Source organism: Cajanus cajan, chromosome 8 (assembly GCF_000230855.2).
Source record: "Cajanus cajan strain Asha chromosome 8, NIPB_CcT2T_4, whole genome shotgun sequence".
NCBI lineage: Eukaryota > Viridiplantae > Streptophyta > Magnoliopsida > Fabales > Fabaceae > Cajanus > Cajanus cajan.
The window spans coordinates 17,342,548-17,414,636 of NC_138524.1; the positions used below are offsets into that span (position 1 = coordinate 17,342,548).

At 29.9% G+C, this 72,089-nt stretch overlaps 6 protein-coding genes and 1 non-coding gene across 7 annotated transcripts; 2 read left to right on the forward strand and 5 right to left on the reverse strand.

The window, feature by feature from the left end:
* The first annotated feature begins 1,198 nt into the window (after window positions 1–1,198).
* On the forward strand, window positions 1,199–7,669 carry LOC109792191 (putative terpene synthase 2). The gene is made up of 7 exons (XM_020351576.3): window positions 1,199–1,415; window positions 5,050–5,329; window positions 5,634–6,006; window positions 6,111–6,329; window positions 6,425–6,563; window positions 6,873–7,121; window positions 7,218–7,669. Exons 1-7 carry the CDS (start codon window positions 1,284–1,286, stop codon window positions 7,509–7,511), a joined length of 1,686 nt encoding a protein of 561 aa, XP_020207165.1. The 5' UTR covers window positions 1,199–1,283; the 3' UTR covers window positions 7,512–7,669.
* Window positions 7,670–17,699: 10,030 nt separating this feature from the next.
* Window positions 17,700–18,086, reverse strand: LOC109792189 (protein TIC 20-II, chloroplastic). Its single transcript, XM_020351574.1, has one exon. The coding sequence runs from the start codon at window positions 18,084–18,086 to the stop codon at window positions 17,700–17,702; it is 387 nt and encodes a 128-aa protein (XP_020207163.1).
* A 3,935-nt stretch (window positions 18,087–22,021) lies between these two features.
* Window positions 22,022–23,570, reverse strand: LOC145950277 (uncharacterized). Its single transcript, XM_083061360.1, has 2 exons — window positions 22,072–23,570; window positions 22,022–22,025 (listed from the first exon to the last, which is right to left on the reverse strand). Exons 1-2 carry the CDS (start codon window positions 23,568–23,570, stop codon window positions 22,022–22,024), a joined length of 1,503 nt encoding a protein of 500 aa, XP_082917486.1.
* Window positions 23,571–23,783: 213 nt separating this feature from the next.
* Window positions 23,784–28,532, forward strand: LOC109792190 (organic cation/carnitine transporter 4). The gene is made up of 2 exons (XM_029270088.2): window positions 23,784–24,329; window positions 27,003–28,532. Exons 1-2 carry the CDS (start codon window positions 23,915–23,917, stop codon window positions 28,361–28,363), a joined length of 1,776 nt encoding a protein of 591 aa, XP_029125921.2. The 5' UTR covers window positions 23,784–23,914; the 3' UTR covers window positions 28,364–28,532.
* An 8,425-nt stretch (window positions 28,533–36,957) lies between these two features.
* LOC109792192 (uncharacterized) lies at window positions 36,958–43,169 on the reverse strand. Its single transcript, XR_014428522.1, has 2 exons — window positions 39,425–43,169; window positions 36,958–37,192 (listed from the first exon to the last, which is right to left on the reverse strand). It is a non-coding gene; the product is annotated as an uncharacterized LOC109792192 (transcript).
* Window positions 43,170–52,884: 9,715 nt separating this feature from the next.
* Window positions 52,885–56,035, reverse strand: LOC109789173 (RNA-binding (RRM/RBD/RNP motifs) family protein). Its single transcript, XM_020348069.3, has 4 exons — window positions 55,784–56,035; window positions 54,218–54,286; window positions 53,982–54,088; window positions 52,885–53,382 (listed from the first exon to the last, which is right to left on the reverse strand). Exons 1-4 carry the CDS (start codon window positions 55,953–55,955, stop codon window positions 53,290–53,292), a joined length of 441 nt encoding a protein of 146 aa, XP_020203658.1. The 5' UTR covers window positions 55,956–56,035; the 3' UTR covers window positions 52,885–53,289.
* Window positions 56,036–63,466: 7,431 nt separating this feature from the next.
* On the reverse strand, window positions 63,467–65,153 carry LOC145950860 (uncharacterized). The gene is made up of 2 exons (XM_083062693.1): window positions 63,953–65,153; window positions 63,467–63,659 (listed from the first exon to the last, which is right to left on the reverse strand). Exons 1-2 carry the CDS (start codon window positions 64,497–64,499, stop codon window positions 63,625–63,627), a joined length of 582 nt encoding a protein of 193 aa, XP_082918819.1. The 5' UTR covers window positions 64,500–65,153; the 3' UTR covers window positions 63,467–63,624.
* Between the last annotated feature and the right edge of the window lie 6,936 nt (window positions 65,154–72,089).

Below are 72,089 nucleotides of genomic sequence, written 5' to 3' on the forward strand. Positions count from 1 at the left end.
ATTATTAAAACTGTTAATATAATTTATATTTATATATGTTAATTTTAATTTTAATTATAATCATAATATTAGATAAATTCTTATGAAATGTTTTCAATATAATTCTATAATTGACCACGTAATAATATAATTTTTTTATCAAAACGTAAATGAATAACTTATTTATTTTTATTGGATGCATTATTTTTATTTATCAACTAATTTACATTATCAAATTTAATATAATATTATATATATATATATATATATATGAATATATTACATATCACAAACGTATATCTATTTTTAAAAATTTATCACTTTTAAAACTAATTGTTATAGAATTTCTTTTGATTTTATCTTATTTCATTCTTTTTTACGTATATGTCCATATATCTATCTATTATTTATTTAAGTGTTATCGATATTCAATATGCATTTAAGTCTTTTTTAATTATTGTTTAAAAAATAGTTTACTTTTCTCATTATTTGGATTGATAATATTTGTGCGTTAATTTATTTAACGTTAAATTTGTTTACTTTTAAAATATATTTCTAAAAATAAAATTTTAAAATAAAATTAAATCATAATAAATTGTAAAATAATATTTAAAAATAAAAATTTGGACAAAATTATTTTTATAAATTTTCTCAATTTATGTATATTTTAATAATTAATAGCATTCATTGTTGCGTTGATATGTTTTTAATCAATTTGCAAATACAGTCCACACACACGCACACACGCATGCGTGCACACATACACACAGACACACACATACAGAGACACACGCACGCACATACACACACATATATATATATATATATATATATATATATATATATATATATATATATATATATATATATAATTCTTTGTTATAACTCGTTAATGTACATGAACTAAAAATCAAGGGATATGCATTATCCATTAAAAATAAATATTAAACAATATTAATTAAAGTTTTTTACACCAATAATATTAATTATAATTATTTAATAAAAAATAATTGAAATTTTCCCCAAGATAAATTTAAAAAAAAAATCATAATATAATTACAAAACAAAGTCTTATCTTAGTAGTAGGTGAAGTTGGCTACATCATTCCTGTGGTGTCATTTGACAATTGACACTAGCTATAAACCAATACAATAAATGTGCTCTAGCTTATTAAGTGACTTATAAATTAACGAAGTTTTGTTCATGAACATTTCAAACCTAAGCTACACTACTATATATATAATCTTACCTTCATCCCAAACAAACCACGTACAATCTTATTCTACAAAGCAAATTAATTAACCATGTCTAAGGTAGGCTCTTCACTACCGGTTTTTGCCCTAGATGAAAAACCACCCTCAAATTTTCGGCCTATTGCAGAATTTCCCCCTTCAGTTTGGGGGGATTATTTCCTTTCTTATGCTTCTAGTTCTGAGGTACGTGCATCTTCTACTAAGTTTAATATAATAATTTAGGTTTGTATTTGTTTACTTCAGATGCTTCATTTACATATATTTTGAAATAAAATTCAATGGTGTACTAATTTTATTAAGGGTTGAACATATTTTTTTATCCTAATTGTTGTTACACCTCTCTCCATTACCATGTGTAACCTTTATAGGGTTTTGTAAAACTAGCAAATTTTCTTATTCCTTAAACATTATAAAACAATATTAATACATATAATATAAGTATACATTATGGATCGTTTAAATGAAATCAGTTCACTTAAATATTCAATCACATAAAAATGATAAAATTATAATTTCTTGTAATTGATTAATTTCCTTTGGGTCAAACAACCTTACTCTAAGAAACTGTTTTTATTCCGATTTTATTTAAACAATTATAATAAATAAATTTCTTAAAAAGATAGGAAAAGATGGGAAGCAAAGGTATATTCTTGTAACACCAAGCCCCTACTTTAAATTATTTTTATTTTTATTTTCTTGAAAATCATTCATTAGCAGCAATGTAACACCCCGTTACATTGGACTTAATCCAATGCTAACTGGTTTTATTTAATGAAATCAATGATTTTTTCTTTTTTCGGAAATAACATGCCACAAAACAACATAAAGATATAAATATAACTTGCTCATAATAGACATAGCCTTACCATTAATTAAAGAGAAATTAATTCATTATTGGATTATGAAACAAAAAAAAAATACAGGGAAATAAACTAGTACATCATACATACGATTCCTATTAAAACAAAAGGACCACTGTTAACCTAAGGAGAAATTTCTTAAACATTTAACTTCCCTTCATTGTTGCCTAGGCAGCTCTTAACGTCACCAGCCAAGTCAGCAAACCAACACGAATTCTTTTCACGTAATCAACAACATACAAAAATAAGAGACTTATGGTATCTTTATAAATCATAATGTTTTTGATATAGTCAATTTTTTTTAAATCAATAAAAATGACTTAAAGTGTGGATTTTTTTCTTTTTATTTTTATTTCTTTCCTTTTTCATTAAATAATAAATTATTTATAGATAAGTAATTTAAATAATTAACTTACTTTTCCTTTTTATCAAATATTAGTCCAAATATCTTAAATCATTTTGTAAAAATTAAAGTAATTTTGAAAATAATAATAAAATTGAATATGCTGAAATAGAGAAAGATTTTGTGAATATTTTATTCAACTTGGTCTTCAAAATTTACACACAAATATGAAGAATCTCAGTCATGACTCATAACATATAAAAAAAAAAATATATTCTTAATAAATCAACACTACAAGAAATGTTACATACTGACATACAAAAAAGTGTCACTATAAATATCATATATGTAAGTACATATATTTATTTGACAAATAATTACACACAATTTTAATGTTGATTTTGAATGAAATTTAACAACATATTTTTTGTGTCACTATAACTTATACTCGCACTTTTAATAATACACCAACATATATTGTATTTATTGTATAGGTAAAAATAATTTTTAGTGACATATATTGTGTCACTATAGGATTTATATAGAACAATTTTCTTATAATACAAAAATGTTTTCTATAAATATATATAATTTAAAAAAAAATATGATTAAAGGAAAAATATAAATCTTAAATCAAATTATTTATAACACCAAATGTTTACATGTTTAAAAAAAATTTTAAAAAAAATTAAAAACCTTTAAATATGTAAGGATACAGTAGAATTTCTCAAAAAAAAATAAAACAGGGAAAATGTATAGAGTGAGGTGTTTTGTATCTATGGAATGAGTTAGGAGCTTTTTCTACCCCAACACACATAAAATATATAAGAAAAAAAACTTAATTGTTCAACTATGTTATTAAGACTTCATCGTCATCTTCATTGAGATTCTCGAAAATAACCTTAACTGAGTTTTTAAGGCTTTTCCTCACTCAGCCTTCACACATATCAAAATCCTATTTGGGTTCACAAGCATTTTTCCCTACAACTTTAATTTCTTCATTTGGATTTATACTCATTTTTATATATACAACTTGATGGATCTAGTAACTTTAGATAATATGGACAATAACTTTTCATATATTTGTAATATTAAAAATTTTACATATAGTTTTTAAAAGTATAAAAAAATATATATTATAATGATTTTCTACACGTTTTTATATCTACAATTATGATTAAGGATAAAAATAAATTAAATTAGATTAGGTTATACTATAATTTTATATGTCTGAATCTAATTTTTGTTAGAAATACATGTGTTAAGTATGACTTATTTATCTATCACAAATATTTTTTAAATGTTTGGTTAGAACTACAACCCTAAAGACCCGTTTTATAATAATTTAACATCAATAAAAATATAAAAATAAATATTTTAAATTTTATAAAAAGCAAGTTTAATTTATTTATGATATAAACATGTTTTTAATATCTAATATAAACTTTTAGATGATAATTTATTTTAAAATATATTTTATAATAAAAATTGTAAATAGAACATAAATCTTATAATCTTTACTATTTTGATTTTTTTTAATTAACATATATAATTAATAGAAAGCACAAAAGATTAACATGTATATTGCAAATTATATTTTATCAAAGAGTATTTTTCATCACATATGAGAACTAATTTCCTTCAAAAATTTGATAGATATCAAATAAATGAATATCTTCTTCAAACTTAAATTTTATACATATGATAATTTAAACATATATATTTATTTTATTGAAATATAACTTTTATTTTTAAAATATACTACTTTTTTAATATATAAAAAGTATATATACAGAAAATGGTAGTGGGATAAATGGTAGTGAGGGCAAGTATTCCCACTCTAAAAAATAATGGAGAGCAAGTGTATCTCTAATAAAAACATGGTAGCCTGACACCAAATTGACTGCCAGACAACATATTGATGTTCATATAATTAAATTTATAATTTAGTAAATAAGAACCTAACATGTTGCTATAGTAACTTTTCCTTTTACCAAATATGTGTTTATCATATTTTATGAATTAAAATACATTCCGTTAAATTTCAGTAAAAACATAAATACCTATTATAAGTTATAAAAATCCTTCATAATGTTTAGTGTCATGGTTGTCACCGATTGTTTGCGGCTTTTATTTTGTTTAATTTTTCTAGATTATTTCTTTTGATATGTTTCATAATATCTAGAACGTATGTACAACCTTAATGGTTTTTTTATCCTCTTGCACTTGAATTACAACATATAACATAATATTTGTGACCCATTCTTGAACCTAATTAGTTAATTCGGCTGTTTAACTTTATGATTGACCAAAATAAGGTATTTTTACCAAGTATATGATTGCATAAACTTATAAAATGGTATGTATATGAGAGGAAAATATGAAATTAATTGAAATGAATCAAATTCTTTATATTATTTAAAATTAATTTATGTATTTTAACTTTTTATAGAGTGAAAAAGAAAACTTCTAAAATTTAAACCGAGTACATTCGTTTTAAGAGAAGTTTATTCAAATTTGCTCAAATTATTGTTGACAACTTATCTGTTTTAATGAGACTAGTTTGAGTACATATTTAAATTAAGTACGTTGTTTTTTTCCTTAACACATGTAGGAACTTGATCAGGACATTGAGACACAAATTAAAATGCTAAAAGAGGAAGTGAGTAAGATACTTGTCTCCAAGACCGAGGAGCCCTTAGCAAAAATTGACTTAATTGATTCAATTTGTCGTTTGGGTGTGAATTATCACTTTGGAAATGAGATTGATGAAGTTTTACAACAAATTCACAAGAATTATGTTGTTAATGGAGAAATTATCGTCCAATCCAACCTTTGTTCTCTTGCATTGCTATTTAGAATATTGAGGCAACACGGATTTTATGTTTCACCTCGTATGTCTCTAAACTTAATTATCTATGTCAATTGATTTTCTTCAATTCTACTTTGAAATCACCTTATATAGTTAGTGCATAAAATACACCCTAATGAAGAAAAAAAATGATAATAACAATCCATAAACATATATATACACTTTCACAAATAAAGTATCTAGATTGTATATCATTTGAATTTTCATGGAAGCACCTTAAGCATTATCTCACAACTAGTTTTATGAACTTCTAGTTCACATTATAGTTTTCATAAATGTTGTCTCTAACTAACTTTCAATGATATGATTGTTGAACAAAACACAAGTTGTGTTTGAAAATTTCAAGGATGAGCAAGGAAACTTTGGTGAAAAACTTGTCACTGATGTTGAGGGAATGTTATGCTTATATGAAGCCTCACATATGATGGTTCACGGGGAAGACATTTTAGAAGAAGCATTGGCATTCACTTCCACTCACCTTGACTCCATTGTCACCCAACTGACCCCTTCTCTTGCAGCTCAAGTCAAGCATAGCTTAAGGCAACCTCTTTACAAGAACTTGCCTAGGCTAGAGGCACGACATTACATTTCTATCTATGAGCAAGATCCTTCTCATAATGAACTTCTACTCACTTTAGCAAAATTAGATTTCAACAAATTGCAAAATCTACATAAAAAAGAATTTGGAAACATTTACAAGTAAGTTCTTTCTCCATACAACCTTCCTAGCTAAACAAAAATAAATGTTAAGTTGGTTCAAGAAAACTTTATTTAACAATGTTATTGTTTTTTGGTCTCTATAGGTGGTGGAAAGAGCTAGATCTCCCTAGTAAATTACCTTATGCACGAGATAGAATTATAGAATGTTGTTTTTGGGCTTTGGCGGTATATTTTGAGCCCCACTATTCTCAAGCAAGAAAAATAGTGGCGAAAGTACTCGCCATAGCAGCGGCTATTGATGATACATATGACGCATATGGAACCATTGAAGAATTAGAACTTTTCACAGAGGCAATTGAAAGGTTGATTAGAAAAATTATGAAACGCAAATTTTCTTCGCTTATTTTTTTTAAGGAAAAAAAATTATATACATTATTTTAATTAAAGTGATTTTCAGGTGGGATATTAGCTGCTTGGATGATCTCCCAGAATACATGAAATTTATTTATAAGTCAACCATAAGACTTCATGAAGAAATAGAGCAAGAAATGAAGAAGGAAGGAAGAGCATATTGTGTTAAATACGCCATAAAAGAAGTACACATTTTTTCCTAATTATTGTCAAAACTTGAATTGCAAGGCTTTCAAACTAAATTAGTTTGTCGTTTTTATTAGTAGACTTAAAAATTTGCTATAATATTAATTCATATATTAATTTGAGAGTTTGTGAACTTTGACCAATGTATCATTTAAGTGTACATATGTTTAACACATAATATAAAGAAAGTACTCCTTAAAATTAAAAGCTATTATAATTCTACTCAAAGAACAAAGACAAAAATTTTATATGGTATATTCTTAGATTTAGTCTTTCAATATATGTTATAATTCATGTTTGTTTGGCAGTTTAAAATGTTAGTTCAAGCCTACATGAGTGAGGCCAGATGGCTCAAGAACAACTATAAACCAACAACAGAGGAATACTTGCACGCATCATTAGAAACATCTGGTTACTCATTCATGACAACATTAAGTTACATTGGCATGGGAGACACAGCCACAGAAAATATCTTTAAATGGGTAAGAAATGAGCCAAAAATTGTTAAGGGTTCTTGTATTATTGCTAGGCTAATGGATGACATCGTCTCCAATGAGGTATTGTCTTTGGTTTTAAAAATCCTTTGCTTCAATATTTATGTTACACTACATGTTATGAATATTAATTTGAACAAATTATTTTTTGTTCCATAGTTTGAACAGAAAAGAGGGCATGTTTCTTCATTCTTGGAATGCTATATGAGTGAATATGGTGTGTCTAGGGAAGTTGCCATTCAAAAATGTCAAAAGGCAATAACAAATGCTTGGAAGGATATAAACGAGGAGTGTCTCAAGCCTACCAGTGTTCCGATGCCTTTTCTAACACGCATTCTCAATCTCTCACGTTTTATGAATGTGTTCTATAAAGATAAAGATAACTTCACGCACTCCGGAGGACTAATGAAGAAATGTATTAAAGCATTGCTAATAGATCCGGTGCCAATTTGATTGATTCAAGTCCTTTATGATTCCTGTATTTCTACTTTAAATAAAGAAAACATGTCTACATATGGGGTTTGATTTGTCGTACGTGAATTTATGTTGAAATTATGTGTTTGTTAAGATGCATCTACGATGAATATATTGTGAAAATTTCTTAGACATTACTCTAGTATTATAATTTATACTCTTCTCTTATGCAAACTAATACACATATATGCATGCATACGATGGATAGAAATGATATCTTCATGCACAAAACACTACAACACAAAGCATTTCATTATTAGAGTTTACCAAAAGTTGGCTTTGAGACACCAAAATCAATGTTTAGTCTTGATTAAGCATCAACTTTGAAAAACTTTAATGGTATGTTTGGATGAGGAATTTATATAGGGTAATTCATTTATTTGAAGAATTTCAAATTTTTTGAGGTAAAATATTTTATTTGGATGAGAAATTTACAAAGAATTTGAAATCTAAGCATTTATGAAATTTCTTAAAATAATAGAATTTTAAATTTTCCCAAAAATGGCAGAATTTGAAATTTCTCATATTTATTTTTCTTATTTCACCTATATATTTTATCTTATCTCTTCATTATTTTAATTATTGGATATTCAAAAATATTTTTAAAATTATTAAATATTATCTTATATTAATTTTTAAAATTATTAAATATTATCTAATATTAATTTTTAAAATTACTAAATATTTAAAAATGGATTAATATTTATTTTAATAAAATTTAATTTAAAAATATCAACATATAAATATATTTTTAAAATCAATTTTACTATGATGGAATCAAATTATGATATTCAACCTAACAATTTAAAATTTAAAAAATTTGAATTGACTCATCCAAACAAAATATTTTAAAAATGATAGAAATCGAAATCAAAATAATTCAAATACCAAGAATTTAAAATTCCTTGAATTTATAAAATTTTTCATCCAAACACACTATAACAGTAATTTTTTTGTGTTAATTTCTCCTAGCTGACACTCTCTAGCGTTAGCTAAATTGACATTGAAGCTGTCAATAATTATTTTAATACATTATTTTTCAATTTAGGATTGGCCTAAGTAACTTATAATTTTTATTTTATTTTATTTTATTTAGTTTGTTTTAGTGCTGACTAAATTTATGTCATTTAATTATTTTTTATCAGCCGAACTTATTCTACATTATATTATTTTGTAATATATAATTGTAGTGTTGATCAGGCTAACTTTGTTTTATTTCTATTTAAAGTTGGCTTAGTCGAAGCTAGCAACATTATTTTTTGTTCTGATTTTGTTTGTAAATTCAAAAACATGATACTTGTAAATTAACAAATTTAAATTTTTAATGATTAATTAATTCAAGATAATGTTAAGTGAGAAATATACTAAAATTAAATATAGAAATTGTTATATGCACATGTGTGTGTTTCAATTAAGAAACTTCTAAATATAAAAAAAATAGAACTATTAATAATAATATCATTTGATCAAAAAGTTACAAACAAATTTATCAAATATTGTCTCCACCATAATTGTCCCTATCATAATCGATGATAATAGAGGTGGTGGTAACGGTGATGAAACCAATAATGATGGTGGTGACAATAATGGAAGCAACAATTACAGGCAACAGCAGTTGTGACTTGTGATTATGATCAAGAACAATTTAGCTGGTCTAGAGAATTGTTTTATATCAAACTAGTAAAAAATACTAGTACAAAAGAGGTATTTTACGTCGGCTATTTTAAGGTTTTTACGTGGGAAAAGGGTCCAACGTTAATCTGGGAGACGTAAATTTACGTCGTTTATCACAGCTGATGTAAACATAAATTTATGCATTTTTTTTAAATTTTTATTATTTTTTGATATACGCAAAACCTGCATACAGTCCAAAATACAAAACCTAACCCAGGCAGTCCAGAATACAAATTCAAATATAATTTATATTTCAAAATTGAATGACAAAAAGAAAATAATATATAAAACTTAAAAAGCATAAATTAAGACAATGTAAATCCTATTATCCTAAAAAAGCTATAAAACATATGTTTGTCAATGCTATCAAACTAGAAACATAATATCCAACTAACTAAACTTAGAAATCTAACTATTATATACTTTGAAGAAAAACAGTTGCCCATTATTTTCTTATCTTGATGATTTCATCTTCGGGCAATGGAGATTGATCTTGAAAGATCTGAAATATTAATTTAAGTGTCATTAATATGCAATGTTAATTATGATAAAGGTAAATATACTTAAATAAATTTTTATATGAATTACCTGCCCCCAAGAATCAGTAATACCCGCAGAAACTATGGCTCTCATCCAATACATGATGTAATAGTCACATTCAAACGAGTCTTGTTGCTTATTACACTAAAATGAGAAACAAATAACTATTATTTCCAAAGTCGATAAATTCAAATATTATTGCCTCTATTAATTAATTTGCTAACCTTAGGGTATATGAATTGCAATGTTTTTGATTTGGCTCTTCCACTTAAAATATTAGCTCCAGACACGATTCTAATTAATTGAAATAAAAATAGATGTTAGCCAATATATATAGTTACAGTTTTAAAACATAATGAAAAATTTTAGTTATCCTTGTAATTGGTATTTAATTTCGTGGCTTGGTTTTCGATGTAGTGAACAAAACCACACCACGATGTATTCCTTAGGAATGATTATCATTAACTACCAATGGGACCTACATTGTATGACAAACAAATTAGTTATAAAATTACCATGATTAAAAAACCAATTAAAAAACTAACCCATCAATGTATGGAGCCATGTATATATCTCTTCCTGATTCACTCATCCATTGCATATATTGCTAGATCTGGACCATTGTTTCCTGATTTTTTGATGGATTGAGGCTCAATAAATCAATATACTTGTGTTTGCTCCACATTCAATTTGTCCATGTACCTAACACAATTAATTATTATAAGTTAAATATAGTTATTGTAATTTTAGACTCATAAAAGAAAATATCACTTACATGGCCCACAACTGTATGATAGATATATTTAACATGGAGTTTCCCCCAACAATCTCTAATGCTTCGGGCAGGGATATGTATAGTGGAACATTAGAGCTATCAACTCCAAAAACTCTAATATCCCACTGCAACTGAATTGGTTTCTATTTCAATCGTGGTAATATGGTTAGAAGCCTAGATATGGGATCATCCTCAGCTTCTGCGATATCAGCATCATCAACAACAGGTTCTCTCATGACCTCTTTACCATGATTGATAAAATCCTAAAGAAAGAATCAAAATTAGTTTAACAATAATAGAATTATAAGAATATGAAAGAACAATAATAGAATTACCTTTGCTTGTGCTGAAAGCGACATCACCAAACATTTTGGCCAAGCTAAGAATGTGCCGGTTGCCTGCCCCACTAGTTGAACCTCTGTATTGGACAAAGGCACTGGAGCAGCAGCATCTTGAACTTGGTCAACCACAACCCGTGTCCAGTCTGGCTCTAGAGGGACACCATGGATGGTTGAGCCACCCTCAAATACTCGACGAATAGCCACTAAACGTGGGGGGTCATCCTCAACATATAACTCACACTGGTTTGGTACATTAGTGTGAGTCTGTTCCCCTGAAGGATCTAGAGCAGCACAACTCCCTTTAGTGTTGACTCGAACACCATCATGAACAACTACAGTTTGTTGTTGAGAACGAGCCAAAAGCTCAAACTTCTGTTCAAACTCTTCTCGCATGTTCTTCAATTTTTCTTCAAACTGCATCTCCATTCTCTGCATAGCCTCCTGACTGCAAGAGTCAACAGTACTTCTCCTCGATGGTGGTGCACCAAAGTAATCTCGGTGACTCCAAGAACCACCAATACCACGCACACGCCCTGCGTGCTCTGGCCTTCCTATGGCTGTTGTGAGTATATCATCCCGACCATGGGGAACAAATGAGCCCTGGGTGGTCTGCTCAACTAAACCCTCCTGCAACATATTAACAATAAGTATACCCTAAACTACACTTATGAATTGAATGATTTGAAATGAAGAGTCTTAGTTTGTATATTTTTACTTACTATTTTATCAGCAAAGACCTTTGCAGACTCAGAAGTCATTTGCCATCTGATTTTGTTCGAGCTGCTATCCACATCTAATAGCAGGGAGGTGAGTCCACACGGTTAGCAGACTCAACCCTTGATGCCTCTTCCCTTGCCTTCATCAATTTCTTTTTTTTTTAATTCATATCCCTTTCTTGACAATAGATGAGGTGCATCATTCTTGCTCTGTCGTTCTTGGGCAACTACTCTTTTGTAAGAATTATCGATAACTAACCTGCCAAGAAGGGTCCAATCGAGTGGCACGAAATTGCATCCACTCCTCATCAGTAATTTGGTACTTTAGACAAGGAGTCTCATTTTTTCGCTCTCCAAATACATACTCCCATGTCAAGAAACTCTTGAAGTCTCTCCACCTGGTGACAAGGGCAGATAACATCTTCCTCCTCATGACCTCAATGTTGGGAATGTCAAAATTTTTCTATTAAAATAACAACAAATAATAAATAACGTATTTAAGTTATATAATATTGAAGGGATGTGAAAGTATATACCTGAATATCCTGCCACATGAAGTTCTTGCCAGCCTCCTCAACGTCATCCCATGATGGAATGATAATAGAAACATGACGTCGAGCAAGGACTCCAGCTAAAAGCGGAATAACAGCCCGTTCCAGTTGCATCAATTTTGTATTAATTGTTAATCTAGAACGGCCTGTTCAGGTTTCGGAACGGGCCGTTCTAGATGAACAATTAACAAACAATAAATTCAAGTAGAACGGCCCGCTCTGGTTGCAGAACGGGCCGTTCCAGAAGAACTAAGTTAAAACTAACCTCAAACGTGTAGGCCCAATGCAAAACAACTTACAAAGAGAACGTGTGCAGAGACTGAGATATCTAAGTTTCTTTCTCTAAACTTAGACAAAATTGTGAGCGCACGGGAGGAGAACGAAATGGTCAGCATATAAATAATATTTTACGTCGGACTAGGTGTGGTCCGACGTAAATTATACTATCTACGTCGGACATGTATTGTGACTGACGTAGATAGTATAATTTATGTCGAACCACGCCTAGTCCGACGTAAAATAGTCCACTTTTAATTACAAAAATGTCACCGCTTATTTTTTACGTCGTATTTTCGTATGTCTGACGTAAAAGAAGTGTCATAGTAACCTTATTTTGCACTAGTGAAAAATAGAACTGATCAAAACTAGTAAAACCAATAAAAAAAACTAGTCAAATTCTTTAAATAGGTCTAATGGAAAAGAAAATATTTTTAAAATTTTTTAATTTTAAGTTAAAATATTTTTATTAAAAATAATTTTTAATAAAAAATATAAATTAGAATAAATTATTTTTAAAACTTATTATAAATATAATTTAATTTCATAAACATAATTGATTCATTTATGTTAATTTTTAATTTATAATATTTTTATTTTTTATAGTTTATATTATGTTAATTTGATACTATTTATTCTAGATGTAAAGTTTTTATTATTAATAGACATTGTTATATATTTTTTATTAAAATTAAAATTTAAATACTATATTATATATAGTTTAGAATTTTTCTATACACGTTAAAATGTTAAGAATCTATAAATAATATTTTTTATTATTATTTTTAGTGTTATAAATTATAATAATATATTTATTTAGTATTATTTTGTATTAATTATTATATTAGTATTATTTACTTTAACAATTAAATTTAGTTTTTAAATTGAAGAATCTTGATTAATAAAATTGAGTATAATATTTGAATAATTTAAGTTTTAACTTCTAAACTATTATTTTTAAATAAAATAAATAGATAATATTATTAAAATTTTTTTTGAAAATTATTATTTTTTAATTAAATATCCACAAATATCCGCAAAAAAACTATGAATATTGAAAAATACACGAATACCCTCTTAATGCATATCCTCAAGGATATAGGAACAAATATGGGGTGGATATTTATCCAGCGACATGGGTAATAGGGGCTACTACCCATACCTGCCCCACCTCGTTAACATACTTAACGATAACCTTACTTGACATAGAATGCGCACTTTATATGTTAGATGTTACACACAAATTTAAATATTTCGTGAACTTTGGTAACTTTTGACATCAGTAATTAAAACATATTCCTTCTAATTTTAAAAAGCACAATTTTTTTAACTTTACATACCTTCTACATTTTGGGGTGCATTGTCATATCTTTGTTGGATACAATCAAAGTTGCACATCATTATAACAAGAGAAAAGACATGAGTTTATAAATATACAAATGTCTTCATTGGCATGAGACCTTTTGGGAGATAACCAAAAATAAAACTATAAGAACTTAAATTTAAAGTTGACAATATCATACTAATATAAAGACTTGTGTGTGTTGGTGTGAGTCTCAAATGCACAACAATCTTATATGTGCACTTATAGCAATTATATAATTCAAAAGACGGGCATTAATAGAATTTCTCTTATTACATGCGACTTTTCCTGCGGATTTTTATGAAAAATTTGCAGGAAGTGTTGTTCCTACAAATTTTTCTGCGAAATTTTATCTGCATGTAATACTTTCGTGGATAATATATTTTTGCGAATTTTAAAATTCGGAGGAAATTTTCTTGTGAAATTTCTTGCGAAAAAACTCGCAGGAAAGATTCTGGCAAAAAAAATTCGCTGGAAATTTTCCTACGAATTTTTTTGCAAGAAATTCTGTAGAAATATTTTTTACGAAAAAATTAAAGAAATTACTATAAATTCTATCAATAATTCGTCAACTTTCAAATGCTCACAATGAATTCATCTGAAACATTTGTTTCCATGGCTCCAACATGTGATACATAATCTTTTAAATTCTAATATTGTAGATTATAAGTCAAACACTCAACCATACAAATCAACTTGTAAGGTAAGTATTGCCCCAACTTATATACACTTTAATTATTTTATTTTCAATCGATGCGGGACTTGAAAATTTTTAAAAATATTAAACTTATAAATTTAAATATTTTTTATTTTTCCTACGGATTAAAATTTGCAAGAAAAACTGCAGGAAAAGTTACCTGCAAAATTTTTCTACCATTTAATAAACATTACTTGTAAATTTATTTTTGCAAGAAAATCTGCAAGAAACAAAATAAAATTCTTACAATATTTTCTGCAAATTTTTACCATGGAATTTTTTTTCTATGATCATTAAAATTGTAACAAAATTTGTAAGAAATATCTATAAATTATTTTTTGCAAATAAATTCGTAAAAAAAATTTGCAAGTAAAAAATGAATATTGTAAATAGGTACCTATAAGTATTTTCTATAATCATATTGTTAACAAAGTGGGTATGGGTATCATATATATTAGTAATTGTAGGTATTCTCTAATATTCAATTACATCATTACATATTAAATTTGTTTAAAGTTATAGGAATGAAGTACTTTAACAATTAAATTTAGGTTTTAAATTGAAGAATCTTCATTAATAAAATTGAGTATAATATTTGAATAATTTAAGTTTTAACTTCTAAACTATTATTTTTAAATAAAATAAATAGAAAATATTATTAAAATATTTTTTGAAAATTATTATTTTTTAATTAAATATCCACAAATATCCGCAAAAAAAACTATGAATATTGAAAAATACACGAATATCCTCTTAATGCATATCCTCAAGGATATAGGAACAAATATGGGGCGGATATTTATCCAGCGAGATGGGTAATAGGGGCTACTACCCATACCTGCCCCACCTCGTTAACATACTTAACGATAACCTTACTTGACATATAATGTGCACTTTATATGTTAGTTGTTACACACAAATTTAAATATTTCGTGAACTTTGGTAACTTTTGACATCGGTAATTAAAACATATATACCTTCTACTTTTAAAAAGCACATTTTTTTAACTTTACATACCTTCTACATTTTGGGGTGCATTGTCATATCTTTGTTGGATACAATCAAAGTCGCACATCATTATAACAAGAGAAAAGAGATGAGCTTATAAATATACAAATGTCTTCATTGGCATGAGACCTATTGGGAGATAACCAAAAATAAAACTATAAAAACTTAAATTTAAAGTTGACAATATCATACTAATATAAAGACTTGTGTGTGTTGGTGTGAATCTCAAATGCATAACAATCTTATATGTGCACTTATAGCAATAATTCAAAAGACGGACACTAATAGAATTTCTCTTATTACATGCGACTTTTCCTGCGAAGTTTTATGAAAAATTCGCAGGAAGCATTGTTCCCAAAAAAATTTCTGCGAAAATTTTATCTGCAAGTAATACCTCCGTGGATAATATATTTTTGCGAATTTTAAAATTTGGAGGAAATTTTCCTGTGAAATTTCTTGTGAAAAAAATTCGTAGGAAAGTTTCCTACGAATTTTTCGCAAGAAATTCTGCAGGAATATTTTTTATGAAAAAATTAAAGAAATTACTGTAAATTCTATCAATAATTCTTCAACTTTCAAATGCTCACAATGAATTCATCTGAAGTATTTGTTTCCATGGCTCCAACATGTGATACATAATCTTTTAAATTCTAAGATTGTAGATTATAAGTCAAACACTCAACCATACAAATCAACTTGTAAGGTAAGTGTTGCCCCAACTTATATACTCTTTAATTGTTTTATTTTCAATCAATGTGGGACTTGAAGTTTTTTTTTAAATATTAAACTTATAAATTTAAATATTTTTTAATTTTTCCTGCATATTAAAATTTGCAAGAAAAATCACAGGAAAAGTTACCTATAAAATTCTTCTACCATTTAGTAAACATTACTTGCAAATTTATTTTTGCAAGAAAATCTGCAAGAAACAAAATAAAATTCTTACAATATTTTCTGCAAATTTTTACCATGAAATTTTTTTTCTATGATCATTAAAATTGTAACAAAGTTTGTAAGAAATATCTATAAATTATTTTTTGCAAATAAATTCGTAAAAAAATTTTGCTAATATTTTTTTGCAGGAAAATTTGCAAAAAAATTCTGCAAATATTTTTTTACAGGAAAATGACACTTTTCTAGTAGTGGGAGAAGCCAACATCTATATTATGTTGGATTCATATGAAGAAAAACACTAATCTTTATGATTTATCTAAATCATCTAATAGTTCAAAATATACCATAGATGATGAGAAAATGTCTTAGTACACTTGGATACAAAAAAATTTAGAGAAAATTACAAAATTCTTTTTTTTTTTTCTAAAAATTAAAAATTAAAATTTAGTCTGCTTGAGTATGAAAAGAAAAAGATCTATTTGAAATTGGTTCTCTAAAAGACGAAAACTTGCAACTTAAGAAACATCTAACCCAATTTATTGATAAATCTACAAAAATGAATTTGATTTTAAAACACAAAAAATTATCATTAGACAAAAGTGGTCAAAGTTTTAAGGATCGTAAGACTAAAACCTTTATCCATAAGTCTAAGCCACTGCATTTTACTAAACTAAGGACACTAACATAAAAGGACTCAAACAAATTTGGTTATCAAAGCCTCAAACTGTGCCTATTACATATATCTTAATGGGAAGAAGGTTTTTACACTAGTAATTGGACTATGGCTATACGTCACATGACAAGAGAAAGACAAATGTTCTTAAACTTACAACCACATGAAAGATTTGTTTCTTTTGAGGCATACTAAAAGCGTAACATTAGAGGATTAAGTTGGTAAGAACTATACCTATTATTAATAATATTTATATGTTGAAGAACTTGAATATAATTTATTAGCATAAGTCATTTTTTTTTATAATGAGTATATTGCCTTTTAAAAAAGATAATGTATAGTTAAATGAAATGAGATCAATCTGTGCTACAGTCATTGCTTCAAAAGAATAATATTTATGAAGTTAGTCCAAAGGGTCTTAGCATACAAAATGTGGCATTACTAGTGTAAAATATAGAATTTACGTCAGGATTTTCTCATCGAACATTAAAATATCTAACGTAAAAAAGGCGCGGTGGCAATTTTGAAAATAAGTCCAAATTTTTTATGTCGGACCTCTATGTAGTCCAACATATATTTAAAATTTTACGTCGGACCCTGTGTAGTCTAACGTAAAAAAGTTTTTTATATTCCCGTGGGTGCCTTCATTTTCTTCGCGTTTAGGGTTTTGCGCCATCAAGTGCCTTCGACGAAATGGCGTTGCTGAAGAAGACCATGATTGGCCCAGTATCGATGGAGAAGATGCACTGGAAGAGAAGCGGAATGACGAGGAAAATGTTGCATGGCGTTGAACCTGATGTAGCGGCGGGGAAGCTAGGGTTTCTTACGACGCCCAAATAGAGGATGAAGAAGGCGACGAAGGAGGAGTAGGGGATGGATCTATAGAAGGCGAGGAAGGGGAGGATGGGCTCGAAGAGGAGGGCTAGCTTCGGGAACTGCGCCATCAAGTACTGCCCATGCTGAACGGAGTTTAGGAAGGCCAGCCCGTACGCCGCCACCAAGATTAGCTGTTCTGTCAGCGGTGAAGAGCTGGAGGAGTTCGACATGCGAGCCCCGACGGCGTCGTTTTGGCGTTTGAGGGATAAAAGGGGATTTTTGTGGTTGGGAGTTTTAGGGTGAAGGTGGGGGTGCAGAGGAAGGAGTATGGGCGGAGGAGAGGGAGGGTCGCCATCTGTCTAACACCACCTTCTTTACTTTTTGCACGTTCTTCATTAATTTTACACCGGTCCTTGATATCTAACATAAATTTACGTGGGTCAACTCAATCGAGGTAAATTTATGTCTCCCACATTAATGACAGACTATTTTATGACGTAAAAAACCTGAAATAACAAACATAAATTATATATTTTGCACCAGTGCATGTTTAGTTTAAAAAAAATGAGAAATGTGAATTTAACATAAAATAAAAGCTTGACTGTGCCAATTTAAAACATTTCAAAATTACACTAAAAAAATCTAATAAAAGACTATCTGATATATTTTAGAAACTTATCTTTTCTATTAAACATGTAAAAAAAATTAAAGTCTTTTAAATCTAAGAAAATTATTTTCACTTTCATATAAAATTGTTACACCTAAATAAAAAAAAAGGCGATAGTATTATTTTTCATCCTTATTATAAATTAATTTTAAAAATATTAATAATAAAAAACAATCCAATATCAACAATAAAAATATTTATTTATTATAAATTTTAATTATATAAATATAAATTATAATTAATTTTAAAATTTTAATATATCTTTAATTTCATTACAACACTTTATATATATATATAGTTAATCACCTATAATCTGCCAGTATAAAGTTTTTTTACACCGGTAACTAATCAAATCTATTGACAAGAAATGAAATAAGATTGGCAACAGAAAATACGTTGTGCATGATGCGTATATTGTTATTACAAAAAGTGACAAAAGCAGTGCATATATATTACAAGGAGAGAGAAAGAAAGCTAATAACAGAAAGCGTAAAATACGTAACAGCATAACAAACTATTATTCGTGAGACCCCCCCTCAAGCTGGGAATAGAGATTCAACATTCCCAGCTTGGAATATAAAGCTGTGAACATTGAAGGTGAGAGAGACTTGGTGAAGATGTCGGCAAGCTGGTGTGGAGAAGCAACAGGAAGTAATTTAAGCAGACCAGATTGAAGTTTCTCGCGAACTAGATGACAGTCAATATCAATGTGTTTAGTACGCTCATGGAATACTTGATTTGCTGCGATATGCAAAGCGGACTGATTATCGCAGTAAAGAAGAGCTGGTTGGTGAACAGGAACATGCAGATCATGGAGGAGATAAGTGAGCCATTGAAGCTCAGAAGTTGTGGTGGCGAGAGCACGATATTCAGCTTCAGAAGAACTACGAGAAACAGTGGGTTGTTTCTTGGAACGCCATGAGATGAGAGAATCACCAAGATAAACAGAAAATCCGGTGATAGAGCGGCGAGTATCAAGACATCCTGCCCAATCGGAGTCACTAAAAGCTTTGAGATGGAGAGAACTGTTGGTTGGAAAGAATAAACCTGATCCAGGTGCTTGCTTCAAGTAACGTAAAATGCGAAAAATGGCTTGTGAGTGAGCAGTGGATGGAGCAGACATGAATTGACTTAGATGATGGACAACATATGAAATATCGGGACGAGTTGTGGTAAGGTAAATGAGGCGTCCAAGTAATCTACGATATGACGAAGGATCTGCAAGGGGAGTGCCAGAGGATGCAGATAGGCGTGAAGTGTAATCCATAGGCGTGGAAACAGGACGAGAGGCCATCATTCCACAATCAGACAAAATATCCAGAACATATTTGCGTTGAGAGAGGTGAATGCCAGACTTGTTGCGAGCAACTTCAAGCCCCAAAAAATATTTAAGATTGCCCAGATCCTTAATCTTGAAGGCAACATCAAGAAGACCAGTAATAAGTTGAATTTCAGAAAGATTGTTGCCTGCTAAAACAATATCATCCACGTAAATGAGGAGAGCTGTAGTGGATGAACTAGAAAATTTCATAAATAAGGAATGATCCGATGCAGATTGATGATAGCCATGATGAATAAGAAAAGAAGATAATTTTGCAAACCACTGTCGACTAGCTTGTTTCAGGCCATATAGTGATTTTTGCAATTTGCACACTTGGTTGGAATATTCTGGACGCATGCCGGGAGGAAGAGTCATGTAAACTTCTTCATTTAAGTCTCCATGAAGAAATGCGTTATTCACATCTAATTGCTTGAGATGCCAATCAAAAACAGCTGCAAGGGCAAGAAGGAGTCGGACTGTGGTAAGCTTGGCAACTGGGGAAAAAGTAGCAAGGTAATCCAATCCTTCCACTTGTGTGTAACCTTTCGCAACAAGTCTCGCTTTGTACCGCTCAATACTACCATCTGCATTATACTTGATCTTGTATATCCAACGACAGCCAACAGCTTGCTTGTGAGGGGGTAGTGGAGTTAAAGTCCAAGTCTGATTCATTTTCAATGCCTCTAATTCAGCGTGCATTGCCTTAAGCCAGCAGTCATGCTTGGCAGCTTCAGCGTACGAGTGAGGTTCAGAAACAGCAGAAATGGAAGACACAAAAGCTTGAAAATCATTAGAAAGACGGGAATAAGAAATGTATTTCTCAATGGGATAGAGCATACCTGGATGAAGATTGGTAGAAGTGGATGTGAGAGAGTGGTGATAATCTTGCAAGTAAGAGGGCGGGTTGCGGAGTCTGGTTGAACGACGCAATGGAGAAGAATTTGGTGGAAGAGAGTCTGCAGTAGTAGAGTATGGAGCTAAAGAAATGGAATCATGTGATGTTGTGGCAGGATTTGGAGAAGTGACATTGTGTTGGTGAGGATCAGGTAAAATAGAAATCAAGTCATGAGAAGGAGAATGAATACCAAAAGAAATGGGTGAAACGACGGGAATATTGGATGTAGAGGAGGTGGATTGCAACAATGGAAAATGATTTTCATAAAAGGACACATTACGTGAAATTGTAATGGCTCTAGTATGAAGGTCATAGGTGATGTAGCCCTTGGTAGTAGGTGAAAATCCTAGGAAGACACAAGGGTGAGCTCTGGGGTCTAGTTTCTTTCGATTGGCAGTGGAAGTAGACACGTAGCATAAGCATCCAAATACTCTCAATTCAGTGATATCACAAGTTTGACCATAAAGTTTTTGAAAAGGAGTTTTATTATCAAGTAAAGGTGTAGTGATGCGGTTAATTAAGTAAGTGGCATGTAATAATGCATAACTCCAAAAACAAGAGGGTAATTTGGAATGAAAAAGAAGAGCACGAGTAACATTCAACAAATGTTGATGTTTGCGCTCAACGACTCCATTTTGCTGCGGGGTTTCAATGCAAGTGGTTTGATGAACAATCCCTTTAGAATTAAAAAAATTCTGCATTAAAAACTCAGCACCATTGTCTGTGCGAATTGTTTGAACTCGAGTATTAAATTGATTTTCAATTAGATTAATGAAGTTAGAGATGTGCATACGGGTTTCAGATTTATTAATCATTAAGAAAATCCATGTGAAACGAGTGTTGTCATCTACAATGGTGAGAAAGAATTTATGACCATGTATGGAAGGTATGGAGTAGGGTCCCCATATATCCATATGTAAAAGAGAAAAAGGACGTGATGCAGTAGAATGACTGGATGAAAATGAAAGTTTACGCTGTTTGGCATAATGACAAGTGTTGCAAGTAAAATCTTTATTTATGGTCAAACATGGATATAACTGTTGCATATTATGAAGACGAGTATTAGACAGATGTCCAAGACGAAAATGCCACAAATCGATCGGGATTACATCACATTTTGGGTGAATTATGGTAGAATGTATAAAAGGAGGTTTGAAATGATGAGGTATGAGCTGATAGAGACCACCCCGCACATCAACTGAACCAATCTTCATCTTGGTTCTGATATCCTGTATGAAGCAAACATTATTAGTGAAGGTAATTTGATAGGAAGTAGTGGAAACTAGCTTAGAAACAGAGATTAGATTGAAGGCAAATGAAGATATATATAACACATCAGTGAGCTGAAAATTGGAAGAAAAATAAACTGTGCCAGAGTGTGTTGCTGTAACTTTATGGCCAGTGGGAAGATTGACAATAACAGGCTCAATAAGTTTGTAAGAGGTGAAAAATTGAAGTGAGCAAGTAACGTGATCAGTGGCTCCCGAATCAATTATCCAAGGAGTAGTATCAAAGGAGTGTGTGGTGCAAATATGGGGCTGAACACTACCTGATGGTTGAGATGTGTGTGTAGAAGAAGTAGTAATCGAACCAATTTGATTTATACAAGCTGAGTGTGAAGCTGAAGAAGCCTGGGATGGCTGCTGAATTAAGGCTAACAAAGCTTGATATTGTTGAGGAGTGAAACGAATCTCTTGGTGCTCAGTGGAAGCAGAAAGATCTTTCTCATTGGCGGTCGCCTCAGTGGACAAAGCACTATTAGCGGATGCAGATTTGTTATTGGAGAAACGATGGCCAGGAGGGAAGCCATGTTTCTTATAACAAGTATCTACTGTATGGCCATTCTTTCCGCAGTGGGAGCAAGCTTTCCCACGATTAGAGCTGCTTTTGCCATTTTTATCAGGGAAGCCATGCTTACGGTAACATGTGCTTTCAGTATGACCATTTCGACCACAAAAATTGCACGTAGAGTTCATGATGGCAGCATTAGCAAAACCATTTTTAACCTCAGCTAAGGAATCAGAAACAGCAAATTGTCGTTCCTGTTGTGCAACATAGGAGAAAATTTTGTTAATAGGGGGTAAAGGATCCATTAACAAAACATGAGATCTAACATTTGCGTATTGATCATTGAGCCCTCTAAGAAACTGCATGGCTTGATCCTCCAATTTCCGTTGAGCGAGAATAGATGAAACTTTGCATATACATTTCACAATGCATACACAAATCGGGTCTGGTCGAAAGTTCTCAAGCTCATCCCATATAATCCTTAACTGAGTAAAGTAGTCAGTGACAGATAAGTCACCTTGTTTGATCGATGAAGCTTCGAGTTGTAAAGCAGAAATACGAAGAAGATCCCCCTGAGAATAACGTGATTTCAAATCACGCCAAATCTCTTCTGCAGAATCCATCCAAAGAATGCTTTGTCTTATTGAGGAAGAAACAGAGTGCACAAGCCAGGAGACCACCATATTATTACATCGTTTCCAGGCACTATAGATACGGTCAGAGGAAGGTGGTTGTGGAGCACTACCATCCACAAATTCGACTTTGTTTTTAGCACTGAGAGCCGTGAGCATGGATCTGCTCCAGGAGTGATAGTTTGTGGAATCAAGTGATGGAGAAACTAGTGCCATAGCAGGATTTTCATTGGGATGCAAAAACAAGAAACTATGAATATTTAGTGATGGATCAACTTCATCACTCATGGTTGCAGAATGGCAAAACCAGAGGAGAAGGATGAAGATGGAAAACGAAAAACGATGATCGTCAGGCTCTGATACCATGACAAGAAATGAAATAAGATTGGCAACAGAAAATACGCTGTGCATGATGCGTATATTGTTATTACAAAAAGTGACAAAAGCAATGCATATATATTACAAGGAGAGAGAAAGAAAGCTAATAACAGAAAGCGTAAAATACGTAATAGCATAACAAACTATTATTCGTGAGATCTATTAATAATTAATAATGTCATGTCATTTACTCATTTAATTAAATTAAAATAAAAAAAGTATTATTAACAAATTTAATTGGTTGCCAGTGTAAAAATCTTTACACTGACAGTATAGATGATTAACTCATATATATATATATATATATATATGTATGTATACATCACTAATCATTTATTTTTGCTCCATACGTTTACAGTTCCTCTGGTGAGAAGCAAATGCGAACCGCGTCGTTCTCCGATTCCTATGACCGTGTAGCGGATCCGTTCCGGTCACCGCTGCTGGCGGCGAAGGGCAGCGAGCCGGCGGCGGAGAAGCTGTGCATCGACGAGATGCTGCAGAGGCACTGCGGCGAGTTCGGGCGGTGGCAGCTGAAGCACTTCGTGCTGACGAGCCTGGCGTGGGCCCTGGAGGCGTTCCACACGATGGTGATGATATTCGCGGACCGCCAGCCGGAGTGGCGGTGCCGGGCCGGTTGGGCCTGCGAGGCGGGCGCGAAGAGCGTGTGCGGGCTTGAACCGGGCTCGTGGGAGTGGGTGGGAAGGTCGACTGTTACTGAGTGGGGATTGTTTTGCGGTGACAAGTATAAGGTTGGGCTTGTTCAGGCCGTCTTCTTCGGCGGCTGCATGATCGGTTAGTGCTTACTCTTTCTATCTTTAGTACTGTTTCTTTTTTTGCTTAGTCTTATAACATGCATTTGATCTTGTTTGCTAATGGGTCTTCACAATTTGCATAATTATGATTTTGTAAAAGGAAATAAATTATGCCATGCATGGAAACTAATCATTGGTTCCAAGTACATTGACATATCCCTTCGATTCAATTCATTAAAACTTACATGTTCTTATCTGTCCTGTCAACAATGTTGGTATGAGAAAATTATAAATGTATGATCCATTAAAATCTGAATGTTTGGTCATAAGTATTTTCTGAAATATTTGTATATATGTTTCTTATGGAATATTGCATATTTTGACATTTAGTTTTAATAAACTTTTAAATAATTTAAATATTTATCATGTTGATATTAACTGAGTTAATAAAATTAATTTGAATATTTGCATTATAATAAGAAAAATTAACATTAAAAAATTCAATGTTCATCTCCTTTGCATAATAATTTTATGGGAAAATTGATAAATAGATAAAAGAAAAATTAATATTTAACATGATTATTTCGAAGTTAACAAGTTTGCACATGATATACGACTATAATTTTAATATGAGCAATGTATGTGATTATTTTTATTTTATCTGGCAAAAATAATTAAAATAAATAATATGTTTCATACAAAAGTTATATTGTAATTAAGGTTTATAATAAATAAATATTGTATACTATATAGAAGACTAGAAGTAAAGTGTAACCCCAAGTGTATGGTTCAGCGGTAGAAGTTGTTCCACGTTTAAGCATTGAAAACAGCTATCCCACCCTGAGATGCCTCCAACCTAACGATCAGGGACGAACAAAAAAAAAATAAAGTGTAATGTAGTCAAATTTTTAACTGAGAATGATAAAGTAAAAGAGATAAAAAAAATTATAAAAAAAATCCCTTAAAACATTATTGTTAAAAAACAATATTAGAAACACACTCATTCAAGAGAATTATTCTAAAAGAGAGTGATATAATTATTAGTAGTTTCTTTTAAAATAATATTAAATTTAATTATATATATATATATATATATATTATCAGCATAAAATGATACACGGTTAAAGATGGGAGCTTAAGAAAATTTTCAAAAATTACTCCCATAAAAATTTTAAAAAAAAAAAGGTAAAAATAATTTAGTTAAAAAATGAAATCTAAAAATAATCTGATTCAAAAACAATATTTTAACTTAATTTATAATGTGATGGTAATTATTGTCAAGATTAAAAAAATACATTTTAATGACTAATGGAAAAGAAGGTGGTTTGTAGTTTCGTAGAATCTTTCTTTTGAATACACATTTGTTATTGTCAAAAAAAAAATAATATGTATAGCAGAAATAAGAAATCGCCTAGACACATCAAATTTTTAATGCTAAACAAAACCACAACATATATATATATTGTATTTCAGTAAGCCAAAAGAGGGATTTATTTCCAATGTATTGTCTTAAAAGTTTAATATTCATTTCTATACTATCAACCTATGGCACCAATGACCCATTTTTTTATGCATATTTGGGTTTGATTATATTTGGTGCTTACTGACAAACAACATATTATCTTATTCGATGCTTGTCAAATCAATAACAACAGCAGAAGATACAAAATAAAACACGAAATTTAAATGCCGATCCAATGGCTGAAGGCTGATCCCAGTATGCAATGGCCGCAACCTGCTCCACGTACAACACAATGAAGATATATATATATAGTATTATATATCGACAAACATTGACAGAAAAACATTTGTATCCAACTTCGACATAATTGGGATTATCCAAACCAAACAAACACATGAAATGATTAAAATTGAAACTATGTCGCTACCTCTGCGCTCATTTAAATTTGTAGCCAACTCATAAAAAAAAAATATATCAATTCACCATTGTGATCATACTTGCAACAAAAATTAAAAATTACATTTGTTTTTTATATTGTTCGTACTCTCCCGTCAAATATTTATCATGTTTCTCTCTGCATCTGCAGCAGTCGTGAAATAGATTTTTTGTTCTACAAATCTCATCTTGGCTTTCCTGATCTATCGAGTTACGTGGGGGATAAAAATCACATCCATTAAACTCCTTAATTTTTTAGGTTTTTTAACAAACTTTAATTTTGTTTAAAATCTAGGGTTCTGTTAATTTTTGTTAATCCAAAATACATTTGCTTGGAGAATAGCATTACAGTAGTGTGGTTAGGGTTGCGAGCATTGAAAATTGAAACTTGAAGGGTGTAATGATTGGTTCGTTTTAAAAATGACTGTGCCAAGAAGATATTTCAGTTCCTTTTCTGTCCTTTTTATGTAATTTCTTAAAGTTGCATGTTATTTCAACTAATTCACGATTAGTAAACGCAAATTAGTAATTCTTCCTCCAGAAAAACATTGCTAGTGCTGCAACAAATGTTCTCCAACGAGGAGATTCAAGTATTATATTCATCAATAATGTATTATATATAACTATTTTTACAAAATTCTGTACCTATGTACTTTAGAGGATTTGTACTAACTATATGTTTTGTTAATCTTTAATGGGGACCGTGAGTTTGAGAATAATAACACAATTATCAAACATTAGATTTTATCAACAAAAAAAAAGTTAATCATTCTAACTGAAAATTGATTCTCATGCATAGCATTGCAACAATTTCAGGTGCTGGAATATTCGGTCACCTCTCAGATTCCTTCCTCGGAAGAAAAGGCTCTCTCACTGTGGTGTGTGCCCTAAACACCGTATTCGGCACCTTGACAGCCCTATCCCCCAACTTCTCCTCCTACGTCATTCTCCGCCTCCTCACCGGTTGCAGCACCGGCGGCGTCGGCCTCTGCGCCTTCGTCCTCGCCACCGAGCCCGTTGGCCCCAAGGCACGCGGCGCCGCCGGCATGTCCACTTTCTACTTCTTCTCCTCCGGCATCGCCCTCATCTCCGCCATTGCTTATATCTTCCCCACGTGGCGCAAACTCTACATCGCCTCCTCCCTCCCCTCCCTCCTCTTCCTCCTCTTCATCCTCCCCTTCATCTCGGAGTCCCCAAGATGGTACCTCGTTCGAGGAAAAACCAATGAAGCCACAAAAATCATGTCCAAAATCGCCACCTCTAATGGTAACCATCTTCCACAAAAGGTCTTTCTAGCCCTAAACCAACAACAACAACCACGATCATTATCATTGTCGTCATCATCGTCATGCCATCACGTAGCATTGTCAAAATCCATAACACTATCATCTTCTACATGTCACGTGGACACAGAAGTCAACTCCTTAAATAAATCTCAGTCAAAATGTTACTTATATAAAGATGTTAACCCTTTAAATGAATCTCAATCAACATGCCATGTGTACACAGGTGTCGATGTCAATTCCTTAAATGAATCTCAGTCTCAGACGTGTCACCTAGTAATGACCGGATCACTTATGGACATGATCCGATCACAGGTGACACGTCAGAGATTGATTCGAGCAGTAGTAATTAACTTCTTGTGCTCCGTGGTGTACTATGGGTTGAGTCTCAACGTGGTGAACATGGATACCAACCTTTACCTCACCGTGATACTGAACGCGGTGGCGGAGATGCCGGCGTTTATGATAACGGCGATGTTGCTGGACCGGTGGGGGAGGAAGCCGTTGACCATAGCGACGTTATGGTTCAGTGGGGCGTTTTGCCTCGTGGGAAGCTTGGTGAGCAACGTTGGGGTGTGGAAGGGTGTGAGAATGGCGTGTGGGGTTTTGGGGATTTTTGGGATGGCGGGGACGTATAATTTGCTGTTCATTTACACGGCGGAGCTGTTCCCGACGGTGGTGAGGAACGCCGCGCTGGGGTGCGCAACGCAGGCGGCGCAGATGGGTGCGATATTGTCGCCGCTGGTGGTCGTTTTGGGGGGGTCGTTGCCGTTTATGGTGTTCGCTTTGTGCGGAATTGGTGCTGGCGTTTTCGCGTTTTATCTGCCGGAAACGCTGAACCAACCTCTCTATGATACGTTATCGGGAATGGAGGCCAAGGAAAATAGTGTATAATTTCACTATAATTTTACCTTCTTCTTGGATATGTTAATTTTGGTACTCTAATTTTATGGTATCTTTTATCATTACATTTTGTATAATCAACTTTTTTGTTTTAGTTGGAATAATTGAGTTAGTCTTTTTTTTTTCTTTCTGATATATGTTAGTCTTTCTTTTAGTTGTTCGTTGCATGTCTAGATTATTTTAATCTTCATTTAATAGCAAAGAAGAAGAGTGTCAAGGCTTTTCGCTGTAGAAAAGTGTTAAGAGTTTAATCCAATAATTATTATATATTTTGGGATTAATTTATTCCAAATATATAACTCAGATCGCAAATTACATGATGAAATCCTAAAAAGAAAGGCAATTGTTCTTTAGATATTAATTTTGTGTAAAATCTTGCGTTTATTTAAATAGAAAGAAGAAAAATACTAAATTGGTTATCATTATTTTCAAATTATTAATATATTTGATAGGCAAGCAGAAAAAAAAATGTTTAGATAATTGCACATACTAAAATACTTGAAGAAAAGATATGTAGTAATATAACAAATTAATTGACTCTAGCTATAATCGTAAAAAGAATTTAAATATGTATGGTTGGAACAGAAACAAAATAATATACAGCTATTTTATTTGCATACCAATTTCTATGCATCATATTTACAGTTTTCTTTTTGTGAAATTAAAGTTAGAGAGAACATGTTGGAATGTGCATATTTTATTATTTATTATCTAAAAAGCGAAAATAATGCAGCTTTTTTGTGTGCAGCTATTGTTATTCATCAAATATTGGGATTATAGTAATTGAATCTATATTATTTATTTCACTTGACATATGTTTAGTGGAGGTGATTTAATGGGAAAGGGATGAATTAGAGTAGATTAGAGTGAATTTGAAGGGGAAAAAAAATATTTGTGTTTGGTGGAGGATATTTAAGGAGAATTGTGATAAATTAAAAATGAATCCCACAAATTTTTTATACCTTTTTAATTGAGAGAATTCTTGTAAATTTTAGAAAATGTGTAAAATTACATAAAATTAAAAATGTTAATTCTAACTATAATATAAAATAAGGATAAAATAGTAATTATAAATACTAAATTTACTCTATTTCTCACTTAACTTTATTTTACCAATCAATTACAAATTTCATCCTATTTCAATCAATTTATTACCTAATTCTTATCAAATCAATTCTCACCTATTTTTTTTTTATTGTCTTTTATTCCTTCCTCTCTCCCAAATAAAAAACCACTAGGGTTAGCCTAGTAGTTGGGTGAGAAAGGAACTGGGTAGTTAGAAGCATGAAGATCTAAGTTCAATCCTCATTGCAGTCATCTTTGTAATCTTTCCTATCCTTAAAAAAAAAATCTTAAAAGAATCGATCAGGACTTTAAAACGATTTTGCTTCTATAAAATGGGCTCAATTATTTTAGGATGACCTGTTGTGAAACTTACGATTAAGATTAGGCTAAAAACCTAATTTGGTCCCTTATAATCTTTTTTTGTTTCAATTTAGTCCCTCATTAATTTTTTGTCTCAATTTAGTCTCAAACTAATTAATTAGTTTCAATTTAGTCCCAAATTAATTAATTGGTTTCAATGTGAGACTTTCCGTCCAAATTGCTTTAACGGTGTTAACTTTTGGTCACATGAACGCCACGTAGATGCATACATGGATGCCACGTGGATGAGAATTTTTTTTAAAACACCTGGACCCAGAACGGCCCGTTCTGAAACAGGAACGGGCCGTTCTGGGTGCACTTTTGGTGTGTTAATTTTGCATCCGGAACGGCCCGTTCCAGGTGCCAAATTAACACACCGAAAATGCAACTAGAACGGCCCGTTCCAGTTTCAGAACGGGCCGTTCCGGTTTTATTTTTATTTTTTTATATATAAAATATTAATAATTTTATAAAATATATATTATTAATTATATTTTAATTATGTTATTATATCTAATAAAATAAATATATTAATATTTTTTATATTTGATTTTATTATGTTTATCTTATTAATTTTTATCATTTTATTCTTTTAATCTTAAATAAGTTGCAAAAAATTATAAAGTGATATTTAAATATTTTTTCAAACAGAAAGAGAAAAAGAAAAAATTATTACTATTTATAAGACAATTATATTTTATAAAAATAAGTAATTTTAAAATTTTTACCATAAAAAAATATTCTTCAAAATTATTATTTTTTAATAAAATTAATCAAGAATATTGATTTCATGGCATTTTTTATATCTCAAGTATTACAATTGTGCAGTTTTGTGATCTCCAAGATTTTAATTGCATAATTTTTGTAAAAGTATATTAATATTAATTTATCAATAATATTAAAATACTAATAATATATAAATTTTATTTATTTAGTAATAATAAATATATATCATTTGATACATTAAAAAAAATATACGTTAATTTAAATAAACAAACAATTATATAATTTTAAAACATTATATATATATATATATATATATATATTAAAATTTTAAAATTATTAAATTTTTAATGAGAAAGACTAAAATTGCACAATTATGATATTTGAGAGATTAAAATTGTTCAATTAAAAATTGTGAGACAAAAATTACACAACTATAATCTTTTAAGGACTGAAATTACTCAATTAAAACTTTAGATATCAAAATTGCATAATTATAATATCAAAAACACAATTAAGTAAAAAATATTTTATTTACAGTTTTGGAACGGGCCGTTCTGAGTCCAGAACGGCCCGTTCTGAAAGCAGAACGGGCCGTTCTGATTGCAGAATGGCCCGTTCTGAGTCACTGGTGGTGTTTTAATTTTGCAACCAGAACGGCCCGTTCCGGTTTTAGAACGGGCCATTCCGGTCCAAGTGTTTTCAAAAAAGTTCTCATCCACGTGGATGCCACGTGTGCATCTACGTGGCATCCACGTGGCCAAAATTAACTCCGTTTAAATAATTTGGACGGAAGTCCCACATTGAAACTAATTAATTAATTTGGGACTAAATTGAAACCAATTAATTAGTTTGGGACCAAATTGAGACCAAAAATTAATGAGGGACTAAATTGAAACAAAAAAAGATTATAAGGGACCAAATTAGGTTTTTAGCCTATTATCAAAGGAGGAAGATATATATCAGGGGACATTGTACTACTAGAATAAAGAATCAGTGAAGTTTGACTTGTTGGATTGGTTATGTATTCAATCAGAAAGGTCAAATCAATTCAATCATAAAGATATTTCTCATCATTTTAAAAAAAATCAAAGGAAATCACAACATGAAAATCAAACCCTCCGCATAAAGAGAGTGAAGAACCTTATCAGACATCACAATGATCACTTATTTTAATATATTTATTTGTAATATATACAACTTAAATAATTTTTATATTATATTATTAATTTTAAATTAGTTTGATCCATTATCAACAATTAGAGAACAAATTTTCTCTAGAATTTTACATTTTGTATGAAAGATGTTTTCTCTTTGTAAAATGCTAATTTCACAAGGTTGACTTCCAAAAAGTCTTCAAATCAATAAGAAATCATCATTATAAGGATAACATTCTCTTTCTTAGAATTTATCCCCCCTCTCTCCCTCCTTCTTTTTCACTTCCACTAGATGTGGAGGAAGAAGATGTAATCTTTTCTTGCTACTATAGTGATATAAGCCCCTCATGATGATGGTCTTTTGTGGGACATTAAGAGGTAATGTGACATCTCCTTAGAAACTTAAAACACTTAATACTACTAGTCCAGGAATTAATGTTAGAGGTTTCCTTCTCATAAAAGAGATTGTTTTTCTAACTCTTTTCTTTTGATGGTTCACTCTCAAAGTAACTCTTAGAAGATTATTCCTACTTTCTATGGTCATTTCTATGGTATGAAGATGATGATGATGAATCCTTCTTGTGAGAAGTTTTTCTCAATGATTGTTGCTATACCTTGATACACAATTGGACCAAGTCGTTAAAGTCCATATATGGTAAGAACTCAACATTGTCTTTAATCTCATGACTCAAGCCAATAAGAAACCTTGGAGAGTACTATGGCCCACACCCCCTTCTCAACCAGTTATGCTCCCAACATGTGGCCCTCACACATGGAGACTTTCCCAGCCACTTCTATCAATATCAAGCCTTTAGAACCTTTATCATTCGTTCCTCTTACTCCTTCAAATTCTGCAGACCCTAACCTAAAATGTTACTAAAAGGCCAACCCAATCTCTTCCCACTAGTGCAAAAATTGGATTTAAAATCAGAGTTTTAAGATCGGTTACAAGGTAACCGATCTTAAAAGTGACGCGGTGACAATTTTGTAAATAATATGAACACTTTTAAGATCGGTTAAAATTTAACCGATCTTAAAAGTACTTTTAAGATCTGTTATTTTATGACCGATCTTAAAAGTGCTACTTTTAAAATCGATTATTTCAAAACCGATTTTGTATGTAGTATACAAAATCGGTTCTTAAATAATAGATTTTAAAAGTATCGTCAGAAACTTTTATATTTCCCTTCATTCTCATTCTCTTTAATCTTTCCCTCCATTCCTTTTTTTCCTCTCACGCTCTCATTTTCTAAAGTCTCCAATAAGGTAAATTTCGTTTTCGTTTTCGTCTTTTCATGCTCTTCTTGTGTCTCTTTTCGTTTTCTCATGCTCTTCTCTTGTCTCTATTTTCGTTGTAGGTTCATTTTGGGTAAATTTTGAATCTGGAACGACCCGTTCTCCTTGCAGAACGACCCGTTCTGCTTGCAAAACGGCCCGTACTGCAAGTAGAACGCGCCGTTTTGATGTCTGTTCTTCTGGAACGGCCCGTTCCAGTTTAATTTTTTTTCAAGGCCTGGACTTTTAAGATCAGTTATAAAACAACCGATCTTAAAAGTCTAACTTTAAAATCGGTTACAGAACCGATTTTAAAAACCTTTTTTCCACTAGTGTCCACACAAACCAACCAACAACTCCAACCTTAACGACAAGGTTTTAGTGGAGTCAATGATGATTGTTTGACTGCAAACCTAAAACACTAACTAGCCAGCTAGAGCAACAAAGAAACCCACTTGATTGAAAGACCTCATTTATAAAAATAATACTTTCTAATCAATTTATAGTATTTTGTTTTCAATAAAAAAAGGGTTTTTCTTATTGGTCCACGTGTAGGACCATGATAACTCTTAGTTTGTTATATAATTAATAGTCAATTTTTTTTATTAAGTCTCAAATAGTTTGGCTCTAGGTATTCCTTCTTTTTCCTAGTGTTGAACAACTTCAACCTTACAGTAAACCTCGATGTTTACTTGATAAATATGATTTATATAGTATTTTTACAATATAATTTTTGTTTTAATTTTTAGTGAATTGTGTGAATATGTTTTTTAATTGTGTCATAATGATGTTAATATTGGTTTATATAGTTACTGGTATAATTTGTGTGTTTTGTAGGTTTTTAGGAGAAAAGATGAAGTAAACTAGGTGAAAAAGGTGTGAAGTTGAATTTGTCATCTAAAGTTGAGCATTTGAGCTAAGCGTCAAGGTTGGGATTAAGTGCCAAGACAAATGCTCAACACCAAATAAGGTTGGGATTAAGTGCCAAGACAAATGCTCAACACCAAACCCTTTGGAAGGAGACCTTTTTGTGTTAAAAGTGATGTTTAGTGTCATCTTAATCAAATGAGCACCAAAATGCATAACTGTTATGAAATGTAATTAATTTAAATAGTTTTGGGTAGTTTTGTGGGGTTAAAAATGTTACAAAAAAGAACTGAGATAAGAACTTTAAGATTTAGAGCCTTTTATGTCAATTCTTCATTCTTTTCATCTAGTTTTGATTTTTTAACCATATTTAGGAGTAGCCAAACTCCATTCTTGTAGGGGTTAGTTGTAAATATTCCTTCTCATGTATTTCTCTTGATAAATAAATTTATCTTTCTATATTTCTATTAGCTTACTTGTATAATATTTATATCTTAATATGACTTGATCACTCATGAATTAATTATAAGTTGAAAGTTTAATTGAAAAAGTATTTTTGGTGGAAACTGAATTAAACACTTAAAATCATTTAATTGCTAGGAATAAAGTTAAATGATTTTATTATATAATAATCCTTTTGTTCATTGCATGTTCTTTATTTAAGTTACTAAGAGATTAGGGACTTACATACGATCTTAGGCCCTTTTTGGTAAAAATTATGATTAGGGTAATATTGAGATTTTTAGGTCCTTTTCGGTAAAGAATTACGATTAGTGCAATATGACATAAAGATAACAAGAACATGATATAATAATTGTAAGTTATATTGAGATTGTTGCAGTTACAATCTAAACCCAACATATTTAAATCCATTGTCAATTATCTTTTTGCATATCAATTGTTCTATTAAATATCCTTTCATACTCTTAATACATTTGACGCTTCAATTCAATTGTAATTTCACTTAATTAATGATGAATAGATATTGAAACAAACCCATTGACAATGATATTTACTCATATGGTCTACTTATTAAAACTGTACAATTGCCAATAGTCTCAAAAGAGATTAACAATACTCTCTTTTCTACTTCACTATGTTTATGAGGGATCAAATGAGCAACTCTTAAATATATTTGGAATGATTCGATTTCTCTTATATATTCTAGATTTTGAGATGATAATATATATTACCCTATTGTCCTTCATTAATGTGAGAAGTGTATTATCTTTTAGACTTAGATTTGGTATCACAAAATGAAGCATGAATGGATCTTTTCGGGAAGATGCATGATTTATAAAACCTATGATGAAAAAAGGAAAAAGTTATGCATCAACAGTTTACATTGCCATTTAATCACTTCACAATACGGTGAATTTGTTGAATTTTTTAATAATTACTTTAAAAATAATATAAAAAATATTTTTTTATTAATTGATAATATAAAAATTGTTACACTAATAGTTAGGAGTATAAGCAAGTCAAGTTGGGTCAAATTTGAACTATTTTAATCATTTAAACTTAATTGGGCTGAGTTGGATTGGATTTGTGATTTTTTTTAAGTAATCCACCCCAACCCATCTAGAATCTGGCTCAAGTTGAGTAATTAAAATTTAATATATTCCAAAAAAATAATAAATAAATAATCAAAAAAATACATACACCATTCAAATTTAATAAATGATATAAAGTACAAACAACAATTACAAATGTCTTAAATAAGAAAACATTAAGTCACTAATTAACATATTTGTTACATTTTTGTTTTGTGAGTTAGTAAGGAGTTTTATCGGTGAGTAACTCTCGCAAATCTTTAACTTTTAAGTTTCAATAAAAAAAAATAAAGGAGATAATAGTTGAAGTAACTTAAAAGTACTAGTATTAATAAGTTAAGTTTATTAATAAGTGGTAATAGAATAGATTAATAGTTTAATATGTATTTTGTAATTTGATTTACATATATTGAGTTAGATTGGTTGTTCGGATAAGAAATTCCTTTACATGATGCCCAACTTAATTATAATTGAATAACATAAAAATTATTCAACTCAACCTAATTGAACCTAACCCAACTTGCAAAAAATTAATTGGGTTGAATTTAGTAGTTAGAATTTGCAAATAGATCATTATTCACTTAATTTTTTTTTATTGATAATGTATGACCATTAAATTCAAATGACAATATTAGATATATAATTGAAGCTATACATGAAATAATCAAAATTAATGTGGGAAATTACTTTAAAATTATCTTAAAAATATGAGATTCCTAATAACTAAAATAAGATTTAAATAGCCAGCATACCAATTTAGCTAAAATAATCACCAATTACCATACAAATTTTGACATATAAAGGTTTAAATCAATTTTTTTCTTTATAGACTCTAAAAGTATATAATTCTTTTAAAATAAAAGTATACTATTTAGCTAAATCGATTTTTTCTTTGTAGACAAAAACAAGTAGTGTTTTGATTGTATTTTATGAAGTATTCCAAAAAACAAGAGTCCTAGCTATATCGCCTAGTTATGTTAATATTGGTTGTTTATATATCAATTGTGTCTTAAGCTTTCAATATGGTTAGGAAAGGCATAGGGCTTCGTGTGCATGAATAATATAGTAAAACAAAACTACTAGTATTTTGTATTCACATAATTTGGTTTCATGTTGAATTCCATGAAATGCTTTCACGATATTGTGATAATTGGAACTCGATCCGTTTTTTTTTCTTAACTATATTATTATTGGTATAAATTACTCGCTAATTTTATTAATAACTAATCTTCACCAAAAAAAATATATAACTAATGATTATTTTTAATAAGTTTTTTTTTCTAATCGTATTCCTTTTCATTCACAAGATTTAAAGTCAAAATCATGTTTGAAAAGACAGAATCCAACTCTCCTAGACCATCGACTTGTTAATTGATTATTGATACACAACAAGACCAAAGTGGGAAACATTCTAGCTGAAACAATAATGCATATTGAATCCGTTTAAATACAAATTTAGAAGTGTTTTTTTTTAGAATTTTTTTAATAAAAAATTATTCTTTATTTTTTATTAAAAAAAAACTCTCAAAAATACTTCTAGTTTGTATTCGAATAATTTTTGTTCCAAAGGAAACGACTACCAAGGTCAGGAAGAATTAACCTCTTAATTTATAACCAAGGGAGTGATATAAGAAGGCTACTTCGTTCAAAATGCAAATTGCAAATTTTAACAACCTTTTTTTGTTTTTTTTTTTTAAACCTCAACCCAAATAGTTGGTATATATATATACACTTTTCCTTACATATAAATCCAACTCTAATGTTAGAACATAAATGGCGTCGGAGAGAATGTTGGTATGAGCGACGGCATCGCACCTGATCTGAAAATTAGACCAAAAATAAAGTTAATCTGTTAGTGGCTTCCCCAACAAATTAAAAGTTCAATTAATATTGAATAGAGAAATATATATAGAGAGAGAGAAAATAAGCAATATATCAATATGTGTGTGTAGATGGAAGTTACTATAGTCAAAATTTGAACCACTAATTTCTTAATCAACGATCACTTTACACTTTATTCTCCAATTATTTCAAACCCATCGATTACAATATTGATTAGTAAATACTACAAGAGTATTGCAAAATACGAATGGCTTTGATAAGACAAGTAAAAACTCAAGATAAGAACCAAGTATTTCATATGCATGCTACATATGTAAAGCACTGATGAAGTATATATTAATAGTCTTTCTATTATAATTAAGCTTTGCAAAAATACGAATGGCCATGAAATGACAAGTGGAACCAAGAATCTCATACATGTTACATATGTAAAGCACTGAAGTATAAAGTATTAGTATTGGTCTTATTAAAATAAATTAATAGAAATATTATAACTTGTACACTTTTAAATTATCTAAAATAAATATATTGCCCCAACCTCAGTGCATCATGATTCATAAATCAAAAGCTTTCTTCCTTTCTTTATTTTCTCCTTTCCCATTATTTGTGTGTTTATTCGTTTGAGGAAGCATCAAATCGTTGCCTCATTTTTTTTTTTTCTTTTCAAAGAGTTAGTATTTAATTGCCATGTAATATATATATGCTTTCTTTTTATTTGGAAGGACAAGCAACGTTCGCATACGAAATTGACTAATAATAACTTAACTTTCGAAGTGACAAACTAGCCTATAAAACTTCTTATCTTGTTATCTACGAATGAAAAATTTATCTAATCTTTCATTGATATGATCTATAACCAATAACACTTGGCAATCATGTCCCATCAAACAATGAAACATTGAAACTTGCAAGTCTTACTTAACGTGTCAAAATTGTCAACAACATATGAAAATTCTTCTCTATACGCAGTTTTATAAATCGGGAAACTAGGAAAAATCTTAAAATTAATCTTTACTGTATTGAGTTTCAAATGAGCGAGCCATGTTATATGATGCAAAAAATATTTGCACTAAAACAGACGAATATTATACAACCAAGAAAAAGTGAGTAATGAGTATTATTTTTTAATATTACATTGGTAACTTTTTGTATTACAATAATTGATTCAATCAATTTCCCTTTTAAAAATTCAATCAAAATAGTAAGCTATTAATTTGAACTTTGTCGTGAAATTTGGATAACTTTGAATGAGTTGAAACTCCGCTATCATCACTAATATATATCTTGAATGCATAAAATAAAAGTTATCAGAGTTATACAAAACAAAAGTTGCAAAAGACACTAATAATCGTACTATCATATATAACACCAGTGCAACAATTGGCAACCACTCATGATCAATACTAATAAAAAAATCTTATATTTTCAACACCCTTAATATAAGACTTAAATTCAATTCTCGTGATTGTACACCAAACAAATATCATCAAATAACTCCTAGAAGAAAAAGTTATCTACCTACTTTTAAATTTCAATTTTATACCAGCTAATGTTTAGTATTAACATAGCAGCCACGGGCCCACTATTAATATCCTTAAAAAAAACATATTTTTTTTTCCATAAATAATTGTCACTCGGACAACAAAGTAATTAATGAAACCTAACGTCAGTAATCATCAATCAATTTTTATTTATAATTTTTCTATTTTTCTATCCAGTAGTTAAGATACGACCTGATTCGTCTATGTAGAAGTTCAACAAATTAATGCTCATAAATGCATCAAAATATTATTGCATAACTTTATTCAACAGTTCAATCATTTTAAATGAGCCAAATCTATTAAATATCCGAGTTAACAAGTGAGAAATAGTAAAATTTAAGATAAATCATTCTATTTTAATATTTCTATACCATTAATCATTCATAAGTTACTATAATTATAGATATAATTTTTAAGATAATTATTATATAGATAAAAAATTATATGCAATAATAATTTGTAACTCACTTATAATGTAACATTAATCGGTATATAACGCTACTTTATTAATTAAAAAGTTGGTAGAATTCACTTAAAAGTACAGTTTTACCGTTAAAGATAAAAATCCTTTACAATTTTTTTTATTAATAAGCTTACAGTTTTCATTCAACTGTAACGAAATGTAATCCGTTAAATTAAACCGCCAAAAAAGCTATTACGTTAACTGACCCGTAATTGCTGTCGCTGTAACTACGGAGGCGAACCTTCCCGCCACCGCCGCCGGGGCTCCTCCTCTTCGCATCCCTTCCGGTGGAGCTCGCCGAGCTGGTTCGAGGACTTTCCCTCTCCCTGGGCGAGTCCTCCGAGATGGGTCTCAGCGATGGCCTCCACTCTGCCGAACCCATTCGCTGTTTCTTTCGATAAGAGCGACGAATGAGTACGGCAGAAGGCGTCGCTGAGACCAGCGATGTCTCTTCTTCGGGAGGTCTCGTCAATACTGGCTTTGACTCACCCTGTACGGGCGAGCCACAGCAAGCGACGAACTCCAGAAGAAACCTCATTTCGAAGGCTTCTTTTTTCTTTTTCTTCTTTGGGCAATTTTGAGGAAAGAAAAAGAAAAGAGAGAAGGTGGGGTTGGGAGGCAAAGAGAGGTTGTGTGGCGTTAGGGAATGAAGAAGAGGGAGGGAAGAGAGTCCATTGCTAATATATTGAAATTGAGGGGAAAATGAGAGAATGAAAATGGGTTTGTTTGATTTGTGAATCGCCGTGGTTTGCAGTGAGGGAACCAATTTTATAGCGAGAGATGCGCCACGCTATTCTCCAACGAGCATTTGTCGTTATCCGTTACCTGTAACACTTTGCCTATTACTAATCGTGTCCTTAGGGCACTTTCTGCTGGCCTCATATTTTTTTTTTATTTTTCCCGATTTAATTTTGCTTCATTATAGAAAGAGAAAATACTGAATCTAAATGTGTTTATAATCTAAAGAGGGTTTGATAATGTTGGAAGATCATTATGAGTTATAAATATGCTGGTGTAGTGTCCACAAATTTAAATAAAGAGTAATGTTACTTGGTATGGATTTTATTTATAAAAAAAATATGTAATAGAGTTGTTGTCTATTTTTCATTGGTTGAAAATTAAATAAAAAAGAGATAAGCAGAGAGGAATTTTACATAAAACTGCAGAATTCATGATATGGGCTTTTCTTGTTTTCTTGTGTTTTCGTTACATACTATTAAGCATTTCTCTTAAATAGATAGAGTTAGTACTAAAATGGGTACATGAAAAATTTAGGTTGAATTCTAGATACCATTTATTTGCAAATGTGAGATATGACTTTCACTGATATAGTATTATTTTAACACACCATGTTGACTCTATGTGTCTTAAGTTTGATACTCGTATCATTTTTATAAATTTTTTTTATAAAAGAATCTACTAATGCATATTTTATATTGTCATACTATTAATTAGCCTATATGTTTTTTAAAATTTTATTATATAATTATCTTAAAATATTATACTTCACATAATTTTTATTGATTCACCCTACAAATATTTTTAAAATAACTGAATTCTTATAAAAATATTAAATTGTTTTAAATGGTTTATTTTAGTAAAATATTTGCTTTAACTCGTGAGTTGAATTCATTCATTTTTGTTTTCTTTATTGTACCACATAATATTAGGTGAATTCGGTGTGTTCTTTAAAAAAATATTGAATTCGCCTAATACAATAACTTCAAGGATATGGTATAGAAATAAACAAGAAGTTAAAGGTATCAAAATATATATAAGTAATTAACTTTTTTGTATTTATTAAAAGGTAGTAGTTCATAATACTAAGCGAGAAGATGAATTGTTAGGGAAATTAGGGATCTCACGAGGGGTGATAACATTTCAATAAAAAAAAATTAAAATTAAAATTAAATAAATTTAATATGTATCCCCAGAATTTAAATGTTATTATCTACTTATTTTATATGACAAGCCATGTTCACATATTATTGAATAGTGTGAGAAGATAAAAAAAACATATACTCAAAGAAAAATATTTCTTAATTTCTTTGGTCTTGCTTTTGTTATTTATTTTTTCTTGTGGTGTTATTTCGTCACTTTTTCGTGTAGGTAATTTCATATAATAATACTTGTAAAGGAAAGCGTAGTTTAACTAGTGTTAACCAAAGTTAAAATATTAATTATGGATAAAATATTTTTTTTCATTATCCATCAATTTGAATTAATAAAATAAAATATTAAATAATTTTAAATTTTTTAAAAATTTTACAAATTTAATTTATGTTATATTCAATTGTTGAATAGTTAAAATTTAATGTAGAACATGAGTTATTAAATGGAATAAATCTATATAGATTTACTCTTAAAGTAAACGAATTCTTTCTCTCTATATATAAGAGGGATCCACTTATTCTTAAAGTAAGTTATCAGACTTACTCCACTCAATATAACTCTATATATAAGAGGGATCCACTTACTCTTAAAGTAAGTCTTCAGACTTACTCCACTCAATAACTCATATTTTATATCAAATTTTAACGATTAAATCATTAAATTAAATTTTTTAATGCATAAATCAAGTCTGCAAAATTTTAACAAAATTACAAATTATTTAATGCTTCATTTCGTATATACACACACCTTCACATCTCTACCAACTTTCAACTACTTAATGAATTAAGAGAGATAATTTTAATTAAAGTTATTTTTATAAAAAAATGTAATTAACACAAAAATATTTTTAAAATATAAAAAATAATAATAACACATTCGATTTAGTGCTTAACCTTATAAAAAATAAAAATTAAAAGGCGAGGAGTATCTTACAATACAAAAGATACTCCTCTATTGTTAAATTTATTAATAGTTACTATAGTTGCATATTAAAGCTACTTGGTCCTCTATTGTTTGATGTTTATCTATATATCAGTCGTTTTATTAACACATAATAGTACTATTGTATGCATTCATTAAGGATAAAACCTCCACTTGTTATGACTAAAACCTCAGTACCAATCAAATCGATTTTCAGGTTAAATAAATCATGAGTGCTCAACACCTTTTATTTAAAGATTTGATTGCCCACTTTCAACCTTAAACTTTATTAGCTAATTAGTAATATGTTATTTTTTTTCACAAAAAAGAAATGTCACTAAGCAAGTGGAATTTAAGATTGAAAGTGTGCAAGTGGAATTTAAGATTGAAAGTGTGCAATCAAATATCCATTTCATTGAGGTGGTTGTCACCATGTGACCCTAACAATTACTGTATTAAACTTTTCACTATAGCCTATCAATAATCTTGAAGCCATTAAATAATTTAAAATAAGAGTCACGTAGGTTCGCTATTGAATAACTTTTAAAATCCACGAAATGCTTGAATTTAGTTAATTAATGGATAATTTTGAACTCAAATTTTAGATATGTAAAACCATTATTTAAAGAAAATTTTGTTCTTTGTATAATAATCTTTTTTAACTTAAGGATAATTATATCTCGTGTAGGATATATTTGGTCTCTAATTTACTAAATTTTTTATTTAGATTATATTAATAAAAGTAAAATTCTAATTAAATTCACTTCTATACATTAAATATGATTAATCATATTGTGTGAGAATGTACATATTGACTTCTTTTTAAAAGAGAGATTATTCTGTCTTTTTATTTAATGAGAGGAATTTTAAGAATTTTTTTATTTTTTCAATTTGTATTTATGATTATTTCAAAATTACATTTAATAATTTCAAAATAAACTATCAAAAATTAAAAATAATCTTGCGTCTCAATATATATTAGTTTTTTTTATAAATATAAAATATAATTTATATGTTTAAAAATATTTATTCATATAAAATTTAAATTAATATAATTTATATACTATGACTATAGTTTTTATTAATATGTATAATTTATTATAAACTTTATTTATATATAATAAACATTTAGTGTGTAGAATATACTTACTAAAATACTAATAATAAAAGAAATAACAATTTTATATTATTTATTTATAATTACTATATCTTTAAATTATGAACAATTTAAAATAATATTTATTTTATTTTGGAATTATATTTTATATAAATATTTATGTAATACCTTGTAAGTTTTAGAAATTGGTGTTTTATTCATCGGTTGGTATCTCTATTTCTTGACTTCACAAGTTATTACCCATTCAAGATAAGCATGAGTGTGTTAATAAAATGTGTTTATAATAAGATTTTTTCCCCCCTATATAGTCAATTCAAAATGAAGAGCCGGGCTGATTGATTGAGCTCTCCCTAGATAAATATTTATATTTAGTTTCTTGCAATTAACACATTTTCTATTTGGTAATTATTTTATTTAATTAAAAAAGTTAAATCAAGAAAAGAAAATAATCATACAAAAGTGAATATTGCTATTTGTAATTAAGAGGCGGAACATGCAACATAGGAGGATTGAAAATTTTCCCAGCTCCCTCCTTTTTTTTATTTCAATTTTTATATAATTACACTGCAATATAAGAAGTTATTATATTAATGAAGATCACGTCATGGCCACCTACCAATTGTATCCATATCATATCGTCACTTTTTCACAGGTTAAGATGGTTGATCATTGATGAGTGAGAAAATAGTTTAATTATGATACACTATGTAAAAGTAAATTAATTTCCTCCCTCCCATTTTCTCTTTCAATTTTTAATATATTTATAACACCAAAAATAGTTATTATTATAATCAACGCTCCTACAAAGGAATAATGTTATAGATATACATATATATATATATATATATATATATATATGGTATATCATCTTATTAATACGACTGTATAAACTGAGTATTAAATAAATTTAATAAAAAAAAATACATTCCCACTTGCAGTTCTGAACTTATATACATCTTAATTTATTAATAATTAATAATAGCCTTGGAAAAACAAAGAAATATATAGTTGAGATTTTATTCGTACTAGACTTTCCTTCCTGTCCCTTACCTTTTGAGGAAGGGAGAAGAGATTCTTCTCTTGATCAAGATTTAGATTCTATTCTCACATACCCAACCAATGAAATTTCATTTTAAGGTCTTGCATGACAAAGACGCAACAATAAACCAACATTCACTCGACCCATTTCCCACCACAACATCCAACTACACATGTACATAAATACAATCTGTGCCTTTCTGATTTCATGCAACCATTTTCCATCGAGAACCCTCGTTCGTTTCTTCAACAAAATTGACATGTCTTGAACAAAGGAATCCCACACAAATTAATCTCGTAGGCAAAACTTTGTCTTGCACTCAGATAAGGTTGAACTCTGAAGCCGCTGAGAAACGAAAACGCATTTAATTTCATCGTTCCAAAGATGATCACCCCATTTCTCCAAAACGATTCTTTTGTCCAAATATGGTGACGAAGCACTCGCAATGCAAAATATCCACTGTTGGGTTACTCTCAATATTCGACAGATTGTTCATTCACGTTGCTTTGACGAGAGGGCATTGCCCTAATACCATTGATCCATTTCCAAAATTGCTTTCGTGGGGCTTTGTTAATTTTGGTTCATGTGTGATGTGGTGATAATAATGTTTGGAGTTAGGAGTTGTTGGATCACGAAATTGCATTGCATGCATGGGGTCGCTTCAGTGTATATATGTGTGATCTTCGTTTAAACATTCCAATCCAATAACGGAAAATAATAGCAAGAGTTCATAGTTAATTAGAAAATATCGAAGCAGCCAACATTTGAAAGCAACAACAATAGTGCTGACAAGAGATGATGAATTGAGAGAGGGTGTTTAAATTCAATTAAGATCGCCACAATTTTGCATAAAACGAGATCATATATTATAATTTATGTCTGTTGACCATGTCAGAGTTATCCACTTAATATCTCATAATAAATTAGTATATATTATGCATTAAATAAAAAAGATATATGTGCTGCATGTAGCCAAAAAAAACCATGTGTTTTGATTATTTTTAGCACTTCTATTGTCAATTTGTCATTACACTACTACAAAAATTGGATTTAAAATTAGAGTTTTAAGATCGATTAAAAGGTAATCGATCTTAAAAGTGACGCAATAGTAATTTTGTAAATAATATGAACACTTTTAAGATCGATTAAATTTTAACCGATCTTAAAAGTACTTTTAAGATCAGTTATTTTATGATCGATCTTAAAAGGTATGTCTAACACAACTTTTAAGATCGGTTACAAAAGAATCGATCTTAAAAGTTGTATCAGACATAACTTTTAAGATCGGTCATAAAATAACCCATCTTAGTATGTAATATACAAAATCGGTTCTTAGATAATCGATTTTAAAAGTATCGTCATAAACTTTTTATCTTTCCCTTCATTCTCATTCTCTTTCATTTTTTCTTCCATTCCTTTTTTTACTCTCTCGTGCTCTCATCTAAGGTCTCCAACTTTTCATTTTCTTTGCAAGACTAATATATTAAGGTAACATTCTCATACTCTTCTCTTGTTTCTACTTTCATTATTGATTTATTCTGGCTACTTTTGTTGGTTTATTTTGATAAATTTTGAATTTAGGGTTCTGGAAGGAAAACGGTCTGTTCTACAAGGAGAACGGGCCGTTCTCCAAGCATAAAATTTTATCTGAGATTAATTAATTATAGTTCTGACTTCGCTTTTTCTTATCTGAGATTATATTATGCAAAATTACATAAAATTTGATCATACTGTATAACCTATATATATATATATATATATATATATATATATGGAACATATTAAGCGAGAGGAAATTTATTATGAGAGATGAGAGGATTAAAATATAACCCTTAGATTAATTTGCTCTTACTTGATTAAATTCCAAATTTTCTCTCACTTGATTAATCTAAAGGTTATATTTTAACTAGAGCCGTCAAAAATGGATCGTGGCCCGTGGGCCAACCCGGTCCACCTTAAAACGGGCCGGGCCGGGCCAAAATAAATAACAATTTTATGATAAATTAATAAATTTAAACCCGACCCACTTTTACCCGGCCCACTTGGGTTGAACCCGTGGTGGGCCGGGCAGCCCACCAGCCCACTTATTTTTTTTATTGAAACAGAACAGCCAGCCCAAAAAGCAAGTTAACAAACATGAGACAACATAAAGTGAAAACACTAAAGTCCAAATTGTAAAACAAAAACAGTCAAAACTCAGCTTCACGAAACGGGACCACATCGCACTTCACTGCTTCAGCTTCACGAAGGCTCTGTTTCACACTTTCACTGCTTCAGTTTCACTAAAGTTCCGCTTCACTGCTTCAGGTTTCAGTGGTTCACGAAGGTGCCCCTCTACATTACAGGTTTCGTTTCGAGAAAATCAAATTACCCGTAGATTGATTTGCACTGTAGGTCATACCACGTGCAATTTAAAGTTTATGGCCTTTCATAATTCATGTTAGTTCACTATAGTATTGACGCACTCACAGTGGAATGAACGAGTAAGAAAGGTTCCATTTTTGTTTCATTTATATAATTTATGTTATTTGAAATTTTAAATTTTGTTTGTAATTTTTTTTTAAAAAATTTTGGTGGGTTGGTGGGCTAGCCCGTTTGACCCACCAACCCGTGGTGGGCCGGGCCGGGCCAAAAAAATTCTGACAAAATAAAAAGTGAGCCGGGTTGGGTTGACCCGTTTTTAAGGTGGGTCAAAATGGGCCAGCCCACATGAGCTGGACTGTCCCGTTTTGACAGCTCTAATTTTAACCCTCTCATCTCTTATAATAAATTCTTTCTCACTTGATATATGTTCCTTTTATATATATATATATATATTGGGTACTACATAATATATCATATTATTGATAAAATAACATGTCGGCAATCTTACAATTTCTATTGCTATCATAAAAGATTTAATTTAGGCATTATTTTTTTTCCGTGAAGAGTTTTTTTTTATACATTTCATTATAGAAAAAGTGTTGCATAAAATTTGATCGTATACTGTATGTTTTTTATACTATACTAGAAAGACAAAAAGCATTACGTATTTCCATTTAATTATTTATGTCAATAGAATACTGTACAGTTATTATATACTAAAATATTTTTCTTATCTTTCATAATTTTTATTTATATATTTTTAATATTTATTTAAAAGATTAAAATTATCTCAAATAAGTATACACAAAAATAAGATAAAATAATCGTTTTAGATTAAAAGGGTGGGGCCATTGACATATATTTAACATTCCCAATTATCTATCCCTGTATCCGTCCACCCTTTCAATTATTTATAATTTTAGTTATCTAATAAAATACCTGTCTCCTTTTTTGTGTATTCATTTATTTATATTTCCACCCAGTTTCGATTTACTAATTGTAGTCCTATTACACATTTAAATTTTTTAGTGATTTATTTATTGATTTTAATAATAGTTTATTTATTCTTTAATTGAATCAATTTAGTTTACTTTCTTCATAAATCACATGTATATTTATTTAACTATTTTTTTAATCGAAATATCTTTCCATTTATATTTGTTTATATAGTTTAGAAATTTAATATATATATATATATATATATATTGATATTCTTTTATTGACTATTATATGAATTTTAATATTATTCAATTAAATGATATTTTTTCAAAATTTATTATCATATATATAATTTTATATTAAATCAAAATTTGTTATGTTATTTATATTTATCAAAATTGGCATAATATAATTTTTTAAATATACTAAAATATAAATAATTTGACTATTGTTTTATTGATGTTCAATTAAAGAAAAAACCTACATAAATTCAAGTTACATATCATAAAGTTATAAACATATAATTCAATTTTTGGATGAAAAAATCACTTTTAGTATAAATTTATTGAGGATAAAAAGAAAATCATACGACACAATTTAATTATATGTCATTCTTGAGTTTAGTTGTAATGACCCAACAAGTCATCATATTTAGTATTAAAAAATTGACGTTAAACGGAAGTTAAAATATGCATAAAGTAAAATATATTAATATATACAATATATAAAATTTAGTACATATACTATATATATCATCACTAAAAACTTACAAAATATCTTCTATACAGCCGATCAAGGACTCCTAAAATATTACTCTACTAGAAGAGTCATACAAAATAGTTATCATCTCACTAGTTAACTGCCTAATCTTGCCTTACTCGCATATCAAGTATGGTCACCGTAGTCTCAATCACAAGAAAAATAAGGGTAAACTTAAAAAAGATACAACAATACAACTAAAGCAACAAAAACATAGACAATAGTACAACTCATAGCTTACAATATGCTCAACATTTATCAACTTATTCATAATCAATATCTCAACATACGTATATTATATCAACAACTATTGCATCATTACATATGTCAACTAAGGAGATCTCCTACAACTGAAGTGAGCAGTTTAAGTGACTTGTCCCTACTGAATCATAGTGTTAGACTTATCTCAACCAAATCAGGTATAAGATAACGTTACCTCATAAGAAAGCCAGGTACAAATAACTTAATTTGATTTCTTAAACTTTGTCACTTAAACAAGAAAGTATAGTATTATGTTAAGGTAGAACAATTTGGATGTGGGCCTACAACAATATTAACTAACTTAACTAAATCACATATAGTTATCTTAAAAAAAATTCCCAAAATTCACACCAAAATTTTGTATTGATATATATTAAATAGATATACACTCACATATATTATATTTATATAGTAATTACTATTTTTTTATAAAAGAGGGAGTCCAAACATCCTAAACATAACTTCAACGGTATGAAAAGCCTCATTACATCTTGCGTAAGGAAATAAATGCACCCAACAGTTGGCCTAACTAACAAACGTAAGCCAAAATGACGATTTAGGAGCTATACTCACTAAATAGTCGATGACAATATTAGCTTTCCTAAAAGTATGTAAATACTAAGTAGTCCTGTCCCATTTCCACAACAGGTTGAATCTCACTTCTCATTCATTCTGGCAACTATTTCATCAAAGTCAGAACAAGAACGATGGAGAGTTGTGTGGTTGGCTACTAACTGGACAATCTAGAAGCATAGGAATAAATGCATCTTTGAGGGGGGAATCTTCGACAAACACGCCATCACGAGAGATATATTGCATATATCCTGGCAATGGCTATCTTCCTTTTCTAAAAACTTTAACATTCCATTTGCATTATGGTGTAACAACCCAGGTCTCGGCATGTGTGTGTGAAGCTTAGGGGAGAATCAACTTCATGGGTAGATGTTGTTTTGTCACAGGTGGAAGAGAGTAGATGGAAGCAAGAAGGGCTGCAAATCACATTTACAAGATTGGTTAAACCATAACGGGCTTTAGATCACAATAATGACAAATTCAATTGGTTAACGGAACTTGGACCTCGAGAGCTTACTATTATTTGCAAAAATATATTGTTTTTATGTTCTCTCGTGTAAATGGATTTGGATACCCCTTATACCTGTAATCTAATACACAATTTTTAGCTGTTCAAAAAAACATAAATACTAATCACCATAGACCTAAAAGGATGGCATACATCCACACTTTTACTAATCAAGCACGTAGCATATGCAATAAATTTTATGGAGCTTTCTGACACATGACATGTATCAACTTCACTTAAGCCCCCTAGTCGCTCTAAATCCATTTGTCATAATGCCATCATGAACCATCTTCCAAAGGAAGTAGCTCTCTCTTGGGTGCAATTCATTTTTCCAAAATAATTTCCAAAAAGAACAGTTGGACACATTCTCCTCTCCTTTTAATAACCCATATGGTTGTCTTGGTAGACAAACAACCATCTGGTGTTAAAGACCAAATGAATCTATCTTCTCCCAATGTTTCATTTGGTGGTACAAGACCCAAAATCTCAAATAAGATATTTTGGAAGCTCAATGAGTTTATACCTCAAATAAGATATTTTGGAATCCACCGTTGCACATACTCCAAATTCCATAGTTCATTGATTGTTACATATGCAAAAACAACATTGTTGGTTTCATCAACAAATAAGCATTGAGGTATAAACTCATTGAGCTGAGTGCCCGATGGTAACCACATATCTTTCCAAAAGCACACCCGGAGCCCATTCCCAACTAAACCACCTTCCTCTAGTCATCAATGAATCCCAAGTCGCCGTAATAGCTCTCCATACTTCAATCCATCTTTCTACTTCTCCACCATAGGCATATTTGAATCACTACATCCATATTTCCTACGTAACACATGGACTCATAGTGCATTTGGATTATTAACAAGATCTCATCCTAGCTTCATGAGTAATGCTCAGTTAAACATGCAAATCTTTAAATCATTTTGGCATGCAACTGGCCGACTAATGGTCATGATCCATTTTTTCATCCCTAATATCAATGGTTAACATATTATGTTAATAGTCAATTTGTAATGTTAAGAATCAAGTAACTGTAATAGACAGTCAACTAACATTATGAAAAAATGTACAAAAATTTGAATGTTGGATGAATATTTGTGCAATTTAAAAAATTCTTGAAACCGTTAATCATAGGTGACAAAAAGTGTGATTAAGCATAATAAATACAAAGCACAACTCATTGTTACTATTCAGAGGAGAAAAAAAACACTCAATGTTGATTTGCACTCAACATGAAAATGAACACAACTTGATTTTATTGCACTTCATTCCAAACATATAATATCTTCCTATTTATAAGATTTATAAGACTCGATTCATAGTATTTCATGTATTAATTATTTTTTATTAAAATACTCATAATTAAAATATGTTATCTTAATTCAGTAAAATACATTAATTATAAACTTATTAAAAAAACATACATTCTAATTGGTTAATTAATAGAAAACATTCTATTAATTAAGAGAGAAACAATATATGTCGCAGAATCTAATTAGTCGAGAGAAAAGTATTAATTAAGAGAAAAAAGTAATATAAGATAGTTTTGGGAAAAAATATAAAAATAGGACGAGTTTATTACTTTCAACTAGATGAATTACTTTTTGCTAATCTTGGTAAATTAGGTATTTATGTCTTATGTATAAGAATGGAAGTAGTACTTTGGTGAATCTCTTCTTTATCGGTTATAGTGATAATAACAACATTAATGTAGAGTCAAAGTTGACCTTGAGTTTTTCAATGTTAAAAAAAATGACAAATCATAATTATTGAAATATTTACAACAACTCCCAAACTTGAAGGTACGTATTTACATAATTAAATGTACACATACTTAAAAAACTGACTAAACATACTGTACATTGTACAAGACTACAAATTATTCTTTGAAATCACTACACAATTGCAAAAAGGGAAAACAACAATAGTGACACTTTAGGAAAGTTCGCAACAACTAACAAGTGAATATTCCCGGTTTGATTTTGGAGAGGTCATAAGAGAGAAATTAAAAATAAAAGAAAAAAATTAAGTAACTTATTTATAATTTATATTAACACAGAGAGATTTACAACTAGAGAAATAGAAAGAAATTTTTTTTAATAATATATGACACTTTGGTACATCTAGTTATAGGATTTCTAGATTATTCCTATAGCAGTTCAGAAGGGTGTAGTTGGCACAATAGTAGAGGCGAGTTCGTTCGGGAGCGATTTAATCCTTCTTAAGTTAGAATATGAACAAGCACAGGAACTCATTAAGAAAAATCTTGTGCATCATTTTATTACAGGCAAAGCTCTACAATTGCATTAAGAAGTATTTAAAGTTTGGGGAAACTAGGAAGACGTGTTGATCTTTTAAAGCAAGTTTGTCTTTCATTGTTTGCGATATAACACTTTGGCAAGAAAATGAAAATGAGAATGATATTTTGTAACTACCATTAATTTTTAGAAAAATGATTTCTATAGCCGTATCAGACATGCATCAAATCTCGTTAACCTTACAAACCATTATGCTGCAGCGTCTGTCTAGTGTGCAAGTTTTAGTTTTCATGGTTCTTTCGTAAAGATAGAGGAAAAAAAAAAAAACCAATTGTCCTAGCATGCCGAGAAAGTTTCGTGAACAGCTTTCAATGACCAACTAGCACCTACAAATTTCAACCAATATTGGGGATATCCATTGGTTCAAAAGAAAATTAAAATATATTTTTAATCTCTATCAAATAAGCAAATTTTAAGTTTAATTTGTATAAAAAATTTCTTTATTTTTCATCCATTTAAAACTTAAAATTATGATTTTAATCCTTATTATGTATTCTATTTTAATTAATTATGTATTCATTAAAAAGTAATGTAACCACTCCAAAGTGATACAAATGAGACACTTTACCTGTACGAGGTACTTTTAATTTTTTTTTTATAAATCTTTAAAATAGGTGATATATATATATATATATATATATATATATATATATAATTTAAAATGATCACTAAAAAAAATAGTGACTTTACATTTTTAAAAATATGAAAATCAAAGAAAAATATTTATCAAGGACTAAAACTAAAATTTACTTATTTTATGAAGCCTAAAAAACAATGTTTAAAAATTTTATAAAAATGAAAAACAAAAAAATTCCAGAAAATCAAAATCAAAATCTACTCATTTTATAAAGACTAAAAACATGAGGAAAAGAAAAAAAATCTAATATTCATAAATTGTGAGCATGATCCTGCAAGACTTGCGATGGCAACCATTATATTCAGCAACAATCAGGTGCACGAACCAGTTAAAAACAGCCACAAACAGTTCAAACACAAATAAACTCCCAGAAAAGAAATGATTACATGTTTGCATACATCGTAGGCTATAATCATTTTATCTCGTTTCAAATATAAGGGATACCGGACCAGAGTAACCCCCATGGATTCCAGACATCGGCATCAGTACTCTAGGACAAAAATGAAGCTACTTTGAAGTAACCATAACCACATAAATTCAACGCTATCAGTGAAATCTAGCATCAACAATGTCATAAGTTATGCTTCCATTACAATAATCTAGAACTTTTATATGTAATTAAAGACACCCGACCATTCATGCCCTTGAAAATAGTACTTTATAATTTGCAATTGCTATTTGAGACAAAACCAATTCAATGAGGCATAAGAATGTTTCAGATAAATAACAGGAATCACTGCCGGCCATACTGTGGAGCATTATTTACATTTCCCGGTGGGGGTCTTGGTCTCGCATACTCCGCAAATATAACCCAACCATCCAAAAACTGCAATGCATTTGGGGAAATATCAGCAAGCATTACGGGAAAAGCCGCAGAATGTTTGGTAAGAAAAGCCAAAACATAAAGCAACCACACTATCATATTTGTAAACAAACAATACCAAGGTCTCCTGAATACATTAAGATGAACAAGGCAATACAAAATTCATTAAATCAACAACAGAAAACTATTGATGAATCTCACGTTCAGAGTTGCAATGTCAAACTATGCATATTCATACAAACCTAGAAATCCATGCATGATTTACAGGCTCACGGTAGCTAAGGAGCAGATAATCTAAATATTGGAGAGTTGAATGATTGTTGATTTCCATGTCAAGTAGGGGAAAATTTGAGAAATCTTGAATTCAAAGTTCAAGCAAGAATGATGAGATTTGTGCAAACTAAATTAAAATTGAGAATTGTGAATGCAATACTCTATACTTCTTTGACGGTATTTAAGCATAATTATCTTAGATTGACATACTAAACTCTTGTTTTGAATGAATATACTCAAGCAGACACAAACCCAAGACAACAATGTTCTGAAAGGAATTTCCGTGTCTCCCCATACAGGAGTAAACTTTGAGGTTTAATCTATCTTACCTTGCCATCCATGCCTTCAATGCCCTTCGCGGCGTCTTCTATTGTGGCATATTGCACAAAACCAAACCCCTTAGAGTAACCCGAGACTCTATCAGTTACCACCCTCGCTGAAAACAGCAAACAGAGAACCATTGTGTTTCAGAGTATATTTTCAAGATATTACTACAAAGTATTAAAGCATAAACAGCTGAAGAAAATTTTCACTGTTGAAATATGCCTAGAGGTGGAGAACAAACCGTGAACAACTTCACCAAACTTCGCAAATTCTTCCCGAAGCCTATCTGTAGTAGTCCGTTTGCTAAGTCCTAATAGTAAGATACATAAAAAATGAACATAGTCAACAACTAAATGTTACAAGAGAAAAGGAGGTAGCTAAAATGATGACACATTGCATGGATAAAAGGCTTGATCTAACAAATTATGTTTTGGGATAAAACATGCAAGAGACAATTGTATGATCTATGGCATTTCCAAAGAGCAAAAATGAAGGCCATTCCGCCCTACGAATTTGGTGTATCAAAATTAAAAGGCGATGCCTTGGTGGCTTAACAACTACAGTGCTTTACTGTGCATTTTTTTCTTGACTCACCAAACCAAGTGATTAGAGCAAGCACGGACTATATCACAATGGGTAGAATGACAATACAGCAATCAATCAATGGAACTAATTCTAATCCCTGAATTGTTTTTTCCAAGGAATATGCTTCTTTGATTTCGGTTGGTTGATCATTGTACTCATCTCTGAGCAAAAACTTCAGCATGCATTATGGAGTGCTCCTTTCTTGGAGGCTTTCTCCAGCTTATATCATCTCTCTAACCCCTACTTTACACAACTCATCCATCATAATTAAGAAATTAAAGGATTATAGCTCCTCAAGTTTTTACTCACCTCTATTGGTCTCTAGGCCATTTTCAGATGTATTTTTTTTAATGTTTAGAAGCCCCATACACCAGTTGAATTCAAAGACACATGGATTGATTCAAACATGCATAGGAAAATGTGCTAACTGCAAAACGAACACACTTCAACAGTTCAACTCTTACAGTGTATTTTCCAGTTATTCATCCCTTCAGTTTCTCACTCTGTTCTTCTAACCACCAAACCTTCTTCACCAACCGAATCAGCAAAAGCTCTTTCCAATGTCAACTCATTTTCTCATTGAGTAAAAAGATTAACAAAAGTTTCATTTTTTAGATCGATACACCTCACATTGCTCCTTCACCAAACGCTTCATACTGAGTCGTGACAATCTGCCTCAGATATGGTATCTAGCCTACTTTTGCAGTGTAAGGTTTTGTGTGCGTAAAGGGAGATAAATGAAGTCATAACAATGTTATAGTAACAACAAAAAGTATACACACAACACAACACAACACAACTCAACAACTCACCTATTCTAAAGCTTCTAAAACATCAATTCACAGAAGAAGAAAACATTAGCTCTTTAAGCTAGAAGTACTGCAAACACGAAACCTAGCCGCTTCTATAGCGTCTATGTCATTGAAAATTCAGAACCATACACACGAGTAACAAAACCAATGAGCATAATATAATAAACAATCAAAATCAGACGATAACAACTTAACTCAAACTCCAAACCTTAAACTCGTCAAACCCTAAACCACGCACATTCAATTCACAGTCCACACCAAAATCTAATTATCTAGCACCAAACGTCAAGACCGGAACTTTCCATTGTCGTCAGATCAATAAACGGCAACAACAATAAATAAAAAACAAGGCCTTAATTTAATTAATTAAAAGTGAAGAGAAATTAAGAGAACGAGAGAGAGAGAGATACCAGAGACGAAGAGATTTGTGTTGGGCTCCGCCGTGGGGCGGGCGGGGGCGGGGCCGGCGCCCGAAGGCGGCGGAGGAATGAAGGGGAAAGAGGGAGAAGAGGAAGAGGCGGAGTTAGTGCAGAAAAACCGCCGCAAAACGCGGGGCGCCGCCGCTGCTACCCTGGTGGTCATGGGCGCGGGTTTAAGCAAAAAGTAAAACCCTGGTGAGAATGAGAGAGAGTGAGGCCAAAGAAAGGAGAGAATATGAGTATTGGGGAGCCCGTGGGCCTTTTATATGAAAAATGGAGGCGTTTTTGTTTGGTATGTTACACAGATGGGCTTTCACAGAAATATCTTTCCCTAGCAATTAGAGATTGCGCATGTTATTCTCACACACACATTTTTGCTATTCTCACACATATTTTGCTATTCTCACACTTATATTTTCTTTCACAAAAATGTGTTTTTGTTGTGTATTTTATCGAGGTACCCGACAAAAATTGTATTTTTATTATGTTAATAAAAGTCCTAAAAACACTTTTCTTCTAAGAAAAATAAAAACAAAAGTTTTCATAAGTTAAAACTGATTGATATGTAGGTTAAAAATAAGTCTTTAGAGAAATCAATATGAGATAACTTATACAAATTAATTTATGCATAAATTAATTTTAGTTTGTCAAAAGTTTTATCTCATTTTTTTCTTCCTAATTTTATCTTCTAGAAGTTTTTTCTTAAAAAGTTTATCTAAATAAATTTATAATCATAAATAATGGATTCGTGTTAGACCCACAAGCCCAATATGTGAGAAAGTAGAAGTGAGGTCCAAGAGAGAATCACACAAGCCTACCTAGTTGAATGTGTAACACCTAAAAATTCAAAAGTAGAATATAAAATAGAAAATATTTTTTTTTAATAATTACTTATTTTGTATGTCATAATTAATTGTAGAAAAATGTGAAATGGGATAAAATAAATAATTTCAAAAAAAATTAAAAAATACAAATGTTAAGTTGACAATTGATAGAGAAGTTAAAGGTGGTTAAAGGAGTTTAATTTACCCAAAACTAAGTGAGACCATACGTGGGTCTCACTTAAATCCTAACTAGACTCAACATTGTAAGGAAGAAGAAAATTATAAAAATAATAAATAAATAAATAAATTTCCTTTGGTTCTCCTTCAAGGTGAGTTCTCCCACGTCTATCCTTATTATTCTTTGATTCATTTCAATTTTTTTATTTCTTTTCTTCTTCTTTGTTCTCCATAGAAGCACTTTGGAGCTTGCAAGGAGATTTCGTTCTTGTTACATGCATTAGAAGCTTTTGCATAAGGAGGTAAGGGAGGGGGTTTGACTCACTTTTTGGGTTTATCCTACTGTTTGAAGGGATTCCTAAATCCCTTGTTACATTTGCTTTTGTTTTTGAGTTATGTGGAGATATTTTTCTATGTCTTGCTTGTAGGCTGCTATCTAGCAATATTTACACAGAAAAACTAAAACTTTATTGAAATGCTTCAAAAAGATGTATAATGTATGGAAAATGGTAGTGGAGGATCCCAAGAGGACACTATGTATATTGTTGGTGTCATTGTTGCATAAATAGATGATATATGAGTATAGTTGTGAGACCATAAACAAGCTCTTTTTCTTACTCTACTTTTTTCCTTTCTTGTTGTATGATATTTTTCAGGTAGATTTGGGTTGATCATTTTGAATGCATATAATCATTAGTTCACATCTAGGTCATTTTGTTCAAACGTTGTAAAAATTATTTGAAGTACCTTACGCTCTCTATATTCAAGTTTTACACTTTCAAGTACGAATATAATTTATTAATTATGTAACCAGCTCTACCCTTTTCTTTCCTTTCAAGTACTCTTTGAAGACATTTGATACGCGAATTGTTTTTACTCTTTCAAGAATTTAAAGTTCAAAATGTTAGTCTTTCACATTTGATTTATCATCTAAAAAATAACATTTTTGGGAAACAAGGTTTCTCGATAATGTTTTTTATACAAGTTTTCCGCACCAAATTATTCCATGAGGATAGGTGGGAATATAATATTCCCAAGTTAAAAGGAATGTGTTACTACGGTAAAAATATTATGTTACGATTGTTACCTAATTTTTTTTATCTCATCTTAAGCTTTTATGATCACATGTGATCTAAACACAATTTTTAGAGTTATGCATATGTTATCAAGTGGTTTTTATATTGTTGGAAAGCTAAGACAATTATTTACAATTTTTATATTGATTTGTAGTTATGATTTTATAAACTATTGTTTAAAATTATAAAATTGTGACATTTTTGTCTAATGTTGACAATTCGACTTTTGTTCACTAAAATGATCATAATTTGAGTTCTAAATCTCCTCTTTGAGTGATTCTAATGATATTTAAAAACTATCCAAAAGTACAACTGTTATGTAAACCTCAAAATCTTTAGAAACTGCATGGGATTGCACCGGTAAGTCACTAGTTGAACCGCATGACTCGATTTTTATTTATTTTTATTAAAAAATATTCATATTAAATATATTTTATACTTATAAATTTTAATAAATTCATATCTTATTTTAAATTTCAATTTTTCTATCTTATTTAAAAAAAAATTATTTTTATTTTGTAAAAAATATATATAAAAAATTACATGCTAAACTGTATATTAATACAAATTAAAAATATAAATAATATGAACATATATAATATGCTTGCAATTGATATCACAAAATAATATATGTAATATCTACATAAATATTATATTATTAAATATATAATTTAAAATTAATAATATACTATAAAAGTTATTTAAGTTGTATATATTATAAATAAATACATTAGAACAAGTAGTCATTGTTATATTTAATAAGAATCTTTGTTCTTCCATTAAGAGATTCAATTTTCATTATTATTTTTGTGGTTTATGGTCTCTTAAAATTTTTTAAAAAAATAAGAAAAAAAAGTAGTTGAATCGGTTTGACCTACCAGTTCACCTGTTGAACCGAAAAATTGACCGGTTCAATTCGGTTTGAAACGGGTCGACTGCATAACCGATCCAACTTAAGATTCGGATTGGCTGGACCACAGGTTCCCGGTCCAACCGGTCCAACAGGCCGGTTCGATCCGGGTTTTTAAAAACTGGTTTATACTCATATTTTTTTAACAATATACCAACATATATTGTATATATTATATGAGTAAAAGTAATTTTTAATAATAAGTATTATGTTATAAAATGTATGTTATTATAAAATATATGTGATTATAAAATAATTTTTTTAAAGTATAAAATATCTCTTTTATTAATATTATAAATACTCATAAATACATAGTGTACATGTAGCTAGTTTGCAAACCCCTTACATCATAATCAACACATGTGGTTTGTGCAATTCCTATATTCTACTTGTGATTTTAAACTTTTACTAACACCGTATTCAATTCACATTGTTTTAGACATTCTTACTTGTACCTAAATTTTAGACTACTATGTCTAATACTACTTTATCTTTATTTATAAAATCCTTTTAAAAAAATGTTTTTCCCTTTATTTAAGATCATTTTCTAATTTTTGGATGTATTAGTTTTTTTTTTTCTTAAAGCACCCTTAATTAATTATTCTTTCTCCAAACATTTACTATTTAGATGAAAAACAATTAAGTGAAAAGGTAATGAATATTTAAAAAAAAGGTATGGTACTTTTGGAAAAATAATATACATTATTAAAAAAATTAATATAATTAAATAAATTAACTATTTAGTGTGAATTAATTGAAATTAAAATGATGGAATGGAGGATGTAATTAACATTTGTTTATATACCTAAATTTTAGAATTAAACACTTTTATAGGAATTCCTTTTTCAAGAAGTCATCATAATTCAGAAACACTGAAAGCAATAAGTTTACAAGGAACATCTTCCATAGTTCTATCCAAAACATTTCGTAATAAGAAAACACTTATTTTGCGAATTTATAGGCTGCTGTATTACATGAACTTGGTGCACATGATGTGCAAGTGACGACACATGACAAGAAATAGTTATTAATTTGTAGGTAAGTCCACGCTAGACATGACAATTACCTTGAGAAATTAGATTTGAGTGCGAATTCAGACATGTAACTCTTTACTCTCCTCCGGTTCCATTTTTTTACACACACAAATATATAAATATAAAAATTAAAGTTAAGTTTTAAATTTTTATAAATATTAAAAATACAAATTAATGGTTGTAATAATTAAATAATTTAAATTATAACAATAATTAAGTAAAAAATTTAAAATTATACATTTATTTAAAAATGTAATTTAGTTCTTAAATTTTTTATTTATAAGTTCTTTCTTATTTATTATTGTTTATATATTATTTATATTATAATATAATTATTAACTTATAAATTAATTTATTTAAAAATGTATAAGTAAATTAAAACTAAAAAAAAAAAAAAAACATGTTGCATACCATGAGTTTCTCCAAATCCGACAACATATAATGGAAATGGGAATGAGTTTTAAACATATAAACTCATAACCTCTTTAAAATCCAAACTCAAACCCTTCTTACCTTTTATGAGTACAAATGGAGAGAACAAAACCTGCCAGTCCTTTTCCATATCCCTACTAAAGGATTATGACAGTACGTAGAAGAGAAAACAAAAGAAAATTACTTCTTGTATGTTCATCATATTCGTATACACCAATAGAAGGGCTATATATACAAGAGCTAAAACTCCTAATGGAATAACTAATCCTAATAGAATCTAATTAACAGAAATATTAAAATAGAATAACAGATAATAAAACAACAAAATACTTAAACTATTAACTACTTTACTTCTATATTTCTTTTCTCTATTTTCTCCAATACCTCCCGCAAGCTGGAGAGTATATATTTAGAACTCCCAGCTTGGATAAGAGGTAGTTAAAAGGAGTAGGTTCAAGAGGTTTAGTAAGGATGTCAGCCAATTGTTCAGTGGAGCGGATAGGGAGTAAATGAAACAATTTTGCTTGAAGCTTTTCTCGAACAATGTGGCAGTCAAGATCAATGTGCTTGGTGCCCTCATGGAAGACAGGGTTAGTAGCAATATATCTGGCAGATTGATTGTCACAGTACAAGAGAGCAGGGGAAGTAAAAGGAATGACAAAGTCATGGAGAAGATAAGTGAGCCATTGAATCTCACAAACTGTGTTGGCTAAGGCACGATATTCAGCTTCGGATGAAGACCTGGAGATGGTGGACTGCTTCTTGCATTTCCATGAAATCAGTGAATCTCCAAGGAAAATGCAGTAACCAGAAACAGAATGACGAGAGGTTGGGCAAGAACCCCAATCTGAGTCACTAAAAGCCTTCAGTTGTAATGGAGATTGCGCAGGGTAGAAGAGACCTTAACCAGGATTCCCTTTGAGATATCGAAGAACCCGGGTGGCTGCCATGTAATGAGCAGTGGAGGGAGAAGAAATGTGTTGACTTAATTGTTGCACAGCAAATGAAATATCTGGTCTAGTTGTTGTGAGATATAAAAGCTTGCCAACAAGCCTTCTGTAACCAGCAGGGTCAGCATAAGGAGTACCATCTGATTGTGAAGCTTTGTTGGTTTTCACCATAGGAGTTGGAACGGGTTTGGCTGCAAGAAAACCAGTGTCAGAAAGTAAATCTAATGCATACTTTCGTTGAGAAAGATGAATACCAAGGTGTGACCGGGCCACTTCTAAACCAAGAAAGTACTTGAGGTGACCAATGTCTTTGATCTTAAATTGAGCATCTAAAATGCCCTTTATGGAGACAATTTCAGATGAATCAGTGCCACCAATGATTAAATCATCAACATAAACAAGAATCACAGTAAAATGATTATTAATGTGCATAGTAAATAGAGAGTGATCATTAGGAGATTGTTTATAATTCATGGTTTGAAGAAAATTAGATAATTTGGCAAACCATTGCCTGCTAGCTTGCTTTAAAATGATTATTAATGTGCATAGTAAATAGAGAGTGATCATTAGGAGATTGTTTATAATTCATGGTTTGAAGAAAATTAGATAATTTGGCAAACCATTGCCTGCTAGCTTGCTTTAAGCCATACAAGGATTTGTGTAATTTACATACAAGGTTAGGCTTGGGAGAAGTTAAGCCTTGTGGGATTTGCATATATACTTCTTCATTTAAATCCCCATGAAGGAAAGCATTATTAATGTCAAGTTGATGAAGTTCCCATTTTTGGCAAGAAGCAATAGCAAGAAGCATTCTCACAGTAGTTATCTTGGCAACAGGAGCAAAAGTATCAAAATAATCTAATCCTTCAATTTGATTATACCCTTTTGCCACCAAACAAGCTTTATATCTTTCAATAGTGCCATCAGATTTATATTTTATTTTATAGACCCATTTAGAGCCAATAGGTACCTTACCAGTAGGCAAATTAACTAATGACCAGGTCCCATTTAGGCGCAAAGCATCAAGTTCACTTTGCATAGCCTTGATCCAATGTTCAGATTTAATGGCTTCTGAATAGTTCTTTGGTTCAATTAGAGAGGAGATAGTAAGAGTAAAATGTGAATGTGCAGGAGAAAGATTGCTATAAGATAGAACAATGTTAAATGGGTACCTGGCATCTTTAGAGATAGAAGTGTCATGACCAGTTAACAAATTACAATGATAGTCGGTGAGATAGCTGGGTGGATATTTGGTTCTAGTTGATCTTCTGCAAATGGAAGGAGCAGCATCTGGTGAGTTGCACTCTAATGGAACTTGAGACTCATCATGATGGTTTATGTTGTTATTATGATCATTAGAAATAACATCAATGTTGGTATTATGTGTGGAAACAGGAATGTCAGTAAATAAGAAATCAAAATTGTTAGTGTTAATCATATCATGATCAAGATCTGGAGCACTAACTTTGTCATGAAAAGGAAAAACATCTTCATAAAACAAAACATTCCTGGATATAAAAATGTTTCTGGTGGATATATCCATCACAAGATATCCTTTAGTGCCATGCTTGATGCCTAGAAAAATACCTTTGGAGGCTCTGGGATCAAGTTTGTTTCTATTTTGGGACAATGTACCAGCAAAACAAAGACAACCAAATACCTTTAAATCCAATAGGGTAGGTGACTGGTCATACAACATTTGAAAGTGAGAGAAATTGTTTAAAACATGAGAGGGCAATCTGTTAATAAGATGTACAGCATAGCTAACAACATAATTCCAAAAAACTTTAGGTAAATTAGAATGAAAAAGGAGGGATCTATTAACATTTAATATGTGCCTATGTTTTCTTTCCACAACAGAATTTTGTTGTGGAGTTTCTATGCAAGAAGTTTGATGTAAGATTCCATGTTGAGCATAAAAATCATGCATGAGAAACTCAGACCCATTATCAGTTCTGATGGTTTTAATTCTTTTATTAAATTGAGTTTCAGTTAAAGCAACGAAATTATGAATAAGTTTTCTGGTTTCAGCTTTGGATTTCATAAGAAAAGTCCAAGTATGTCTAGAGAAGTCATCCACAATAGTAAGGAAAAATCTATGTCCATGAATAGAAGTAATTGCAATAGGTCCCCAAATATCCATGTGAACAAGTTCAAAATAGGAAGATGATTTAGAATTACTAACAGGAAAAGGCAGCCTAGATTGTTTAGCAAGATGACAGTAATCACAAACAATATTGTCATTAAACTCAACATAAGGAGAATGTTTCTTCACAATTTTTAGAACTTGGTAAGATGGATGACCAAGTCTAAAATGCCACAAATCAAACATATTCTTATTCTGTGTCTTAGAAACAAAAGTTGAATTACAAACAAAATTGAAATGAGATACACAAGGATTATGCATCAAATAAAGGTGTTGGTTAGCTTTAGCAAGCCCAATCATCCTCTGGGTAGTTGGGTCCTGCATGACACATAAATTCTTGTCAAAAATTAGCTTGCAATCTAAAGCTTCACTAACCTTTTGAACAGAAATGATGTTATATTTGAAATCTGGTATATAAAGTACATTATCAAGAGAAAAAATGTTAGGAAAAGTGACAGTTCCAGAGATATGTGCAACAGAAAAATTTCCATTTGGAAATTTAATTTGAATAGGATTTATAAATTGATATTTACTAAAATAACTCAAAGAACTGCATACATGTTCAGTAGCTCCAGTGTCCAGAATCCAAATACTGGGTAGGAGAAGATCACCTGTTTTATGCTGTTGTTGGTGGGTAAACTGAAGGATTGTTTCATCATTGTCCTTATGAGTTAATTGGTTAACCGTAGGCCCCTGAGGTTGCTGATTGGCTTTCTTGATCATATCAAGAAGTACATTGAACTGTTCTTGGCTGATACTAACAAGAGAATCTTTGTAATTACTATTTGAACCCACATTTTCTTGCATTTCAGGTGTCTTGCTTGTGCTAAGGTTATTAACAACAGATTGCACGTTTTTATTTTTGAACTTAAAATTTGGTGGAAAGCCATGCTTAAAATAGCAAGTATCTACAGTGTGGTTTTCCTTACCGCAAAAGCTACAAACCTTATTGGGTGTGTTAGTTCGACCAAAGGATCTGTTTCTACTTTTGCCAGCAAATCCTCCACCTTTCCCAACAAAATTCCCTTTCCAATTATTAGCAGTATCAGTGGTGGCTGCAAGAACTCTTGATTCTTGGATGATTGGATTGCTTAATTGTCTTTCTTGTTGGAGAGCATGAGAAAAGGCTTTACTTATGGAAGGAAGAGGCTCCATCATCAAAATTTGACTCCTCACTGTGTTGTATTGATCATTAAGACCCTTGAGAAAACAAATAACATACTCAACTTCTTTATTCCTTTTTACAGTGCTGGCAAATTTGCAGTTGCATTTGACGTTGCATGTGCAGGAAGGTGTTTCTCTGAGGACTTCCAATTCCTCCCATAGAGTCTTTAATTCAGTGTGATATGTAGACACAGATCTATCACCTTGTTTAATGGAATGGATTTCTTGAAGAAGGTCAGAGATTCTAAAGTAATCACCCTTGGAGAATCTGTCCTTGAGATCTTCCCATAAATCTTGTGCACTCTCAAAATAGACTATACTTTGAGCTATTTCTTGTGACAGGGTTCTTGTGATCCACCCAAAAATAGTGGTGTTACATCTGACCCAAGAATCATAAAGATGATGTGAAGTTCATGGGTTCTTGATGCTTCCATCTACAAACTTGAATTTATTCTTTGATTGGAGTGCCCTCTTCATGTTTTTGTACCATGTGTGGTAATTTGTCCCATCGAGACTTGGAGTAGCAATAATGGCACCTGGATTCTCTCCTGGGTGGAGATAATAAGGATTTGAGGATGGATCAACATTATTGTTGGTGCCTCCATTCTGGTTTTTGGTTGGTTGATCTTCGATTCTTTCTTCTTCAACCATGAATGCGGAAATACGTGGCAGAGCTCTCACAGGGAGAGCTCTGATACCATAAAGGATTATGACAGTACGTAGAAGAGAAAACAAAAAAAAATTACTTTTTGTATGTTCATCATATTCGTATACACCCAATAGAAGGACTATATATACAAGAGCTAAAACTAAAAAAAATGTAACTTAATAAAACATTATTTAAAGATTAAAATAATAGTAAGTGACTATATATATTTAGGGAGATATTCTATAAATTGAGGAGTTTTGAAACAAACTTTAAGATTAATAAAAATATTATTTTAATTGTTATATAATTAATCGTTATGTCCTCAAAGTTGAATGATTCATTAAGAATTGAGAGTTGAGAATTGAGAGCAATAATAATCAGTTTGGAATATTTTTTTTTCTTTCGTTTTTCTTTGATTATATATTTCTTTGACAATTTATTAAGAATCATATATGGATGTTCAATCAGAAAGTCAAAGCAAGTTCAAGTGTTGTAGTTTAACAAAATAACTGTCCGATTATACATTAAAAACCGTAATTTTATTTTGATTGGAAAAAGAAAGAGTTAATTCTATGAGTAATTTGTATCATAGTGTGCTATGATAAGTACAAAATATTTGAGTGAAAAACTAGTAATCAACTTTTTAAATGAACACATAATAATTTTATTACGAAAAGGTAAAAATATAACATTGGAGAAAGTGAAATATTAATGGTCTAAAAGTTAGTTGCTTCAAAACTTGTTAAATTTTGAAGGGTACAATACAATTTCTCTATTTTAAAATTTAATTAAAAAAAACTCTCAAATATATATATATATATATATTTATTTATTTATTTTTAACTTTTAAGGACTAAAATGACGGTAACATAGTTTTAAAGACCGAATAGTATTTGAAAATTTTCAATAGAAAAGAAATACATAAAAAAGAAAGTTGAATGATAGAAAAAAAAAGTCTAATATGATATATGATATTTCAACTTTTTAAGAAAATTTCAATTATACTGCTAAAATAAACAAAAATTATAATGAGCCTTTCATCTTTTTATATTTTTGCAATTTACTTTATAGAGTTGAAAATTCATTTCCAAACTTGTATTATAAAATATTTCTTATATCTTTATACTTAGAAAGTTACATCAAATTATTATTCATTTTATTATGTATATGTATCAAATTTTAATCCCTACATATTAGATAAGTAGGGATTAAAATTTAATATATATATATATATATATATATATATATATATATATATTTATTGACATGAGATAGTAATCTAGTGTAGTTATATAGATGTGAAAATATAATAAATATTTTATAAAATTTTATGAATTGTAAATCAATTTCTAACCATATAAACTAAATTATAAAAATATAAAAGATAAAGGACTCACAATCACACTTTTTTTAGTTTAAGAATTTAATTATTTTTTTTAAAAGATAATTATATCAAATGATGTACTAAAAAAAACAATTAACATATTCATCATTGTCTTTGTGTGAGAATCTCTCCAATAGAAAATTTTCCGTATTGCAAAAGATACACAACTTTCAGCCAAGAGGAAGGCAATAGAGAAAAGCAAGTTCCAACTCTCCAAATTAAAGAAACCTCATCTACGTCACATCCTGCATAAGGAGCTGATCCATGCTGCTCCCTAATCTCTATCTTTGTTTTATGCTAATTTTTCTTCATTTCTTTTCTTTCACCAAAATGGATTTCATTTTGATTTACTACTATGCTAAATTTGCTATTTCAATTCTGGTCTTTGTTCCTGACTTTGGCCTAAGGATGCAAACTTCAGAGGTGAATCAATGGGCCTCCCCGAATAGTGTGCAAAGTAATGTTTACAAAAATTATTCAAATTTAATTTAAAATATAGATAAAAAAAATATATATATATAAATGCAAGGTGGTTTGAAACACTTGAGAGAGAAAAATAGTTATGAAATGAACGAGTAAATGTACTTAAAAGAGAAAGAAGACATCACACTTGGAACAAAAGATAAACTAATTTAATTTTTTTATGTGCGTCTGGTACATTAGTTGAGGATGCATGTAAGTTACTAAACTCAAAGAAGAGAAAACACATAGTGGGGATTAGAGAGAGAATGAAGAGGAGAGAGTTGTTCACTAACTTTTTTTAGAGTACTCGGTATTTATTAACTTATACAAAGATATAGTCTTTTTATTATAAGCTAGATTTAATCTTTTTAAAATAATGAATGTTTTTAATGAACTTAAATTTGTTTCAGTAGATTTATTTATATGAAAGTTATTGTATAATTGAAGTTTAAATAAAAAAATATTTGATTCATTAATGAAAAAAGATTTTTAAAATTGATTATTTTAGATTTTTAAAATCAGTTGTTTAACTAATTTCAAAAAAGTTAATTATGTAAATTTATAGTTTTAAAATGAGCTCGAGAATCAATTTTAAAAGTTTTACATCTCCTCCACAACCCCACCATCTTCTTCTTCTCCTATTTCTTTCACTCCTATGCAATTTTCTCATGAAGGAACACAATGTTCACTGTGACAAAATATATTAAACACTTAACATGCATATATCAAAAATCAAAAACCAAACTCAAACCCCAAACAACCAATTAAATCACATAAAAGTAAACCAAAACCCAAACTCAAACCCTAAACAACCAATTAAATCACATAAAAATAAGTCTAAAAATAATTTAAAAATTCAACTAATCTAATTTCATGTTATTTTCTAATTATCAGTAAAATATATTTTTTACATTATTTTTGTTATATTTATAGTCATTTTGGATTTAAATATCAATTGAATTTTATAATTCTCATATAGTTAAATCTATTGTTTTGAGTTTCACGCGTTTTGAATTAATCAAAAATTCAAAATTATGTCAGAAAATTGAAAATGATGTATATTTTTTTAAAATGCAAAAGTTATTAACAGTTCAAAATGCAACATTTACAATGTTTAAACAATGTTGTTTTTAACCTTTTTTCTTGAAAAAAATGTTTTAATTGTTTTTTTTTAAATAATGTTTGTAACCTAAACTAGTTTAGTGATTCATCAATTTTTAGAAGAAGAAAAACACATCGATTTGATCTGGTTCAACTACATGCTCGATATCTAATAAGCAAACTTTTTCTTATATAGGAACTTTTAGTTGGATGGGTCAAACCGATTCATCCAATGCTAGTTTTTCACAATACTACTTCAAACCTTTCTTAAATGACGTGAGTTTGATTGCATTCGTATCAATGACATGTTGGTCTAATATCAGTTTGGTGATTGTATATATCTTTCTAATCTAGAGGAATTTTACATTTGATGTCATAATAATTTCCTTAAGTTGATATGTCTACTAAGCCAAATTTTATGATCATAGAAAATGTCGAACTCACATCAATAAAACTCTAAAATGACATTTCCTTTTGACTCGATTTTTTTTATACTTATCATTTAGGAAAGATACAAAAACTTCATGATAACAAATATTCTCTAAAATTTTGCTTAAACTCAAACCAATAACTAATGATAGAAATATGATAGATATTTCCTGTTTCCTACTTAGATGAGTTAATTGCCTTACTTTTTATGAGAAATGCAAGTTGAAATTGAATCTCATATCATTTGTGTCAATTCACGATCTAATTTGTCACATGATAGAGTATTAATTTTTTAAACTCTTAAAAAAACTTATTTGTTAGTTAAATTTATGATTAAATAATTAATAAACAATATAATCAATTTCATGGTGGAATCGATTCCACGGGGTCAAAATATTTAATTTAATTATTGAGTGAGGTAGTGGCAGACAGAGAACAGTCCAAAATTTTATCCAAAACCAAACCTGTTTGTTGGGATTTTGAAACCAACCCAACTTCATGGGATGGTTTGGACACAAGTAAGTCGTTAAGTTTATCACGAAGTTGCGACACTTAATGCCCAATTGTTATTCTTATCTTAAAATTGTAGAATAAGTTTCACACGTCTATATTCGGCTAATCATTATATGCATTCCACGCAATGGATTTTTTATTTTCCATTTGCGTATAAAACAAAAATAAAATCATGGGGATCTAGTTGACGTTGAGGGGGCTTGACTCCTCTTTAAAATTTTAACTTTATATTTACATGTTACTTTTTCAACGATCATAATCTTGTAATAAGCCCCATTCAACGTTTTATCTTTCTCATCTAGCAATCCCAAATGAATATTGCACAAGTATACACCAAACATATATACATTTCGCAAGTTATTATTATTATTATTATTATTATTATTATTATTATTATTTATTATATAAATCACATATATTTTTTTTTGCAAGAAATAATTTTACTTGAATATATTGAGATGTACCAAGTCCAATAATACTGGACATGAAGATATTTTAAGAAAAATGCAAGTCTCACGTTAATTAGAGATCATTAAAAATGATCACCATCATTCCTTTACGTATCAAATTTAATAATGTTAAATGTTAAAAGGTGTATTGAAAAGAATTTAATATTCTCATCAACTAAAAAATAAAATACAAGTAACACAGGTGTGAAGTTTGATCAAATTAAATAGTGTAATTTGTTTCTGTTCACGGTGGAAGAATTTTTTACATAAATAATATTTTTTTAAAAAAAAATTACAAAAGTAACATCTGTACAACATTATTTACTCAACTAGAATCAATCACTGTTCATGCTTAGAATTCGGTTTCCGGGGAACCGAATTCTAAGTTGTTTTTAATTTTTTTGCGTTTCTGAGAAGTGGAACTGTCCGTTCCAAAAGCACAAATAGAGTGTTATTTTTTAAATTGGAACGGCCCGTTCTGTACCCGTTCCAATTTCAAAAATAATACTCTATGTGTTTAAGTAGAACGGGCCGTTCTGCTTTCGGAACGGCCCGTTCCACTTCCCAGATTTGCCCAAACTGGGCCTCAAACGCAAAAAAAAAAAAAAATTAAAACAACTCAGAATTCGGTTCCTCGGGAACCGAATTCTGAGCACACAAAAAAGGAAAAAAAAATATTGAAACTCAGAATTCGGTTCCCGGGGAACCGAATTCTGAGCATGAACAGTGATTGGTTCTAATTGAGTAAATAAAGTTACACAGACGTTACTTTTGTAATTTTTAAAAAAAAAATATTATTTACGTAAAAAATTCCACGGTGGAATTGATAGGCAATTGTGTTGCATCGGTAATTGTGTTGCATTGGTAATTGTGTTGCGTTGATTGTCAATTGTTTTAAGCAATAGTGTTCTGTTTGTTTGAAATATTTCAGTACTAGAAATAGGTTAGTAGTTGGAAGAAGTTGGAGTAAAAGTGAAAGGATCGACTAAGATTCGATTCTCGTTTCGGTTTTTATTATTTTCTATAAATTAAATAAAATATTTTTAATAATTATATTATTAATACAAAATATTCATAATTCATGATCACTAATCTCCGTTAAAAATATTTTCATAATAAAATTAAATACAAATGATACACACATATACAGGGACAGATCAAATGATTATGAAAATAATTATTGATAAAGTTATTTTACTTAATAAATCATGATGTATGTTAAATTTTAATAATTTAAATGTTAAATTAAAAAATTTTAATATATAAATTAAGTTTATAAATTTTAAAAATTATATGATACTTCTGTTAATTCAAATCAACAAATAATCTTAATAACCTTTTATACATTAATTTGAACATATGTAATGAATATTTAAATTTAAATTTTTCTTTCAAAAATTATAATCTTAATTTATATAATAAGAACTTTTAATTTAATAATTAAATTAGTAAAATTTAACTTATATAATAAATTATTGAATAAAATAACTTAAACATAAAATATTTTTGAAGTGATTTGATCTTTGATATATATATATATATATATATATATATATATATATATATTAGATTTTAATAATTAAAATCTTCACATGGTGACATCGAATGACTAGGCACTTTTTTGTTCCCCGTGGTTACCGTATTCGGCAGTAATTTCGAACCATTCATGCATGCATATGTCATAAAATGTGACAAACCCTTCGATCATTATTTAACTTGTATAACGTTACGAATTATGATAAATAAAAAATGTATCTATTTTTAAGATACTTTTCACACGTTAAAACAATGGTTTGAGCATTTAATAAATAGATGTGACAAGCAAGGCTAGTTAAAATTTTCTCTTAATTTACTTGTTCCAGGGTTAATGACTTAACTTTGTGTGAACACTGAACAGAAGTGGATCAGAGAGACCCACAGATTATTTATTTATAATTTAAATATATTTTTAATCTCTCAAATTTAAAATAAATTTATTTTTAATTTAAAATTAATATTTTTAATTTTTATAATTTTAAAAAAAATTATTTTAGTTTTTATATTCAAATTTTGTTAAAAAACTTATCAAATATTACTACATAAAATTTATATATTAATGTCTTGGTTAATGAAAATATCACATTAAATTCAATTGATGTTGTATAACATCTTAATTTGTTACTTTCAAATATGTTATTAATAATTTGAGAGACAAAAATAAGATTTTTAAAAGTTACAGGAATTAAAAATAATAATTTTAAATTTAAAAAACTAAAAATAAATTTCTTAAATTTAAGAAACTAAAAACATATTTAAATATTTATTTATTTATTTTAATTATAACTTTTCTGTAAAGTATTCACTATCAAAATAATAAGTATTTACCGTTAAAAATCATAAACATACATAAAATGAGTATTATTTTTTAAATATAATTTAATTTATACTCAAGTTAAAATTTAAATTTTGAACGATTTTATTAAGAAATACAAGTAATAATCACTTAACACAATCAATTTGACCACATGATTAAAAATAATAATAATAATAATAATTGGGTCATTCAATGCTCTGGATGAGATTCTTACCCACTCCCCCAACAACACAAAGATTCTGAA

What these genes read in the sequence shown, in the direction of transcription:
- LOC109792191 (XM_020351576.3), top strand. Translation starts at nt 1,284, where the DNA reads ATGTCTAAGGTAGGCTCTTCACTACCGGTTTTTGCCCTAGATGAAAAA. An exon ending in CTTATGCTTCTAGTTCTGAG is followed by an intron (nt 1,416 to 5,049) that starts GTACGTGCATCT and finishes TAACACATGTAG; the next exon opens with GAACTTGATCAGGACATTGA. An exon ending in GAATTTGGAAACATTTACAA is followed by an intron (nt 6,007 to 6,110) that starts GTAAGTTCTTTC and finishes TGGTCTCTATAG; the next exon opens with GTGGTGGAAAGAGCTAGATC.
- LOC109792190 (XM_029270088.2), top strand. Translation starts at nt 23,915, where the DNA reads ATGCGAACCGCGTCGTTCTCCGATTCCTATGACCGTGTAGCGGATCCG. An exon ending in CTTCGGCGGCTGCATGATCG is followed by an intron (nt 24,330 to 27,002) that starts GTTAGTGCTTAC and finishes CAACAATTTCAG; the next exon opens with GTGCTGGAATATTCGGTCAC.
- LOC109792189 (XM_020351574.1), bottom strand. Translation starts at nt 18,086, where the DNA reads ATGTCGAACTCCTCCAGCTCTTCACCGCTGACAGAACAGCTAATCTTG.
- LOC145950277 (XM_083061360.1), bottom strand. Translation starts at nt 23,570, where the DNA reads ATGCACAGCGTATTTTCTGTTGCCAATCTTATTTCATTTCTTGTCATG.
- LOC145950860 (XM_083062693.1), bottom strand. Translation starts at nt 64,499, where the DNA reads ATGATGGAGCCTCTTCCTTCCATAAGTAAAGCCTTTTCTCATGCTCTC. An exon ending in CCAACAACAGCATAAAACAG is followed by an intron (nt 63,660 to 63,952) that starts GTGATCTTCTCC and finishes TGTGTCATGCAG; the next exon opens with GACCCAACTACCCAGAGGAT.
- LOC109789173 (XM_020348069.3), bottom strand. Translation starts at nt 55,955, where the DNA reads ATGACCACCAGGGTAGCAGCGGCGGCGCCCCGCGTTTTGCGGCGGTTT. An exon ending in GTTTGGTGAAGTTGTTCACG is followed by an intron (nt 54,089 to 54,217) that starts GTTTGTTCTCCA and finishes TGCTGTTTTCAG; the next exon opens with CGAGGGTGGTAACTGATAGA. An exon ending in TTGAAGGCATGGATGGCAAG is followed by an intron (nt 53,383 to 53,981) that starts GTAAGATAGATT and finishes AATGCATTGCAG; the next exon opens with TTTTTGGATGGTTGGGTTAT.